This window comes from Miscanthus floridulus, chromosome 19, assembly GCF_019320115.1.
Source record: "Miscanthus floridulus cultivar M001 chromosome 19, ASM1932011v1, whole genome shotgun sequence".
Classification (NCBI taxonomy): domain Eukaryota; kingdom Viridiplantae; phylum Streptophyta; class Magnoliopsida; order Poales; family Poaceae; genus Miscanthus; species Miscanthus floridulus.
The window spans coordinates 33,401,767-33,473,855 of record NC_089598.1 but is presented as its reverse complement, the minus strand read 5'-3'; the positions used below and the strand labels follow the sequence as shown (position 1 = coordinate 33,473,855).

General features: G+C 48.0%; 2 protein-coding genes and 1 pseudogene across 4 annotated transcripts; 1 reads left to right on the top strand and 2 right to left on the bottom strand.

The window, feature by feature from the left end:
* Window positions 1–39,414: 39,414 nt before the first annotated feature.
* On the bottom strand, window positions 39,415–45,804 carry LOC136529295 (uncharacterized; annotated as a pseudogene).
* Window positions 45,805–55,047: 9,243 nt separating this feature from the next.
* Window positions 55,048–57,687, bottom strand: LOC136528367 (type I inositol polyphosphate 5-phosphatase 5-like). Of its 3 annotated transcripts, none has more exons than XM_066521323.1 (8): window positions 57,558–57,687; window positions 57,393–57,444; window positions 57,139–57,238; window positions 56,936–57,040; window positions 56,001–56,816; window positions 55,809–55,917; window positions 55,595–55,743; window positions 55,048–55,508 (listed from the first exon to the last, which is right to left on the bottom strand). In XM_066521323.1, the coding sequence occupies exons 2-8, from the start codon at window positions 57,436–57,438 to the stop codon at window positions 55,346–55,348; spliced, it is 1,488 nt and encodes a 495-aa protein (XP_066377420.1). In that variant the 5' UTR covers window positions 57,439–57,444; window positions 57,558–57,687; the 3' UTR covers window positions 55,048–55,345. The 3 variants fall into 3 exon arrangements, with proteins under 3 accessions (XP_066377420.1, XP_066377419.1, XP_066377421.1); XM_066521322.1 differs by having other exon boundaries at window positions 55,048–55,503; XM_066521324.1 differs by having other exon boundaries at window positions 55,389–55,522.
* Window positions 57,688–59,077: 1,390 nt separating this feature from the next.
* LOC136525855 (syntaxin-22-like) lies at window positions 59,078–59,858 on the top strand. The gene is made up of 2 exons (XM_066518706.1): window positions 59,078–59,508; window positions 59,555–59,858. The coding sequence occupies exons 1-2, from the start codon at window positions 59,078–59,080 to the stop codon at window positions 59,856–59,858; spliced, it is 735 nt and encodes a 244-aa protein (XP_066374803.1).
* The last annotated feature ends 12,231 nt before the right edge of the window (window positions 59,859–72,089 follow it).

Genomic DNA, 72,089 nt, shown 5'->3' with positions numbered 1-72,089 from the left:
TGAACGTATAGGACGAAACATGCATCATGATAATAACATTTTGCTTAAACTAAAATCCCCCCCTACACGTATAATTGGATTAGTAAAGTGATAGGCTTAATTAAATGAATGCTTTAATTAAATGTGCTGTCATTTCTCTATCCCTTGTTTCTAATCCTGAAGGTTGTTCTAAATGGATGGTTCCTACCTCTTACAGATGAATTTAAGGTCCGGACGTGGGAGCACCAGTGCTGGGGTGGCTCGCGGTCTTGGCGAGTGTGGCCAGGCCCATGAGCACAACGAGGAGAGCCATGGGTCTCCACTTCTAGCTCCTCCTCCTCCTCCTCCTCCGCCACCGCCGCCTCCGATGACTCATGCAGAGATGATGGCAGAGCTGTTGGCTGTTCATCGAGAGTCAGCCCATGCCATGGAAATCATGGCACAAGCTGTCGCGGGCTTCGCCCACGGAGGCCACGGGGGCAATGGTGGGAACGGGGGTGGTGCCTGTCATCCTGAGGGACCCTCCTCTTACCAGGATTTCCTCAAGACCCATCCGCCCACTTTCACACCGATAGATGAGCCCTTGGATGCAGAGCACTAGCTTTGCATTCTAGAGCAGAAGTTTATGTTGCTCAACGTGGCCGACGAGCAGAAAGTGCGCTTGTAGCGCAGTAGCTATTGGGGTCCACAAGTGCATGGTGGGATACCTTCCATGCCATGTAGCAGCCAGATCATCCGGCAACCTAGCAGGAGTTCACCACAACATTCAGAGAGTTCTATATTCCTACTGGTGTCATCAACCGGAAGCTAACTAAGTTCCTGGAGCTGTGCCAGGGGAGTATGATAGTGATGGATTATGTTATTAAGTTCAATCACTTGTCCTAGTATGCTGGCATTCATGTGGACACTGACGAGAAGAAGAAGGACCACTTCTTTCACGACCTCTCTTATATCCTTTAGGAGAAGCTATACACAGTGAACTATCAGAGTTTTGGGGAGCTAATGAACGCTGCCATCACCATGGACGGCATGCAGTGGGATTCCTAGGTAGAGTGGAAGAGGAAGCGGGTGGCTGTGGGGTCTTCTAGCCACCCTCATACTCAGAAGGTATAGGTTGTCCAGCGGGGGCCCTATCAATCATCAGTCAGGCCTTCGTTTTGGCAGCCCCAGCAGACTTCTTAGACTTCTTCCACATAGTACCGTGCACCCACTCAGTAGGTGCAGCCTTAGCAGCCTCAAGGACAACAGGTCCCACCTCGCCAGGGATTCAAAAACAAGCCGAGTGCTTGCTTCAAGTGTGGCAAAGATGGTCACTATGCCCGAGAGTGTCCCCAGAACTAGCTAGCTCAGTCTCCTCAACCATCGGCAAACTCCAGGATGGTCAAACAGACCGTGATCAAGAGGAAGGTGCCCAACTGGTCTGGACAGGTGAATTTCACGAATGCTGAGCAGATATTGTAGCAGGAACCGATGATGGCTGGTATGTTCACCATCGATTCCCATCCAGCCTATGTGTTGTTTGATTCTGGTGCATCACATTCCTTTACGAGCATGGGATTTGTAGATCGGCACAATTTACCACTTATGGCTATACCGTATGCCTATAAAATCCATACTGCGGGTTCACAAATGTTCATCAATACCCGAATAGACATAGTAAGCTTGGTATTAGCCACCCACACTTACCGCCTACAGTTCATGGTAATGCCTAGGAAAGGCATTGATGCTATTCTTAGAATGAATTGGTTGCGGGTGTATGGGGTAGTCTTGGATTTGAAATAGAGAAGTGTCGAGTTACGGCTTCCTTCTTCTGAGGATAGGATGTCTTTGTTTGTACCCTCAGATCTAGTCTTACCTATTGCTGCCCATGCTGAAGCCTCTCCTGATCTTACCCCCATCCCTGTGGTATGTGAGTTCCCGGATGTTTTTCCTGAAGATCATCCTGGGTTGCCACCGGATAGAGAGGTGGAATTCTCCATTGAGCTAGAGCATGGTACTGCTCCTATCTCCAGACGCCCGTACTGCATGGCTCTGAGGGAATTGGTTGAGATGAAGAAGCAGCTGGAAGAGTTGATGGAAAAAGGTTTCATCCATCCTAGTTCTTCACCATGGGGTTGTCCAGCCATTTTTGTGAAGAAGGATGATACTCTGTGGATGTGTGTGGATTACCGCCCTCTTAATGCAGTAACAGTTAAGAACAAGTATTCGTTGCCCTACATAGATACTTTGTTCGATCAACTAGATGGTGCCAAAGTATTCTCGAAGATTGACCTCCGATCAGGCTATCATCAAATCAAGATCAGACCACATGATATACCGAAGATAGCTTTTTCTACTAGGTATGGGCTATATGAGTACCTAGTGATGTCCTTTGGTCTCACCAATGCTCCTGCCTTCTTCATGTACCTGATGAATTCAGTCTTTATGCCAGAGCTGGACAAGTTTGTAGTAGTATTCATTGATGATATACTGATTTATTCCAAGAATGATGAAGAGCATGTCCAACACCTTCGGATAGTACTGTCTCGACTAAGGGAACACAAGCTTTATACTAAATTCAGCAAGTGTGAATTTTGGTTAGATCGAGTGTAGTTTTTGGGGCATATGTTGACACCTGACTGTGTCTCAGTAGATCCCAGCAAGGTGCAAGATGTGTTGGATTGGAAGTCTCTCAGATCTGTGCACCAGATTCATCAATTCCTTGGTCTCGTGGGGTACTATCAATGTTTCATTCTAGATTTCTCCAAGATTGCCCAGCCCATGACCAAGCTGCTCCAAAAAGAAGCTAAGTTTGATTGGAGCCTAGCCTATGAAGAAGCCTTCCAAGCTCTGAAGACATTTCTGACCACTACTCCTATGTTGGCCCAACCGGACATTGATAGACCCTTTGATGTATATTGTGATGCCTCGAAGATGGGTTTGGGGTGTGTGCTTATGCAAGATGGGCGTGTGATAGCTTATGCTTTGTGCCTAACTGAAAAAGCATGAGGTGAATTACCTCACACATGACCTAGAGCTGGCTGCTATGGTCCACGCTCAAAAGATTTGGAGGCACTATTGTTGTGCAACAAAGTGCATATCTTTATGGATCACAAGAGCCTCAAGTATATTTTCACTTAGTCTAAGCTAAACATGGGGCAAAGGAGATAGTTAGAGTTGATAAAGGATTACAACTTGGAAGTCCATTATCACCCAGGAAAGGCCAATGTAGTGGCTGATGCTTTGAGCCAAAAGTCACATCAGGTTGAGGAAACACCTTTGTCTCTCAACCATGCAGAAGTGCTGGCTCACATTGCCTTGACCTCAGAGTTGCTTGAGCAGATTATTCTAGAGCAAAGGCAAGACCCCAAAGAAATTCCCCACATCAGAAAATTGATTGCCGAAGGGCATGGCCCTCACTTTAGTGTTGATGAGCATGATGTAGTGAGGTATAAGGATAGACTGGTAGTTCCATCCAATGAGGAGCTAAAAAGGAAGATTTTACATGAAGCCCATCATTCAAAGCTGTCTATCCATCCTGGTAGCAATAAGATGTATCATGATTTGCGCCACTTGTACTGGTAGTCCAACATGAAGCAGGACATTACCCGGCACGTCGTGGAGTGTGACACTTGTGGTAGGGTTAAGGCAGATCATATGCGTACCTCAGGATATTTGCAGCCCTTGCCCATTCCTGTTTGGAAATGGGAAGATATTTCTATGGACTTTGTGGTGGGATTGCCCTGCACATCCAAGGGTTATGATTCTATTTGGGTCATTGTGGACTATGGGGGTATTAACCCCTATACCCTTACGGCTGGGCTTGGGCCGGCCCGGATCAGGGGGTCTGGCCCATTAGAAGACGACGCGTGGCCCGGCCAATCTGTTCAGAGTCCTGTGCAAGGAATCAAGATAGATTTGGAGATCAAGCAAGATCCTGGTCGGTTAGAATAGGAATCCTTATCCAGCCACCTATGGCAACTATAACTGGTAAGGATTAGTTTCCAGATCTATAACCCTGCCTCCCGGACTATATAAGGCGGGCAGGGGACCCCTCTAAAAAACATCTCTCATTGACATACAACAATACAATCAGACGCAGGACGTAGGTATTACGCCTTCACGGCGGCCGAACCTAGATAAAACCTCGTGTCTGTCTTGCGTCACCATCTTGTTTGTAGCTTGCGCATCTGTCTGCCGACAATCTACTACCTTGGGCATACCCCTAGGTAGACTGCCGACCATATTTCGTCGACAGTGGCGCGCCAGGTAGGGGGTGTGCGTACTGCTCTCTAGGCGAACAAGATGGTCATCATCCCCGGTTCCATGGCTACGCCGAACGGCCTCACGTTCACCATCGGCCAGATCACCTGGACCACTGGCTCCGACGACTTCATCGCCATGACCCCGGAGGAGGCGCGGATTCAATCTGCGTCGACCACTGCTTCACCTGCATCGGCTATGGCTCCGACCATGGTGGATCTGGCTCCGGCCATGCCAGCATCGTCTTCAGCCACGCCGACAACCCGTCGTCCGCTTCCTCGCTACAAAGGGAGGCAGATCGACAACACCGACCTGCTCGACTCCATCGATCGGGTCGGCACCAAACTTGCTGAAACCCTAGCTCTGGTAAGTTCGATTCAAAGTCAACCTAATGAGCAGGTAACCACTACCCACAACAGATCTACCCGACCAGCTCGGGCCAGTCGTCCTGCACTGACTCGGTACGGATCTCGTGGTCACATCTACTCCTGAAGGGCGCTCCGTTCGTCGCCGGCCAGCCCCCGCGACTGGGTCTCCGGCTCTCCGAGTACGAAGCCTCGATGGAGAACCACCAGGCCCAGCCCTACGGCCTGCGCAACTTCGTCAACATGGTCCGGATTGAGGATTATCAAGAAGGATCGGTCCACACAGTTCAAGAGGGTGGCTCAAGCTCCTCGTCCGGCATCGCATCTAATGCCTCCGTCCACACCGAGCTCCAGCATCATGACGATGAAGGCGTTGAATACGATCTGGATATCCCAGACCACGCCCCGGGATTCCCACGATTCCCATCCTTCCCACCAAGGCGAGGAGACTTGATCAATGTTGTCAGTAATGACGAACCACCGGCAGTTGGTGAAACAGAACAAGAAAGGCTAGCACGCGAAGCACGCAATATTGACCGGTTTAATCGCCGACAAATCGAAAGCCGAGGCTAGAAGAGGAGGCCCGACGCATAAGGGTCCTAGCCACGCGACCTTAACAATGCCTTTGACAGGGTGGGGGACAAGCAGGTCTTCAGGACTCCAAGCGCCAACGTAGCTGTTGCTATGGCGACAATGCAACGACTACCCAATACCCCGAAACTCAGGCAGTTCGTGATGATATACAAGCTTACCTGACGGCTGCTATGGCCCAGACCGCAGAGATTGTAAATCAAGCCCAGGCTCCATCCGTCTCAGTCGAATCAAGCCACAGCCGCCAGTACTCAAGTCGCTCACAGCCACCCAACCAACGTGGCTCGCGCAACAACGACCCATCAGACAACCGTCAAGGCAGAAACGGTGGCCATGATGGTGGTCGGGACGACAACCGCCACCGGGATGACAACCGCCGCGACTACAGGGACGACAACCGCCGAGACAACCGCGATAATCGCCGTGATAACCGCGGTCGCAGGGTTAACCAGGGTGGCAACCGGGATCGCCGTGATGGCAATAACGATCTCCGCCATTACCTCGGAGAACGCGATCTGCGTGATCGCATTAACCAAAGAGCCAACGATCGTGCATCCCACGAAAGCTATCGCCGTATGGAATATGATACTGCCCACGGCCCTCTGGGTTTGAAGCAGTTTACTCCACACCTTCGCCAAGTCATATGGCCCAAGAACTTCAAGCTCGAAAAACTTCAGAAGTACGACGGCAAGGAGAACCCCGAATTATGGGTCATGCTCTACGAAACCGCGTGCAGATCAGCCATGGCTGACGAGCACGTCATGTCTAACTACTTCCCAGTCGCCGTCGGCCATGCAGGCCACCAATGGCTGGTCAGCTTGCCGGCGAACTACTTTGATTCTTGGCAAGAGCTCAAGCAAGCATTCATCGACAACTTCATTGCTACTTGCGAGCAACCCGGCAACAAATATGATCTGCAGCGGATCGAGATCGCAAAGATGAGCCACTGCGCGAGTACGTCCGACGCTTTCTCGGAGATGCGCATCAAGGTCCCGTCAATCTCTGACAATGAGGCAATCGAGGCTTTCATCACTGGTCTCCGCTTCCACGATGCCCTAAGGGACAAGCTCCTCCGCAAGAGACCTGAATCAGTCACAGCGCTCCTGGCCACTGCTAAAAATATGCGGATGCCGATGATGCTAAAAAGATAATCATCGAAGAAGCAGCAAGGGTTCCACGCTCCGACCACCCCCCACACCGCGACGACTACCGCGGCAACCGTGGTCGGAACGACAATTTTGATCGCCGCAACCAGCGCAACGATTCCCGCGACCACCGCGACCAGCGTAATCAGCGGCGTAATCGCCGTGACGATTACAGGGGCAAGCGTGCTCGGGAAGACGACGGCGAGGTCAACACCGTTAAAAAAGGTGGCGGACGTCGCAACTACGAAGAAGACTACGCCAAAGCATTGAAAGGACCCTGCCAGCTCCATCCCAAGTCAAACCATACCATGGAGAATTGTCGTGTTCTCAAATCTATCTACACGCGCCAACAGGCTCCGGATACATCCGACAAGCCTAACGACGCAGGGGAGCAGCGTAACGAGGACAACGACGATGAAGACGCAGATCCCCGTCACAAGTACGTCAAGCCAACCGATCGCGTCCACACCATCATTGGAGGCAAAGTGTCCATCGAGACCAAACGAGAACGCAAGCTGCTCGCCCGCGCTTGCTTGAACGTGGCCAACACCGACAACCTCATCGCCGATCCGTGGCTCCCTCCTTGGTCTCACCGCGAGATCTCCTTCAGCAGAAAGGACCAATGGGCTGCAATACCTGAGCCAGGACGTTTTCCTCTGGTCCTCGATCCTTGTATCAACAAGGTTCAGTTCGACAGAGTGCTGATTGACGGCGGCAGTTCCATCGATATACTAGTTCAAGAATAGTTTGCCAGCCCTGAAGATAACCCAGGCGGATCTCAAGCCATACGAGGCACAGTTCTAGGGTGTTCTCCCCGGACAGAGCTCTACACCTCTCGGGCAGATCACGCTACCTGTGCAATTTGGTACCCCGGACCACTTCCGCACCGACTACGTCAACTTCGTGGTCGCTGACTTCGACGGCACCTACCATGCTATCCTTGGTCGACCATCGCTCACCAAATTCATGGCCATACCTCACTATAGGTATTTGGTGCTCAAGATGCCTACCGAGAAAGGGGTTCTAACTCTCAGGGGCAACGTATACGCAGCTTATACCTGCGAGGACGACAGCTTCAAAATAGCAGAGGCTCACGACCTCTCTATTCGCATGGCCGAGACCACGCTCGATGCCAAGAAGACCTCAGCCGACCACCTGGAGATCCCAGAGCTCGAGGCCCCACGCAAGAACATCAAGTCCAAAGAGCACAAAGCGATCCAGCTGGTCGACGGTGATCCCAGCAAAACGGCCCTTATCGGGGCCAACCTGGATCCTAAATAGGAAGACGCGCTCGTCAGGTTCTTGAGGAGCAACGTGAGTGTGTTCGCATGGAAACCCGCTGACATGCCCGGTGTACCTCGGAACTTGATCGAGCACTCCTTAAATGTCGACGGCAAGGCCAAACCTATCAAGCAGAAGCTACGACGGTTCGCTCGCGACAAAAAGGAGGCTATTAGGGTAGAAGTTACACGGCTTTTGGCAGCCAGATTTATCAAAGAAGTGTATCATCCGGAGTGGTTAGCCAACCCGGTTCTTGTACGCAAAAAGAATAATGAATGGAGAATGTGCGTTGATTACACTGATCTCAACAAACACTGCCCTAAAGACCCCTTCGGCTTACCTCGCATAGACGAGGTCGTAGATTCAACTGCCGGTTGCGAGCTGCTTTCCTTTCTCGATTGCTACTCTGGTTATCACCAGATCGCTCTCAAAAAGGACGACCAGATCAAGACATCCTTCATCACGCCTTTCGGCGCCTACTGCTACACTGACCATGTCGTTCGGGCTCAAGAACGCCGGGGCTACCTACCAACGCGCCATACAGGCCTGCCTCAAAGATGAGATAAAAGACGACCTCGTCGAGGCTTATGTTGATGATGTAGTTGTCAAAACCAAGGAAGCATATACCCTTGTTGACAACCTAGAACGCACCTTTGCAGCCCTTAATACATTCCAATGGAAATTAAACCCAAAGAAGTGCATCTTTGGTGTTCCTTCTGGTATACTGCTTGGCAACGTCGTCAGTCACGACGGCATACGCCCTAACCCAGAGAAAGTCAAAGCTGTCTTGGACATGAAGCCGCCCAAAAAGGTGAAGGATGTTCAGAAGCTTACCGGATGCATGGCTGCCCTCAGTCGTTTCATATCAAGATTAGGCGAAAAAGGACTACCGTTTTTCAAGCTGCTCAAAGCATCCGAGAAGTTTGAGTGGTCGGAGGAAGCAGACGCTGCCTTCACACAGCTGAAACAATTCCTTACATCACCTCCGGTCCTCACTGCTCCCAGAGAAGACGAAACCCTCCTGCTTTACATTGCGGCAACTAATCGAGTGGTCTCCACTGCCATGGTGGTCGAGCGCGATGAGCCTAGGCCACGTCTACAAGGTACAGCGACCAATCTATTTCATCAGTGAGGTACTCAATGAATCCAAGACCAGGTACCCATAGATTCAGAAACTGATCTACGCCATACTGATAACATCCCGAAAGTTGAAACATTACTTCGATGGATATCGTGTGGTGGTCATGACCGAGTACCCTCTGGGAGACATCATTCGCAACAAGGATGCGAACGGGCGCATCAGTCAAATGGGCAATGGAGCTATGCCCTTTCTCCTTAGAATTTGCAAGCCGTACTACAATCAAGTCTCAGGCACTTGTCGATTTCATCGTCGAGTGGACAGACTTAAGCACACCTGCCTCTCAGGGGCCCGATGAGTATTGGAAGATGTACTTCGATGGCTCTCTCAACATCGATGGTGCTAGGAGCAGGAGTCCTTTTCGTGTCACCATCCAAGGAGCAGCTCCGATACGTCCTCAGGATTTATTTCCCGGCGTCTAATAACGCCGCCGAGTACGAAGCATGCCTACATGGTCTGCGCATTGCGGTTGAGCTCGGTGTCAAACGTCTCTATGTCTATGGAGACTCGGCTCTGGTCATCAACCAACTCAACAAGGACTGGGATACGACCAGCGAAAAGATGGATGCATACTGCAAATCGATCAGAAAGCTGGAAGGCAAGTTCTATGGCATCGAGTACACACATGTGGTCCGGGACAAAAATCAAGCAGCAGATGCGCTGTCAAAGTTAGGATCATCCCGAGCCAAAGTCCCACATGGCGTATTTGTTCAAGACCTGCTCACGCCTTCCATCGAAGAGGAAGATCCCACGGTCGACAAGCCTCCAGACCAGCTATTGGTGGCTACGGTTCCGGCGTCAAACACCACCGAACCACCTCCGACCACTAAGGAGCCTGACTGGAGAGTACCTTTCATCAAGTACCTGACAGATGGTAGCGGTTACACCGATCGGACTAGAAAACGAACGCCTGATGCGTCGCAGTAAGCAGTATCTGCTCGTCGATGGCAAATTGTGGCGCAAGAACGCAAAGGAGGAAATCTTGATGAAGTGTATAACCCTAGGAGGATGGCGAACATCTCCTGGACCAAATCCACTCTGGCTCCTGCGGCAACCACTGCGGCTTCGAGAACGCTGGTTGGCAAGGCTTTCCGAGCAGGGTTCTATTGGCCGTCAGCCGTAGCCGATGCAGAGAAGCTAGTCCGCCATTGTGAAGGTTGTCAGTTCTTTGCCAAGAGAATCCACGTACCAGCACATGAGATTCAGACAATACCAGCCTCTTGGCCCTTCGCATGCTGGGGACTAGATATGATCGGGCCCTTCAAACCGGCTCCTAGGAAATTTACATGCGTCTTTGTGCTGATCGACAAATTTTCCAAGTGGATAGAGTACATGCCTTTGGTACAGGCATCTTCAGAAAAGGCTATCACGTTCATCGACCAGGTCATCCACCGCTTCGGCATACCCAACAGCATCATCACTGATCTGGGTACTCAGTTCACCGGAACGCTTTTTGGGACTTCTACGATGAAAGGAGCATAGTAGTAAAATACGTCTCGGTGGCGCACCCTAGAGCTAATGGATAGGTCGAGCGGGCAAATGGTATGATCTTGGACGCACTTAAAAGAGGATGTACAGGGAAAATGATAAAGCTCCAGAAGATGGCTCAAAGAGTTACCAGCCGTGGTCTGGGGTCTCAGAACCCAGCCTAGTCGCAATACCGAGCGTATCACCATACTTTATGGTTTATGGCGCTGAGGCAGTGCTCCCAGCAGATATAGCCTTCAGATCAGCACTGGGTAGAGAACTTCGACGAAGACAAGGCCAATGAAGTATGGGAGCTAGAAGTGAATAGTGCAGAAGAGAAGCGGCTCGATTCTTGTGTACGTACAGCCAAATACCTTGCTGTTTTGCGCAGGTACTACAACAAGAACGTCAAGGAGCGGTTCTTCGTGGTTGGGGACCTGGTCCTGAAGTGGAAGACGAATCAGGCTGGTGTCCACAAACTCGCAACTCCATGGGAAGGGCCCTTCATGATCAAGGAGGTTACACGACCAACGTCTTACAGGTTAGCTCACCTGGACGGTACAGACGTACCCAATTCATGGCACATCGACAAGCTTAGGCATTTCTATGCTTAACTACTAAGATATGTACTCCTCTTGTACTTTTGATTTAATTCAATAAAGCTATTATGATTTCTCCGACCACTCTAATGTGTCACTTCGAAGTCTATTGTTATTCTAACTCAACCAGTTAAAACCGACCACCATTCCTTCTCGGGTTTTCGGAGCAGGCCCTGTCTCCGGTTCCTCCCAACGCGTGCATGGGATCTGCTCTCTACGCTACGGGTGATCGGCAGGTCCCCTCTGGTTTGACTTGTGTGTGTCTACGTGTGCACAAGCTACGCACCTCACACTCCGACCACAAGACAAACCAGGGCCATACAAACCTTTATGGATGACGTGTCGACTAAACTGGTACAACTAAACAGAACGCTAACATGTTCTCACTTAGTTACACCAACACGAGATCCAAGCTTAAATACGTTTTCTACAAAACAAACAAGCTTATGCTGATATACAGTTATGTTATTACAAGCTTGCCTGAAAAGGTCCAAGTTTACAATAACACAACTACATCTTCTTCTACAGCTATAGCCTATACTATTGGCTGGTCGGGGCACGCGGCACCTGCTGCTCGCTGGGCCTGACATCGTGCAAGGGTCTCGAGGGACTCTGGCATTGATCGAGCTGAAGAAGATGGCCCCGCCGAGGCTTGGCTGGTCGAGACCGCAGGCTTCGCCGGTTGGCTTAGAAATGACGGCGCTTCCAGCTGACTTGTTGATGGCGTTCCCTGTACAGGTGCTGTCCACCTCCACATAGGTTAATGTCGCCAATTATTTTCGCCGACAAGTCTAGCTGGGTCATCCGTAGCTCCTCAGCCTTGTCTGGATCTACCTCCTTCGGGTATCCAGCCTCCAGGCGCTTGAGATCGATCAAGGGGTAGTGAGCACGTACCATGCTTAGCACATGTGCGCCTGTGTACTCACCCGCCTCCTTCACGAAACTCCTAGGAACCATCCCCATGCCTTTCGGCATCTATCGATCAATCCCAGCTGCGGCGTCCTTGGCACGTCCTCTGTTAGCGCTGGATCGATGAGGTTAAGGACCGGCAAAATGCCCGTTGCCACCTCCTGGCACCGGTTTTTCCTAGGTGTCCCGATCCTTGGTGATCTCTTCGCACTGCGCCTTCCAGCCAGTCACGTTCTTTTATCACGGCCTCCAGATGCTTCTTGGCATTGACTTTTAAAACTGCAAACCGCAAAAGCTATTAAAACGGCATACCACGACAAAATAAGGCGGGCAACAAAAGTGAGCAAAGGGGTTTGGAAAACTTACTTTTCAGTTCCTCTGTCATCTTGGTCGTGTGGTCCCGGAGCTGCGACTGGTCGTGCGCCTAGTTTTCTATTGTCCTCTTTCAGGCGATCACACTCCACGACCGCACGACTGTTCTCCTCTCGAGACGGACCACTTCGGCTTCTAAGCCTAGCACTACAGCTGTTACTACCAACAATGCAACAACACTTGTCAGTATTCGTTGTGATAAAGTGGCTACTTACTTGTTCTTTCCTGCTCTTTATTACTGAGCTGGACGACCAGGTTCTAGTTCTAGGACTCTTGCTCCTGCCTTCTCATGGTTGGCGGCTTCAAGTCGGTGGCGCAGGCGTTCCACCTCCACCGTCAGCTCCTTGTTGCTTGCAGTGATCCCCTCGATCTGGTCGAAGCATTTCTTGCGGTACCTCGGGTCTTCATTAAGTCCTATGTGCAGATAGCTAAGTAAGACAGCTCGAATAGACAGCAAGATCAGGTGGTGAAGCAAAGCCTACCTGGACCTCCAGTCACCAGCCGTTTCGCTGCCCGTTCAACTTTTTGGTCTCTTCGACCTCTGGGATTTCCTCATGGACAACCCATTCATCGTTCCACCAACGTGACACATACACATGTTGTCGCTTGTCTTGCGGATGGCCTAGGACCTCCTCCACTTCGTCCTCTTTCGGGCTCTTCTTCGGATCTCGGTGCTGGTCCGGCGTTAGCAGCTTCTGCGATCACTATGGCCTTCCCATGGGCTGCAGCATCGACAAACGTGCTCTGTGCTCTCACCTCCGAGCCGCTGCTCCTCGGTCTGTTCCGTTACCCTTGATGTTGAGGTGTTGCCCTCAGCAGGTTTAGTGCTCGGAGCACTCATGCTCGGCTCGGCTCTTCCCTCGACCCCCTGCTCGGGGACTATTGTCTGACTGTTTGTTTGCTGAGGCCCCGACGGATCTTCTGCTATGGGTTCCTCGATGGCCGGCTGCTGGGCAGTCTGCTCTGAAATTACTGGCGGAGCCACATCCGCTTCCGGCTAGCTGGTCTGGACTTTCGGTGGACGCCGAGCTAGTACATCCGAGATAAGTTCAGAAGGCAATCATATTCAATGCAAATTGCTAGCTTACATCAAGGTTACAAATACTTACATGTTGGAAGCACGGAATGACGTGGCGAAGGCGCGTCTCTTCGGCCGTGCTTGCTCCACGTGCTGTGCGGGTGACTCCTGGTCTCCCTCTACATCCAGCACTAGTCGCTGGGCCTTGGTGCTCGACCCCTCCGCCGCTTGTCCTTCGCGCTGCAGTGGTCGGCGATGTAGGTCCCACCGGCACGGAGGAGCCACCTTGCTCCATCGACTCTAGTTGCCTCCTCCTCTTTCGAGGGACGAGTCGAAAGGTGTCTGCATCCTCTCCCTCCTCTGCGTCATCGTCCGACAAAGTAAAAATCGCCTGACGACGCTTGCTGGCCGCCGGCCGCTTACCAGCAGCTTTGGCCGCTGCCTCCTCTCTAGCTCGAGCACCGCCCAGTCGACGTCCTCGATCCCGACGCTGGTCTGGGTGGTTGGGTCAGCTCCTTGTGGCCAATCTACTCCAGGGGGTGGCGACACAAACACTAGTCGCTCTATCCCGACCATTAATCTGGGAAACAAATGGGAGTGAACACAGTAAGTTTCTACCACAATATAAGACTACGGGTACAAGGCAAGATGAGTTACCTTTGGGGGAGGTCGGGCGAGCTTGAAAGCGTGCTCGATGTCGCTCAATCTGACATAATTTGGATCAGCTAAGTTAAATAGCTCTCCAATTCTGGCTCTGACTTCGTTTTTGTCAAGCGCCACCTGCCTCGTCCTCGTCGGGTCCGCGCTACCTTGATACTCGTAGCCTAGGATGTACCCTCCTCTGGCAGGGCTAGATCCGTCGGCTGATGAAGCTCCCGACCACGCTCGGACCGTCCAGTTTTTTCCACGGAATCATCCCAAATATTTCTGGAATCTGTTCCAGGTGCTCGGGCTTCTCTGACCAGCTTGTCCTCTTCTCCAGAATGTACCCCACGTCGCACAGCGTGATCATGTTCGGCTCTTCGTGGATGTAGAACCATTTCTTGTACCAGTCAGTCAAGCGACGTGTTCCATGGGCAATGCAGGTACTGGGCTTTCATGCCATCATGGAGGTTGAGGTACACACCTCCGGCAATCTTCGATCTGCCGCTTCCTTTCTTCCGCAGACAGAAAAGATGGCGGAAAAAATCGAAATGGGGCTGGAAGCCGCCATATGCTTCGCAAAGATGAATGAAAGTGGCGACAAGGAGGATCGAGTTGGGATGCAGATTGCAAATCCCAATCTCAGTAGTAAAGACAGAGCCCCTGAAGAAAAGGATGAACAGGAACCCCAAATCCCCGCTTAAAGAAGTCCTTCGAACACCACGATCTCACCTGGTTGTGGATCGGGGTACCCCTCGCCCTCCGGCGCACTGCCATCCTGCGAGCTCCTTGTTGTGGAGTACCCCCATGGTGACGAGGTCTTCAATGGTCTGCTCGTTGCTTCTCGATTTCCACCACTCCTTCGCCATGACTCTGGCTTTCTTCTGCGCATCGCTTTTCGCCATGAATCTGGCCTTGTTGATGAACGAGGAACTGGCGGAGGATTGATTGGTATTAGGGTTGGCGAGAGGAAGAAGATGGCTGCGGCTGCGAATGGCAATGGGGTGCAGTAAAAAGTAACTTACCTATCCTATACTGTATTTAACCCAAGAGTTATGCCGTTTTGTCTGCTCGAGATTCTTGGGAGACATGCGCACGGGCCACAGACGGTTGTTTTCACAACCTCAAGATCTATGCCTATATATGTGCCTCTTCGTTGCTAGTGTATGTGCCTCTTATTGCTAGTGTGAGAGGGCCCACACTGACGCACCTACTTACAGGTGTCACGCAACTGTTTGCTTGAAAAGACAAGAAGGCAGTATGACGTGCTATACCCGTCTACTTTTTTGACCAGATATGTCAGATTGGACTTGACAGGTCAAGTAATTAAATAATACAAAAGATAATAGCACAAGTGGCATATGGTTTTTTCGCCGCACTTCTTGTGCTTGGGGACTGTCCAGACCACCATCGTGCTCGGGGACTGTTCCGACCACTATCATACTCGGGACTGTCCGACCGACTATCATGCTCGGGGACTGCCACGACCACTATCGTGCTCAGGGACTGTTTCGACCACTCTTCATGCTTGAGGACTGCCCCGACCACTCTCCGAACATTGCTCGGAGACTGCTCTCCTCGGCTACATGTGATTTGTACTCACATACAGTTGAGAGGCATTTATTTAGACCTTGCTACAAGGCTGATACCTCGCCTTCCAGCAAGCTCGGGGACTACATCGGTACGATGCACCTGCCGGTGCATCTCGTATTGCTTGTACGACGATTGGATTCTCAACTTCAGTGGGAATTCTTTTTAGACCCTGGCACCACGTGCCTACGTCACCTACTACCAGGCTCGGGGACTAAGTGGGCACACTTCACCTTGCGGTGAATGTGCTTATTTTATCGACCCCTACGCTCTGACTGTTGGCCAGAATTACTATTGTCCAAGGGTCACTTACATTTCTTTTCAGAAATACAAGTGGGCACACTTGATAAGGAAAGAAATCTTTTTCTTTTTTCTTTAGAGCACCATGCATTCTTCGGACAACCAGAATCTTCGGCTATAATCGTGGTCTACTGCTCTCTGTTCTGACCAGAATACTGGCACATTCGATTGGTCAATGTTTCAACCAGTTGGAGATGACATGAAGACGGATCGCATTAGCCGAAGGAAGATCGAACGGCGTGTCGCAGCATAATACATGGTGCTCGGGGACTAGCTGTGGGGGTATTAACCCCTATACCCTTACGGCTAGGCTTGGGCCAGCCCAGGATCAGGGGGTCTGGCCCACTAGAAGACGACGCGTGGCCCGGCCAATCTGTTCGGAGTCCCGGCAAGGAATCAAGACAGATTTGGAGATCAAGCAAGATCCTGGTCGGTTAGAATAGGAATCCTTATCCGGCCACCTATGGCAATTGTAACTGGTTAGGATTAGTTTCCAGATCTGTAACCCTGCCCCCGGACTATATAAGGTGGGCAGGGGACCCCTCTAAAAAACATCTCTCATTGACATACAAGCAATACAATCAGACGCAGGACGTAGGTATTACGCCTTCACGGCGGCCGAACCTGGATAAAACCTCGTGTCTGTCTTGCGTCACCATCTTGTTTGTAGCTTGCGCATCTGTCTGCCGATAATCTACTACCTTGGGCATACCCCTAGGTAGACTGCCGACCATATTTCATCGACATGGACCGTCTGACTAAGTCTGCTCATTTTATCCTAGTGGACACCAGATATGCAGCCAGGAAGTATGCCCAGATATACTTTGATCGGATTGTGACTCTGCATGGGGTTCCCCTTACTATCATCTCTGATAGAGGGTCAGTCTTTGTCTCTCATTTTTTGGACCAGTTGCAGCAATGTCTTGGTACTCATCTCCTCATAAGCTCAACATATCATCCACAAACTGATGGTCAAACAGAAAGGGTGAACCAGGTGCTCAAGGACATGTTGAGAGCTTGTGCCATTTCTTTCCCTGAAAAGTGGGATGAATGCCTGAAGTTAGCTGAATTTTCTTACAATAATAGCTACCAAGAAAGCATCCGCATGACACCATTTGAAGCTCCATATGGAAGAAAGTGTAGGACACCATTTAACTAGGTTGAAGTGGGAGACCATGGATACTTTGGGCCAGAATTTATCAAAGAGGCTCGAGAGCAAGTAAGCATTATTTGGCATCACTTGAAGGCAGCTCAAAGCTGATAAAAAGCTTATGCCGATAAGCGAAGAAGGCCCTTAGAGTTTGCAGCTAGAGATTATGTGTATCTCAAGGTGTCTCCTATGAGAAGAGTGCATCGGTTTGGCATCCATGGCAAGCTGGCCCCACGATATGTGGGTCCTTATTAGGTGTTAGGGCAATGTGGTCCAGTTGCTTATCGTCTCTGGCTTCCCGATATTTTATCTACGGTACACGATGTGTTTCATGTATCACAACTGAAGAGGTGTTTGTGGGTTCTTGATGAAGCTGTGGAAATGGAAGGGCTTCCCCTCTGGCCAGATTTGACTTATGTCGAGCACCCTATCAAAATCCTGGATGAAAAAGAAAGAGTAACTAGAAGCAGTGTGGTAAAGTTCTACAAAGTGCAATGGCAAAATCATTCAGAGGATGAGGCCACGTGGGAACAAGAGAGTTACCTATTGAAGCATTACCCCCACCTCCTTTCTAGTTCAGATAGTTAGTTGCTGTGTCAAAATGTAGTTCCTATCTCCTCACACTAGGCACAGGAAATCTCGGGGCGAGATTTTGTTTTAGGGTGATAGATTTGTAACACCCTCGGTGTTATATTGTACAGTTCTTGCTAAAACACTACATGAGCATCATACTTGTTTGTACATGGGTGTAATATAGGTTATAAATCAACATACGACACTTGAAACATTCATCTGAAACAAGAAACGTTTCATGTCACTTGATATCATTTAGTATTCTAAATGAATTTTTATCAGACGGAAATGCTACGACACGCATCGGCGGAACGTAGTAAAGTTGGTAGTATGAACTTCGTAGGTGATGATAAATACGTGTGGTCGAGGATGGGGTCCGCTAGCTAGTGTATTGAGTGGCTCAGGAAGGGGATTCGACTCGAAACCATTCAAGGTTTAGTCATTTCGCGTAAGTCCGAAAATGGGTTAACGAAGCCATGTTCGACAATTTTTGTAGAACAATCGGGTTAAGAAGTGGCAAGACATTTTGGCTTAGCTCGATAGCCCTATGTACCCTCTTGAGGATAGAAGAGCTGGTTTAGCTATGGGATCATCAGGTTGGATTTTTCAATAGCTTTAAAAAGCGTGCGAGTCACCTATTTTGAACGGAGCCAACGCTGGCCGCGGTCACCACCTCTGCTCGGCCTGGCACTACTGTTGGCCGCACAGCCAGGGATGAAAACGGATCGGATACGGACGGATATCACCGATATTACATTTGTTTTCATATTTCTGTCCGGATTCGGATTCGAATATGGATAGTGTCAACTATGTCGGATAGGATACGATTGGATATCGACATCATAAATATGCGATTTGAGTATTCGGATACGGATACGGTATCGGATGTTGGATATCCGGACTCGGATACGGACAGATCTCAACCCCTCTAAACGGATTCGGTTTCGAATACGGTCGGAAAATATCCGTACCATTTTCATCCCTACGCACAGCACATGCTGCCGTGCCAGCCACATCCTCACCACCGTGCCTGTGCAAGCATGTCTGCGCGCGTGGTCCCTGCGCTACTGGCCACACACTTCTACCGCATGCTCTAGCGTAGCTCGCGCACATCGCACGCTGCTCGCCATCATCGCCTCATGCAGGCCGCTCGGCCTTCACTGCCGCTGGTCCACACAGCTGTTACACGCCTGGCTCATGACTCTCACACATGTGCACACTAGGGCCAGCGGGCCTGGATGCCCTGCCCTTCCATAATGTCCGCCTGCGCCACTGCTCACCGTCGCATCGGTCGACGTGTTTGGCTCGTCCGAATCGATGTCACCACTCGCCCGAGCACGCTCATGCGCACCTCCTGCACGACCACTGTTGCCATTGACACTTCGACTGCACACGTGTGGCCTTGCCCGCCTAACTTCGTAGTCCCATCCGTGCTTCGCGCCATGCCGCTCTGCAGTTCCCGGGCATGCCAGCCTCTGTGGCGTAGTACCATGCCGCCCTCACCTTGCGTGTCGCAGAGCTATGGTCACGCGTCGGAGTGCTGAACTCATGCGCACGTCTGAGGGTCGCATTGATGTCTAGCGTCATGCCAAGCCCATTGCTGTTGCAGTCATACGTTGTCGAGGGCCTCAGTTGGAGTCAGTGAGAGAAGGGAATAGTGGAATGGACTACGGTTCCATTTGTTTGGAATCTGAGGGCTCTTTTTCTTAATGTGGCGTGCGCAGGTCTTCCCTCCGTGGGCTGCTGGCGCGCGTGGGCCGTGCCGCGCTGGGCCACGCTGGTGCGCTGTGCGGGTGAGAGCGCGGGTGTTGCGGGCTGGGCTACGCCAGAGTGCTGAGCGTTCGGGGGTGGGCTGAGCCGTTCGGAAGTGGGCCGCGCAAGAAGGGATTCAGTTTTCCTGTTTCAGCGAATTATTGAAGATTTATTCAATATAGTTTTGAACAGAACTTTGAAAAATTATAGTAAATTGTGTAGTTGTCCAAAAATAGTGAAACAAATTTTGTTAGGTTCGCAAAATTACCATCTACTTGTTAGTACAGTTAGATTGCAGTTAGCTGTGATGATGGTAGGTTCATAAATTCAAACTAAAGAGCTTAGTATTATGTAGTTTAATATTTGTAGGAATATTTGTGGAAAAAGGTGATATCTATAGCTATGAAAATTTTACAATAGGCTCACTAGTTTATTATGTACTTGCTGTAAATTTTGTAGCCCTAGAGTAGGTTGATAAATAGAGTAGCTATTATTCTTGCTTTATCATATATATAGCGTAAATCTGCATTGGGAGTAAGAATACCTATAGCTGCTATAATAATGTATGCCATACTTCATACTTGTTATTGGTAACTTAGTACCTTAGTCGGTAGCACTAGCTTAGTAGTTAGACAGATGTACTTTTATTGTAAAGAGTTGTTGTTGCCATAATACTAAGCATTGCATCATCATTTCATGCATGTAGATCATGAGCTAGTAGAATTCGTGCCCGTCGATGAACAGGAGTACGATGAAGTAATTGAGGAGTACGAGGAGGATATCCTCATGCAGGAGGGAGCCCCAGAGCCTTTTGAAGCTGACCCTACTGACCCGTCGCCTGCCCAAGGCAAGCCCCGGTGCATAACCCATATTTTATGGTCACTGAATATATATATATGATGTGCATTTAAGTTATAGGCATTTTATGGAAACTACATGCATAAATATATCTACCTATGAGTCCTACTAGTATAGGTCGAGTAGCTGCTATGCTTAGGATCTTGGTAGCGTGGGTAACCTGCCGTTACTCACAAGTAGGTGATAAATATGATCACTCATGATAAAATGTTGCAAAGGTAAATGGTGACTAGGCATAGATATGATTTGGGTATTGGTGGGTGTAATGGGTTGTGTCCTGCGGCCAACAGGGCATAGCTCGGTTACACTTTTTTCCTGTCTGTGTCGATTAAGGACCGGTCATTGCATATGGCTCTAGGCAAGTCACAGATCTATTGTCCCGAGCACATACTTGGGTATGGGCGCAGGGAAGACTTATTGCTCTCTTGTCGTGGATCCGGCTCTTTCCGGACCGACTGATTGGAGGTGGAGATGGTGGAGGTCCTTGCACCGTACTGAGTCTAGGACTTAGGAGTGGGGGCTTGGAGTCCAAGTTTAGACGGGGACCTAGACACCCAGTACATGAGAGTGATGGGTTGGTCTTGCTTGTGCCTGGGGTACAAGCGGGGCGTGTGTCTTCGGGGCACCCAGCTAGGGGCATTGATTCGCGAATCGCCGGTGTTTCGGTATGGCTTGTCTATGGTTTAGCACCGTAGTAAGAACTGAAAGTTGAAAGGAGAAGAAATGGAAATGATTGCTCAACTCTTGCTTGAAAGTAGAACATGTGCTTATATAGACTGGATAGGTAATAACTTAATATGGCTGATATTAATAACAGAAATAAGGACTCACTATTAGTATTGCTTTCTACCAAAAGAAACTAGCAAACCATAAAGCTTAGCATATTCCTTGGAGTCGGAAAATTATTCCCACTAGTCGGGTAAGTCTTACGAGTACATTATGTCCTTATGGTTTATTTACCCCTATTGCAAGTAATGCATGAGAAGTACCATTGTGTGGAGGATTCATCTGGTGGGCATAGACGGATTCTCGTCCTTATCGCTAGATGTTTAATTTAAATTCCGTTGTTTATTATTCCGCACTCTGACATTTGGTCATGTAATAAGGCAATTTTTAAGAAACTCTGATGTATAAAATGGACCAGTATTGTAACTTGTTCTCATTATTGGATCCTTGGGAAAAATGTGGATCTTTCAGGTTCTCCCTTGGGGTGTGCCCGACGGATACCGCCCGTTGTGGATTTCTTTTGGGGTGCTTAGTGCCTGGTGGAAGGCGAGCACCTCCGTAAGCGTGTTATTTCGAGCAGTTCTGCCACACTTGTTTGCCCATCCCTTTCCACCCCTTGCTCTAAGGGTGCCACGGAGCGGATCTGAACCTGTTGGTGGGCTAGCTTTTGAACTCCTGGTCCTGAATGGGCCGTCAGAGCATTTTCAGCTCTGTATCCCTTCTTACCTGCAACGGTTCTTGGCCCATCGACCGGGCGAACCGTCATCCGGCATGTCTTTTAAGGGCACGTCCAGAGATAGCGTGCGCACGATCTTCGAAGGGAGATGACATGATGCAGCGCAGCGGGCACATGAACCTAGGCAGACGATTCACCTTCTCTCCCCGCTTCGTCCTTTAAATAGCGGCCTCCCCCTTCATGTTCTACACACCAAAACCACAGCCTTACCTTCTCTGTTTCTCTGCCGCTACCGTTCGGATTTGTCGTGCTTGATAATCCGCCGCTGGAGCCCTAGATCTGTTGCTTTTGCTTCTCCACCGCCACCGCTTTTGCTTCTCCGCAGCCGCCTCCATCCTCTATAGATTCATGGTACCGCTCTAATGTTACCCATGTGTGAATGGAGGGCCTTGTCAAGCGTGGTCTTCTCCGTGGGAGGACCGATGCGGCGGAGTGGCTTGTTCCTAGCCGTGAGGATGCACCGGCGCCGCCCGACGGCTACGTCGTCTCCTTGGCGCCCTTCCACGAGCGCAGACTCATGGTTCCTCCCCACCTGTTATTCTAGGGTTTGCTGCACCACTATTAGATCGAGCTACAGCACTTGAACCCCAACAGGATCCAGCACATCACGGTCTTCATCGCAATGTGTGAGGGGTACATGGGGATCGAGCCCTACTTCGAGCTATGGAGATATTTCTTCTCTATCTCCTTGATCAAGAAGAAGGAGAGATGTCAGGAGACCCCGGTGCCAATGGGATGTGTGGGCATCCACCTTCGGGGGTAGCGGGTGGCCGAGTACATGCCCTACTAGCTCTCTAGATCCAACAAGGGGTGGCACTCATATTGGTTCTACCTGAAGAATGATCCTGCCGCTCCCTTGCCGGTCTTCTCTGGGTGCTTGGTCGAAGAGGTACTGCCGTCAAGGCCGTGGAGGCCACCCGTCAAGGAGAAGAAGAGGATGCGTGACCTCCTTGAGGCCATCACATTCCTGAAGACCCATGGCCTCCATGGGGCTGGCGTCATTGGGGGGTATCACGCGAGGAGGGGGTGCCGCTGATGGTGCGCATCCTCCTAGAGTATGGGATGATGCCCGATGCGTAGCTTGTCAGGACGATGCTTGCCCAGGGGTTGCTCCGCGATAGTGAGGTCATGCAGTGCATCAAGGAGGCCATAGGGGACGCCGACGTTGTGTTCCTGATCCTAGGGAATCCCATGATGCAGCCGGACGCGAGCTTCATCGAGCTACCGGCGGGGTTAGCCTTCCGGGACTCTGTTGCGCTGCTGCCAGAGCACACGACCATGAGGGCGGAGAACCATGCCACGGATGAATGTAGGAAGAAGAAGAAGGATGACGAGGAGAAGAAATGGTGGTTGAAGCAGCGAGCGAAGCTACAGCGAGGGAAGCATTATCAAGGTTCATTGGGAGAAGAGGAGGAGGAAGAAGAAGAGCAGGAGGAGGATGACGGCTCTAGGAAACCCATCTCGTGGGATGATCTGGCCACCGAGGATGAGGACTCGCCTTCACCATAGGTGGGGCCCTTCCTGTGGCATGCCATGGGGCAGGAGGTGGAGGATGCGCCCCCAGAGTCGATGGAATCAAAACACCCCGCCCTGTCTGGACCTTCAACGGTGGCCTCAGAACCGGTGGGATTAGGCCGCCTCGCCTTATTTGGGCCTTCGATGGTGGCCCCAGAGCTAGTGAAATCAGACCGTCCTGCTCCATCCGAGCAGTCTATGGTGGCCCCAAAGCCAGCAGAAACAGGTCGCCCCGCTCCATCCGAGCCCTCGATGGCACCTCCGAAGTTAGCGGGAGCTGGTCGTTCTGATTCATCCGAGCCCTATGAGCCGAGGGAGGGTTCGAGGCGGCAATGTGCCAACAAGGAGTAGCCGAGGTCGAGCAAGCTGGCCCCAAAATGTCCTCGCATGATGGCATTAGGGTGAGTCAAGAGTTTTTTTGTCCTTTTGTCTTAACAATTTTGCCACGAATTGACCACCATGTCCCTCGCAGCATCGAAGGACGTGGGACTCTCTTGTGGCTCACTTCCAAAAAGATCCTCCTCTAGCAAACACGCCAGGAGTCGACTGGCGCTTCACCGGTGGCGAGCGTGAGTGGTGTTGGGGTGGCCACGGCATCGACCGGGGAAGCGCAGCCGATGGCTATGTCCATGGGAGAGCAGGTGGAGGAGGGCGCATCTATGGCGCCATGGTGGGCACGGCACGGCCGGTCATGTCCTCGACGTTGTAGGCGGAGGTGGCACGACCGGAGCCATCATCCGTGTAGATGGCCGTGTCCACGGCAGGGTGGATGGAAGGGGGTGCACCCGAGGCATCCTTCGTGGATGTGGCAACAGGGTAGTCCTTCTTGTCCACGTTACCCGCCCTCTCTATTGCTAGAGGAGCCACTCTGGAGGAGCTACCGTCGCAAGAGAGGTTGGCGCCGCTTGAGGTCGGCCCGAGGACATCCCGGTCTCTGGTCCCGGTGGCTGTCGTCGATGACACAATAGAGGAGAGGGAATGGGGGAGCGTCCACATAGAGGATGGGGACGCGGTTCATGCCCTGACCACCATGCTGAGCTCGATGCACGACATTGTCACCCTAGTTGGCCAGGTATGATATGACCGTGCTTTCGACCCTCATGTTCTCTTTTTGTGCCTCTAAGTCTTGTTTTCTTCATAGATCCTTATGGCCCACAGCTGGGAAAAGTCCTAGTCCCTTGCTAAGAAGATGCGGTGGAGTAAGGGGCTGGCCGCACAGCTCATTGCCACCCATCAGGAGGTGGCTGAGCTTGCCCCTGCCTCCTGAGAGGTGGCCAACCTCCGAGTCAGGGAGAAGGACGCTCGTGATGACACCCGTGTGGCCGAGGATAAGCTCGTGGCCTTGATCCAGAGGGTGTGCACGGACACTATGGAGGCCAAGCAGCTACGGAAGGAGCGGGACAATTTGCTTTGGGCCATAGAGGAGCTTCGCATGGGGCTTGACCTGGCTCACCAGGAGTGCGCCGACACTCAGTAGTGGATTGACCACCTCGAGGATGAGCTTTAGGGGGAGAGGGACCTGAAGGTTGTAGCCGAGGGCATGGCCACTGGGCTCACCATAGAGGTCGGTTAGCACCAAGAAGAGGTCTGGTGCCTAGAGGCCGAGGTGACTCGATAGCGCGATGAGGTGCACAGGCTTCGGGCGGACGTGAATGGTAAGTCTCTAGTTTCCCTTGTTGTCTTTCTCCCTAGAATCCGTGGTAAGCCTTTTGACATGGTCGGTATGTGACTTGGGCAGGTCTCGATGACAAGCTTGGGGCAGAGGTGGTGAAGAGCTGTGGCCTAGAGGAGGAGCTCAGCGAGGTGAAGGACACCCTCCAAAAGGAGAGCGATGAACACGACAACCTATGCGCCGCCGTCCAGCTAGTCTGCGACGAGCTCGAGCTGGCCCTAGAGCAGGAGACAAGCTCACTCATGGTTCGCACCACCTGAATCACGGACCAGGCACATGATATGGCAAAAGGTGCGCTTTGCTTTGGAGTTCACCGATCATTTGTGATCGCCCGTTCTCATTACGAGAACATCGATCTGGCGATGATGAACCAAGGCTTCATGCCTGTCTATACCGACGCCGAGCTGGATGACATCGAGAAGGAGGTGGCCCCCCAAGCACATGACCTTTCTGCCAAGATAGAAGATGAAATCATCCCCCCGAGGGGTTAGTTTAGTCAGATAGGTCAGGCGGTGCATGTGTAATAAGTGGACAAGTTCCAACCCTCCTGTTTTGTTTAAACAAGCTTGTTCTTTTGTTTCGGTTGAACAAATTTGTTCTTTCTCCCTTTTTATGTGTAAAAAGGGTTAATGCGTTTCAAGCCTTCCTGTTGTTAAGACTATAGAGCTCGAGGTGTGGGTGTAGGTTTCTTGCCATAGCTGCTGGGGCGTAGGTTTCTTGCAGTCCGACTAGTTTTACTCAGCGTTCGTTTCTGTAAACCTTGCCTCTAGGTTTGGAACGTGAGAAAGGGTCGGGCACAACGAATATTTCAAAATGGATATATATATACCCTTATCAGCCCTTGAGTGAGGCCCAACCCCTTGCCGTTGCTGGGGTCAGGTTTCACTAAAGATCGAGGAGACGATAGCGAAACTGATAAGAGAAAGCATTTTTTTGTTTCAGAAACGTTATTTTTAGTTTTTGTACGCACCCCTCCCTAGGATCCGAGCCATCATCCTGTGACCGCATATTCGGTCTTCTTGCGAGTCCAACTTCCCTTGAGCCTCCACGCGTTGTAGGGGCCTGGTCGAGGGGTCAGCTCGTCTTTGTGATCGTCATCTCTCAAGCGTTTTTCGATAAAATGGAGGGGCTAAATCGTGCCATGTTTTTCCTCGATGGATGAAACATGGTGCTCGGTGAGCTATTAACGGGCTAGTCCGAGTGGGGCCCCAGCTTCTCATTCGTGGGGGTCTGGCATGGGTCAGCTGGTGAGCGACTCTAGATTCTCAGTTGCCAATCCATATAGTTGTCGGGTCTGTTCGACCGATCCAAAGGGCTCGTTGCCTTTCTTCGAGGAAAAACCATGGACTGGTAATCGATCAAGACTTGAACATGGGCCAAGATGCTTGTAGTGCTCGTACGCCTGGGTACTAGACACTAGTGGGCCCATCCCTTTCCACCCCTCACTCTAAGGGCGCCCTAGAGTGGTTGTTAACCCATTGGAGGGCTAGCTTTCGAACTCCTAGGCCTGAATGGGCCGTAGGAGCATTTTTAGCTCCGTATCCCACCTTACCTATGATGGTTCTCACGCCTGTCTACCCTGATGCTGAGCTAGACAATATCGAGAAGGAGGTGGCCCCTCTAGCATAGGACTTACCAGTCGAGATAGAGGATGAGATCATCCCCCCCCCAAGAAATTAGTTAGGTAGATAAGCCAGGCGGCGAACTTATAATAAGTGGACAAACTCTTAAATTTTGATATGGCCAAATAGATTTTTAGTTCTTCTCCCATTTTTGTATAAAAAGGTTAGTGCGTTCCAACCCTTTCTGTCATTAAGGCTGCAAAGCTCGGGGTGCGGGTAAAAAAACTCTAATCACGCTGGTGAGCAAAAATGCCATAGCCGCTAGGGCATAGGTTTCTTGCAGTCCGACCAGTTTACTCGGTGTTCATTTATGCAACCCTTGCTTCTAGACCTTAACATGAGAAAGGGTCAGGCATAGAGAATCTCTACTGGATAGATATACTCTTTAATGTGTTCTGACTCTTTCCGTAGTTAAGGCTAAAAAGCACGGGGTATAGGCAAAAAAACTCTGATCACACTAGTGAGCAAAAACGTCGTAGCCACTGGGGCATAGGTTTCTTGTGGTCCGACCAGTTTTACTCAGCCTTTGTTTCTGCAACCCTAGCTCCTAGATTTTAACGTGAGAAAGGGTCGGGCATAGAGAATCTCTACCAGATAGATATACTCTTTAATGCATTCCGACTCTTTCCATAGTTAAGGCTAAAAAGCTCAGGGTGCGGGCAAAAACTCTAATCACACTGGTGAGTAAAAACACTGTAGCCGCTGGGGCATAGATTTCTTGTGGTCTGACCAGTTTTACTCAGCGTTTGTTTCTGCAACCCTTGCTTCTAGATCTTAACGTGAGAAAGAATCAGACATAGAGAATGTCTACCAGATAGATATACTCTTATTAGCCCTCGAGTGAGGCTCGGCCCCTTGCCGTAGCAGGGTTGGGTGTCACTAGAGATCAAGGAGTCAATAGTGAAACCGATAAGAGAAAGCGTGCGTAGATTAAGGGTAAAAGCGATGTAGTTGTTCGATGTTCCGAGCGTTGACGAAGACATCGCCATCGATGGTCTTGAGCCCCTTGCCATTGCTGGGGTCGGGTGTTACTAAAGATCGAGAAGTCGATAGCGAAACCGATAAGAGAAAGCGTGCGTAGATTAAGGGTAAAAGCGACGTAGCTGTTTGATGTTCTAGGTGTTGACCAAGACTTCACTGTCGATGGTCCTGAGCTTATAGGTGCCTAGTCAAAGCACCTCCACGATGAGATATGGTCCCTCCCACGGCGGAGAGAGCTTGTGGCGGTTCTTGTTGCTCTAGACGAGGCGGAGCACCAGGTCCCCGATGTTGAGGGCCCGACCTCGTACCCGATGGCTGTGGTACCGGCATAACTCTTGCTGGTACTTGGCCGAGTGGAGGAGGGAAATGTCACACACTTCATCTAGCTGGTCCATGGCATCCTCGTGGGATGCCTTGGCTCCCTGTTTGTCGTACGCCCAGAACCTCGGTGCTCCATAATCGAGGTCAGTCGGGAGGATAGCCTCGGAACCGTAGATCATGAAGAATGGCATGTAGCCAGTGGCCATGCTAGGGGTTGTCCTCAAGCTCCGAAGCACCGTGGGAAGCTTCGTGACCCATCATCTGTCAAACTAGTTCAACTGGCTAAAGATCCTAGGCTTGAGGCCTTGTAGGACCATGCCGTTCATGCGCTCGACCTGCCCATTCTTATGGGGGTACACCACGGCGGCCCAATCAACGTGGATGTGGTATTCATCATAGAATTGGAGGAAGTTTTCCTGGTGGACTACGTGTCATTGTCCATGATAATAGAGTTCGGGACTCCAAAGCGATGGATGATGTCAAGGAAGAACAGTATGGCTTGCTCAAACTTGATTGTAGAGATCGATCGAGCCTCTGTCCACTTTGTAAACTTGTCTACGGTGACAAGCAAGTGCGTATAGCGCCCGGGTGCCCTTTTGAGAGGTCCGACCATATCGAGCCCCTATGTCGCAGAACCGACCAATTTATAAGAGTACAAGTACAATGGCAGCCCGCAAGTGGTTGCACTGTCATACTTGAACCCATATAAATCCGGTAGTCCGTCGAGTACCACAACGGGTCTCGATAAACGATTTACAACAACCAAGATCGTACATGATTTGACATACATGCCACATATTACATAAAGTTCACAGATACATTTTGTCATCAGAGTACGAATAAAAGTTATTACAAACCGAGTTTGATAGATAAAGCGGAAGCAATTAAGTTCGAAAATAAAGTTTCCAACATAGTTTGATACAGTGCCAAGTAGGATCACGGTCCACAAAAGCAAAGATAGGGATTAATAAAGAAGCCTGCCCAAGGCTTACTCCTCATCCACAGCGGGATAGAAGCAACTCTTGCAATAACCATGATACACAGTGCCATCTGCACCATTAACATGTACCACTTGGTGAGACAATGCCATAATGGATAAGAGTTACATAACCGAGTAAGAATTTTTATAAGAGGAGGAACAATTTAATTATGTGAATGGTAATTATCATGATGCATGCTCGTTCCGTACGTCCTCACAAACTTAGGAAAATTTTGTTTCTAACGGTAGACACGGTGGCATACATACGTTCTCTCATAAATAGCGTAACTAGTCGAGCTACACGTTTCGTTGTTAGTGTACCTGCATAAGATTTCATTTCAGCCCTAAACCCATAATGAAATATGCAGAATGTAATTGTAAATACTTCCATATATGTATACCCATACATATACTTCTGTATCAATCTACCCGACAATAATTTAAACCCACAATTAAATACGTACCATATACACATGCAAGCATGCATACATAGCCGTACCAAAGCTAACTCTCCCCGACCGCACTCTCACATCTTGCGGTCATACACTCATCATCTTACCTTGGCGTAGAGGCATTTGATCCATACATTACCACTCAAGTGAATGGCATCCATATAATAGCACGCCGTATGGACGACGAAGTAAAAACCCCCATGTTAGTACTTAAATAGCCACCTAATAGTCCTTAATTTGGGCATAAGGAAAGTGATCATTGGCACACTTTAGATTTCAAATACCTATTATATAACTATTAGTTGCTAGTGAAGGTTTTTTTGGAAACAAATACTTTTGTTTTAAATACACATGTGACAATTAACGTTGAATCTTGCTCTGATACCAGCTGTCGTAGAACCGACCAGTTTATAAGAGTACACGCACAAAGCAGACCGCTCACAAGTCCACCGGAGGCAGAGCTCCCCACCATCAGCTTGCTCCACATACCCGTCAACGCCACACGTTTCTTGGAGAGTTTGGGATGCCTACACTCTTATGGAGAGTGCTCAGCTATGTAGGTTATCCTGATGGAATGGAGCCCCGCTACTTCTGGGCGAATGAGCAGTTGGGGGAGGGTCTATTGGTTACTGTGGAGGCCGTTGTTCATCCCCGAGGTGACGGTTCTGAGTGGACATGTTGGTGTTATGAGTCAACTGGCAGGACTGCTGAAGAAGCAGCTGATAGGGTAGCCTTTAGGATACTGAGGGATATCATGGATCATTTTCCTTAGGAGCTGGCAGCCGCTTTGGTTGGAGTCTTTCCGAGGGGCAACCCCTCCACTGACTCATGGCAGCAGGCAAGAGGAAGATCTTTGGAGATTGGTGCAGCAGAAGGGCAGAACAGTGATAACCCTACCATGAGCGCCATGTTCGTAGTGATGAAGGTGTTAGATGGAGTAGAAGGTAGCCTAAGACGTGTGTCTGGTGCTCTTGGTCATGCCCGTGAGGACCGACGTCAGCTTTAGAGGGAGCACGACGCCGAGATTGAGAGGCTCAATGCAGAGATGGCTCAGTTAACTCACCAGAGGAATATAGCCTGGTCCACAGAAGATGTTCTGAGAGCTCAACAGTTTGAGCTAGAGCAGCAGCTGGCCAATGCGGAAGAGTACAACGACAACCTACATGAGGAGGTTCATCAGCTGAATAACTAGCTCCATCCTTATGTTCTGCCTGGAGCCACAGAGATGGATCTAGAGGAAGACGAGGAAGAAGAAGAAGTGGAGCCTGAGGGAGGAGAGGATCCTATCTCTGACCTCGATAGTGATCATGATGAGGATTAGATCACTTAGTACTTAGTGGAAGGGCTAATGTATCACCTTTATTCATGTAATGGACCTATAGCTCAAATTTGGTATTGGTAATCCGACTATCATGTAATATTATTAATCGCACGACTATCGCATGTTTGGTTAAACATCAATGCAATTCCAGTCCTTTGTTGGTGATCACGATTTAAATTTGCATGCGATATGAGCGCGATAAGTGGTCAAATTGGTGGTGTCATGTTGCAAGAATGAATGATTATGCCTTTGTTTTGTATGGAATTAAGATTCTCCCTAGTAATTTCAGTTTGGCATGAGTACATAATTCATCTGCAATCTCTTGACATCAACCAATAATCGCTTGTTGTTGCAACTTCGCAGATGACGCGCACCCGTGTTGGAGCTGGTGGCAGCCAAGATGGCAATAATGATGACTTACCACCACCACCGCCACCGTCCGCTCAGGAGTTCTTTACCCAGTTCTTAGGGAGCCAAAGGACAATGGAAGAAGCTTTGCGTCTCATCGCGCAAAACACCGCTCGTGGCCACCCACATCAACCAGGGGCTGAGCCAAATTAGCACAGTACATTCAAGGAATTTCTAGATACGAAGCCTCCAATCTTCAAGGTGGCTGAGGAACCACTACAGGCTAACAAGTGGCTCAATACCATTGAGCAGAAATTTCGTTTGCTGAGGGTCACAGAGCATCTGAAAGCTGAGTATGCTTCTCATCAGCTGCAAGGACCAGCAGGGATCTGGTGGACACATTTCTTGTCATCTCTACCTGCTAATGCGCGAGTGACCTGGGAACAGTTCAAGCTGGCTTTTAGGGGACATCATATTCCCCCGGGCCTAATGCGCATGAAAGCGGATGAATTTATGAGGCTCACTCAAGGAACGAAGACCCTCACCGAATATATGCACGCATTCAACAACCTATCCAGATATGCTCCAAGTTTTGTGGATACTGAGGAGAAAAAGATAGAGAGCTTCAAACGGGGTCTGGGTACCAAACTGATGAAGACCATGGCTAATTCTAGGTGTACCACGTACAATGAGTTTATTAGTGATGCCTTGACCCAAGAAAACCACAATAACATGCATGTCGTTGCTAAGGGTCGCAAGAGGGCATATGAGGCAGGTGCCTCCGGATCTTCCTAGTCAAAAGCGCCTATCACAGCTAGGCCACAATTCTATCCACCTGCACCCAAGTTTAGGCCTCCACCAGCTAAAGCTCAGAATAACAGGCCACAGAAACCATTCCGTAAGGCATTCACTATTGCCTTACCAAAAGGGATTGGCAGTCAGGGAAGCTCCACAGGACCCCGGAATAATCAACCATGTTTCAACTACAACCAAATGGGTCATTGGGCCAAGGAATGCCCCCACCCCAAGAAGAATGGCAACCCAAATCAGAACAATCAGAGGCAGGCGAACGCAAGGGCACGTCCGGGATACGTGCATTATACCGCTGTTGAGGAAGTGCCCGCTGGAGAAGTTGTCACGGCTGGTATGTTTCTCATCAACAAGCATCCCGCTGTTGTTTTATTTGATTCGGGAGCTTCTCATTCATTTATGAGTCAAGCATTTGCATCTAGACATGATCAAGAAATAATTGAAGTAAGCAAAGGGGGTTATAATATAAGTTCAGCAGGGGGTACTGTTACTACCAAAAAGATAGTAAAAAATGTGCTCATCTCCATACAAGGGAGGGAGTACACAACGGATTTGATAATATTGCCCGGGTTATCGATAAGTGTAATCTTAGGCATGAATTGGATGAAGTATCATGGTGTTCTTATTGACACTAGCACCCGTACTATTATGTTGAGAGAACCCACGGGAGGGAATGCTTTTCTAGTACCACTCTCCCGCAATTTCGAACTCCAACATTTAGCTTGTGCTATCCAAACCACCACACTTTGTGATATCCCAGTGGTTTGTGAGTTTCCGGATGTATTTTCAGAGGAATTACCAGGCTTACCACCTGATAGGGAGGTGGAATTTAAGATTGAGTTAGTGCCAGGTACGGCACCCATATCAAGAAGGCCCTATAGAATGCCACCCAATGAGTTAGCGGAACTTAAGGTTCAATTGCAAGATCTATTGGACAAGGGTCTTATCCAACCTAGCTTATCTCCGTGGGGATGTCCAGCCTTGTTTGTGAAAAAGAAGGACAAGTCACTGAGAATATGTGTAGATTACAGACCACTCAATGCTGTGACCATCAAGAACAAATATCCATTGCCTCGCATCGACATCTTGTTCGATCAGCTAGCGAAGGCAAAGGTATTCTCCAAAATCGATTTGAGATCAGGCTACCATCAGATCAAGATCAGACCGGAGGATATACCTAAAACTGCTTTCTCTACTAGGTACGGCTTATATGAGTATTTGGTTATGTCTTTCGGACTAACGAATGCTCCTGCCTACTTCATGTACCTGATGAATTCGGTATTCATGCCCGAGCTTGACAAGTTTGTGGTCGTGTTTATCGATGATATATTGATATATTCAGAAAATGAGACAGATCACGAAGAACATCTGAGGATTGTCCTATCCAGACTAAGGGAGCATAAGCTATATGCAAAATTTAGCAAGTGTGAATTTTGGTTGAGCAAAGTACCTTTCTTAGGTCACATCTTATCAAGAGATGGAATCTCTGTAGACCCATCAAAAGTACAAGAGGTCATGGATTGGAAAGCCCCAACTTCGGTTCATGAAGTTCAGAGTTTTCTAGGGTTAGCAGGATATTATCGTCGTTTCATTCCAGATTTCTCAAAGATAGCTAAGCCTATGACCAGACTACTTTAGAAAGATGAGAAGTACAAATGGACACCAGAATGTGAAGTAGCTTTTCACACCCTCAGAACTTTGTTGACTACAGCACCTGTGCTAGCACAACCAGACATTGAAAAGCCCTTCGATGTATTTTGTGATGCATCAGACATAGGCTTGGGTTGTGTGCTTATGCAAGAAGGAAGAGTTATTGCATATGCTTCTCGGCAATTGAGAAAACATGAAGTCAACTACCCTACACATGATTTAGAACTTGCAGCAGTTGTTCATGCATTAAAGATATGGAGACATTATTTGTTGGGCAATGTATGTCATATATATACTGACCACAAAAGTCTCAAGTATATCTTTACCCAACCAGAGCTGAACATGAGACAACGAAGATGGTTAGAGCTAATTAAGGACTACAATTTAGAAGTGCATTACCATCCTGGTAAAGCTAATGTAGTAGCAGATGCACTCAGTCGAAAGTCTCATTGCAACACTACAGAAGCATTATTGGAAGATGGATTCAACTTATTACATCCTGCTGTACTACACAATATCACGATCAGTTGTTCACTTGAGAGCAAAATCATAGAGCTACAGCAGACAGATGTAGGAATAGGTCACATCAAGAGAAAAATGCAAGAGCAAGAAACCAAGCATTTCAGATTGGACGAAAGAGGTATATTATGGTTTGAGGACCGACTTGTGGTACCAAAAGATCTTGAGCTGAGGAATCAAATTTTAGATGAAGCTCACTCATCCAAATTGTCTATCCATCCGGGTAGTAGTAAGATGTATCAAGATTTGAAAACCCGTTTTTGGTGGACTAAGATGAAGAAAGAGATCACAGCCTATGTTGCTAGGTGTGATAACTGCAGTAGAGTAAAAGCTGTTCATATGAAATCCACTAGATTACTTCAGTCATTGCCTATTCCAGGATGGAAATGGGAGGAAATCAGCATGGACTTTATCACAGGCCTTCCAATGACGCCACAAGGTCACGATTCAATATGGGTTATTGTTAATCGTCTCACCAAGTCAGCACACTTTATACCTGTGAACACACGGTATATAGCTGGGAAATACGCTGAGATATATGTTTCCCAGATCGTGAGACTGCATGGAGTACCTAGGACTATAATCTCAGATCGAGGACCACGGTTCATAGCTCGTTTTTGGGAGCACTTACACCAGGCTTTGGGAACCAAGCTAATCAAAAGTTCGGCATACCATCCGCAAACTTTAGGACAGACGGAGCGAGTGAACCAAATCCTAGAAGATTTGCTTAGAGCTTGTGTTATATCTTCAAAAGGTTCATGGGAGAAATGGTTACCTTTAGCTGAGTTCTCCTATAACAACAGTTATCAAGCGAGTATCAAAATGGCTCCATTTGAAGCATTGTATGGCAGAAAATGTAGAACTCCATTGAATTGGATTGAGCCCGGTGAATGGAGATACTTTGGTATTGACTTTGTCAATGAAGCCGAAGAGCAAGTACGTATCATCCAACAACATATGAAGGCAGCTCAATCAAGGCAGAAGAGTTATGCCGACAGAAGAAGAAGACCACTGACTTTTGAAGTGGGTGACTATGTATACTTGAAAGTATCACCCATGAAAGGGGTGAAGAGATTTGGGATGAAAAAGAAGCTTTCACCAAGATATGTAGGGCTATACAAAATTTTGGAACGAAAAGGAAATGTTGCGTATAAGTTACAACTTCCACCAAAGATGAGTGCAATATTTGATGTCTTCCATGTTTCTCAGTTGAAGAAATGTCTTCGAGTACCTGAAGAAGCCATTGCACCCACCAACGTGCAGCTTCAATCGGATTTGACCTATGAGGAAAAGCTAATTCGAGTATTAGAGGAGATGGAGAGAGTAACACGGAGTAAGATTATTAAGTTCTATAAGGTGGTGTGGAACAATCATAGTGAACAAGATGCTACGTGGGAAAGAGAAGATTATTTACGATAAGTTTATCCCGCCTTTTTCCAAGAATGGTAGGTCTTGCAAATCTCAGGACGAGATTTTTATAAGGGGGAGGGGCTGTAACACCTCGGGTGTTAGCCTTGCATAACTTGACTTGCATAACATGAGCATGATCATCAAGCATTCATAAACAAGCATTTACAATTGAAACATTGGATTGAAACATCTGCAACATTTGCTTGTTATCGCATGTTTCTTTGAACATGTGCAAGTTTTCTCATTATTTCATGACTCCATGTGTCTATGCATATGATCATGAGTGTGTACATGTAGATGGTTGATATGAGTCACAAAAATATATTGGCAATACTTAGGTTCACAAATGGAACATGGTTCATGAATGTCACTTCCCATGATCAAACCCTTAAGTGATGTTTCATGTGATTACACTAAATAGCTCTATGAGTGACTAATACATGAAATGATTGAATGACCATGCAAATTGCTTAAACATGTTTAGAGTATCATTATGAACAACTTTGATATTCATGGTTAGGGGTAATTAGGTCATTAAGCCATGATTTGAAGTGTATCATCATTTAAATGTGACATGTTTGACCAAATTTGAACTAGGTGTTAGAGACCTCGCCGTGGGCATCTAGGGTGTTGCACGTGTCATGGTGGAGGCCGAGACGCTCATGCATCGGGGCCATGGCACATGGCCTGCCACCTCTCTGTGCCTGGTGGACTGACACGTCCCTATCAGGTCGCTCTAAGGGCGCGAGCTGGCTAGTGTCGAGCTCGCGTCATCAGGACAGCGAGCTCTCGGCCTGCAGCACCACTGTATGCTCGAGTAGTGTGTGAATCTCGCAATGGGCCCGATGATCCTTGGGTGTCACGGGCTCCGGAAGCCCCCGGAGCAAGGCCGCCACGGCAGCGATGTTTTGGCTTGCCCGGGTGAAGTGTGGGAGGGCTTTGTCATCCTCGATGATCCTCCAATTTATGTCGTGGGCCACGGCATGTGCACGCCCACCATCTTCGTGGCGCTCGATCTCTCGCTCAAGCTCCGTGCGTTCCTGCTCAAGCTAGAGTCGTGCTTCCTCAAGCTCTTGGTGCCGCGCCTCAGTTGCTCTACCCGTAGGCAAGGTGGGGACCCTACATCCCCCTTGACCTCATCGTCGAGGTCGCCTGTTGGGGTAGCCCCTCCCTCATGGTGCTTTTTGGTGTATCCCTCGGGGGTACTTGCCATGAAACATTCTCGTGAGGGGTGATGGCTCCCCCTGCTAGAGTCAGAGTCGGAGGGCGACTCCAATTCTCTCATGAGAAGGTCGTGGAAAGATTCCACAACGTATTTGGTCATCCCCATGAACTCATCGTTTGTAGGGGATGGGGGCGTGCACTGCGCCACAAGGTGGCCAGCGGTCTTTGCAGCGTTGCGTAGACCGAACGGGAGCGCTGTCGGGGTGCTCCGGATGAGGTATTCCAGGGAGAGCGGCTCTCCTCCGGCAAGCTGCGTTATGACGTTGGTGAACGAGAAGGTGAGGCGCCGCAGGTCCTCCTAGGACAGTCGGGGTCCTAGGAAGGCGTCGAGCTAGCGCTCTAGCCTCCCGTAATCAAAGCCGAGGAGCTGTTCACTCCTGGGGGTGCGGGCCTTCGGTGCGTGCAGCTACAACTCCTCAAGCATCTCAGCGATTGCATCGAGGCCGGCGGGGTGGAGAGGCTGTACGGTGGTGGGAACCTACGCCAACTCTCCCTCTGTCGTAACGATGAAGTCTAGGTTCCCGAAGCGCACATGCGCACTCGAGACCCAGCTGACGCCGTGACTAGCCATCCAAGGCCTGATGTGGACGTCGAGACATGCAAAAAGCCCCTACCTGGCGCGCCAACTGTCGGTGTTTTCGGACCACCGACGAGTAAATTTGTATTTGCGCGTCTAGCTCGGATGGTGTACTCAGAGGACACAAGGGTTTATACTGGTTCGGGCAGAACGTCCCTACGTCCATTTCACTGCAGCTCATGTTACCGGCACTTGGTTTGTAGTAGGGGTTACAAACAGGTGAGAGAGGGAGAGGATCCCAAGTCTCTGGTGGAAGGAGTGAACGGGTGCTAAGAGCTCGCTTGCTGCTCAGCCATGTGCTCGTGTCGTGCTCTTGTGTTCTGATTTCTCGATCCCCCTTATGCCCCACCCTACTTCCCCTTTTATAGGCGAAGGAAAAGCACGGGTTATAGTGGAGGAAAATGAGAAGAACGAGAGAGAAGAAGGCTTTCAGGGTCGCCGGGTCCTTCTTCTCCTTCATACGGGTCCTGCACGGTCATGTAGATGTCAATAGGGACGGCTCCACATCGTGGCCCTGTTCATCACTGGCGCCATGCACGGGTGTCATCTGCCGGTCATGGCGTTCCAATCCATCTCGGTGGACGTCGTGGTGAACTAACGCTCCTGTCAGCGTCCGTACGCGGGTTAGGTAGAACAGCGCAGGCACGTCCGACATTGTTCTTGATGTGAATCCCCAGGTATGGCCCATCATGGCCACGGGTTACATCGAGGCATACCAGCCTCTTCCCTGGTGTCAGAGTTTTGACCCAGGCCTATACGCTTGGACCTGGAGTGGTTGGCGGCGGCATGGGTCCCCGTCGGGCGAGACAGAACCCGCGTCTTCGAGGTCAGGCGAGACGGAGCCCGTGGCCTTGGGCGAGATGGAAACCGCGTCCTTGGGGTCGGATGAGACAGAGCCCGCACTCGAGGGGTCGGGTGAGATGGAGCCCGCACCCAAGGGGTCGGGCAAGACGGAGCCCGCGGCCTCGAGGTCGGGCAAGACGGAGCCCGCAATGTCGGGGTCGGGCGAGACGGAGTCCACGGCCTTGGGAAAGACGGAACCCGCATCTTTGGGCCGGGCGAGACGGAGCCCGCACCTAAGGGTTCGGGCGAGACGGAGCCCGCGGCCTCGAGGTCTGGCGAGACAAAGCCCGCGGCCTTGGGGTCGGGCGAGATGGAGCCCGCGACCTTGGGGTCAGGTGAGACCTTTTAATACGTCTTGAGCCATCTGCAGAAGTCAGCGTGGGCGCTAACCTCCTTGCTTTGGGTATCCCTAATATCGATACCCGACAAGCTGTAACACCAGATCTACTTTTGAAACATCCAGATGAAACATTTGCGACATACATATGAAACAGCTGAAACACTCGAAACATGTGTATGAAACACTTGCAAAAAACACCTGAAAACACTTCTATGTGTGAAAACGTATGCAACATCCAGATGAAGCATTTGCAAACATACGTCTAGAAAACGAGATGAAATATTTGGAACATACACTTGAAACATACGTGTATAGCCACTGCAACATGTGCAACATTTTGATCTACTTCTGCATGTCTCTACTTTTGCAACATCCAGATGAAACATCTGAAACACTTCAAACATACTCTTGCAACATGGGCTTTACTTGGACGAATGGAGACATGCTCGCGCGGAGGTCGACTGCGGCGCATGGACCTCGTTGTGCGGTAGCAGCAAGGGCAACTTGCCAATGAGCGCGGCGTCACATGAATCTCGTCCCCCTCGTCTGCTTGCTGGAGCACCGTCGTGGAGGCTCGCTGACTCGGTGGAGGCGGCCGCGGCGAGCAGGTCTGCCACGTCAAGGAGACAGCGCGGTAGAGGCGGGACAAGGCAGACTGGGCCCGGTGGAAAATGCAGCGCGGAGGAGGCAGCGCGGGGGAGGCCACAGGGGATGGAGCGTGGCGTGGCGGGGGCGCAGCGCTGCGGGGGACCGGGGGCGACGACGAGACGGAGTGGGGTGGGCAGATGGGCACGGCGACGCAAGAAGAAAACGGCGTAGCGAGCATCGAGGCGCGTGGATGGAACGAGCGGATAGGATCGCTGGACGAGCGGTGCGTGCAGAATTGAACGGTGGGAGGCGTCCGTCCGTCCAGACGTCTTAATTGTATCATTGTCGATATAGGAAAGTACCTATGGTGAGCACTCCGGTTCATCAAATCCAGGAGGGCGTTCCCTCGGCTCGGATTTCTCACGCCTTGGGTCTCCGGTCTTGATAAACATAAATCAAGGTTTCATTTGACCAAATATACCGTCAATAAAATGTGTGGAAATAAAGCCATCAGCGGTCTTGGTATCGACTTCTCGAGTAAATGTGCAAAGCTGTCTTGATCAGTTACAATATGATTATGAGAAGCAATGGATCATCATACGCTACAAGAGAGTGAAGAGACGACTCCGGCTCTGGCTCCTGCGCCAAAATCACTGTTCATCTATACGTATTTCACTGTTTATCGAAGCTGTTTTTCTCTCTCCTTTCCTCCCCTCTCACAGACGCCGCCGCAGCAGCCGGAGCCAGAAATTCGAGCTTCACCGGCTCCGGCTCCCGCAGCCTCCTGTCGACCGCCCAGCGGCCGACACCCTGCTACAGTGCCAGAGCCGGAGCCCGCAGGGCCTAAAGCTTTTGTAGGTTATCTTCTTTGGAGGTTCCAGCACGTCAAGGTATGAATCACAACAATCACACTCACATCTTCGCCACAAAGTCTCCTGCCCCACAGGAAAGAGCAGTACACATTGACGGACACCGGTCTGTCACCATCAGATCAGTCACAACTCACAGGTCACTAGCGGGGAGTATCCGAGCACAGTGGACTTGACCTAATGCGATAGGCCTCGTCGACCTGCCACCTTGGTTCGTACGTACGAAAAGAACCGAAGGATTTTCATGTAATTTCGGTGATATATACATTATACAATGTTGAACAATGAAAAATACCAGACACTACAGCTGCTTGATTCGCGAGTCGCAGGGACTCAGGCCTCAGGGAGTACAGGTAGAACCAAACCTCATCAACAGGGACAATCCATCCGTTATGGTCAGCCAGCTGTTGCCTCAGCAATTTTTCTTGTTTACATGAGCTCCTGACCGTCTCCACCGGTGCTGCATGCAGTCTCAAAAAAAAAACAGAACCCCTTAGGATTCTACTGCATAGCTTAAAGTAAATGATCTGTTACAAGCAACATCACTCACCATGCGGCCTTTGTGCAGCAAGGTACAGTACCCAGCCTTGAGAGGTTTTTCCAGAGTTTATCGAAGAACCAAGCTTCATAGCAAGAATGCCATGGTACACAAGCAGATTACATCCTGACGCAACAGCCAAAAAGAGAGCAGCAACTCAATGACCCTTGGGTCAACAGAATTCTGAACGAGGCAATGCAGTCATGGGTGTTCTCATTCTTTCAAAAATGCCATGGGTGTACTCTGCCTGTTTAAACTCTACTCAGCTATGAAACTATGATCTTTAACTCAAACAGTTATGGCGATGATCTCACAACTGGATAAGAGATTTTCCTAGTCCTAGTAAAAGAAGCCAAGGACCTTCCCTCCCACGTTCTTTCTCCTCGCCTCTTTGTCCATGATGCAATCAGAGGCGGTAGAACGATGTGCCCAAACTGCAAAACGGAAAATGAAGTTCGCTGGAAACTTGGTTCGATTAAGATGCATCAGATAAGTGATGTTTGCACACAAGCTGTTAGTTAACTAACCTGACGTGAGGGAAGCAGCCCCACGGTCCAGGAATCGATTTCCTTACTAACATCAAAACATGGGCTGATCATGCCACTTTGTTCAGTCTACCGTTGAGTTCAACAACTATCCTAACTGAGAGATGATCATCAGCAAACTCAAACACACAAATGTATCCTGCAGTAAAAAGAGCAAAACCATCACTCATGGAGAGCTAGAAACAGTCCTAGTATAGTTTACCACCAAAAAGTAGGTGCATATTTGATTAAGAGCCCGTTTGGATGGGTGAAACATTTCTGATTCTGGGCAGAATCATCTGAATCTCTACCAAATGCTGAAAAATCAGAAACATTTCACCCTGAATCACCTAGAAACATTTCTCCTTTTAACATTAGGAAGGAGAATCACCCTTGCACCGATTCCTAGTTCATTTCAGGGAGAATCAAGATCGGTAGCTAAACAAATAGAGCAAGTGATTCCGTTTCAACAGAGAATCGTTTTTAGGAGAAAAAAACAATCTGGATCCAAAACGTTTCTGTGAGAATCTGGATCCCTACCAAATAGGCCCTAATGATAAAAAATTTACCATGCTTTTGCATGACGATGATGACCATTGATGAAGGTATGATTATCACTGTCAGACTACATGAGCACTATATTAAGGTCCTCATCAGTATATGGAGGTAATTGCAGCTGTCAACTGTTTCTTTCAGACAGCAAAGTCGGAACAATGTATGCCCATTACTAAGTAACTGGAGCATTTATTTCATGATGCAGTCTGGTAATCTTTTGTCAACAGAAGCTCCACCAAATTGCTGCAGTGAAGGTTGCATAGGTGATAGGACACAGCTTCTTAACAAGTATGACAGTTCTATTTTATAGCGAAAACTGCTTCTTTTTTACCAACATTAGATAGGAGCATTGTCACCTAGCAAGTTTACAACATCATGACCTGTTTATATTGATTTCTTTCTAAATAATGCAGGATAGCAAATTCAAATTTACATGGCTGAATGCAGTTCTATTTTCAGTTCCAGACCTCTGTATAGAGGGCCCAGTAATGAGGCCTAGAAAAACTCGTGTTCAGATTGCAACTTGTAAGTGAACTCAAGTACTGAACTGTATAAATGGTTAGAATTTATTCCCCTGATAACATCTTTTATCTCAACAGCTATCGATATCATATCGAATGTTTAAGGTTCCATGCAAATCATCAGCATGGCCTTGATACTAGGCGAGGAGATTTCCCAGAAAGGGAGGAAAATCTTTGGTTCCCGGTATCCGACAAGGGCGGAACCAGTAAAGACATGGGTGTACACATGTACACCCAATAATTTTTTGCAAAACAATCGAAGTTAGTAAGCATAATACATGTATACACGTATACACTTGTACTTAGATCAGATCTGAATACAAGGTTTTGCCCAAATTGGATAGTTCATAAATGACAAAAATGATATAATATTGCTGATACAGAATAGGAACTAGAATATACAGTTCCAGTAATCCAGTCTTCCAGATATGCATCAGTTCAAACTTAACCTTGTCATCAGTTCAAAAGAACAATACAATAAAGTGCCAGATATGCATCTAGACAATCCTGACCAAGCGCATGGAGGAAATTCACATCTAGAACAAGTGGCCCTTCCCACCACACAGAGCTCGATATCTCCTGATTTACTGCTACAGAATTCAAATCTTGTGAATTAGGGCTGGGGATTGGGGCTCACCTTGGGAGGACCGGAGGAGGATGCAGACAGCAGGATGTGTGGGGCGGTGGTCAGGAGAGGAAAGCGGCCAAGCCGAAAATGACAGTGGCATGCGGCTGGGGACATGGCCGACTGGGGAGTGGATGCAGCAACACTGCTGCTGCTGGGAATTAAATGCCTAGGGTTATACCATGGGCTGGGCCGGCTGCGGCTGCTTCATTGGCTAAATTGATAGCTGAACTTGAATTTCAGGAAGCCATGGGCACCAGCGGGGAAAAATGAAAACCCGTCCCGCCCTGTCGGATCTAAAACCCAGAGATCTTGGGTCCCTAGGTTTGGGTACTCAGTATCACACAGCAGAGGAGTGAAGACAAAGAGGTGGGCATACCTGGTGGTGCTCGCTGCCGGCAAAGGTCCCGAAGAAGACCTGGTCACCTGGCGTAGGGTGGCAATGACTGTTGCTTGGTCATCGCTGGTAACCCATAAAATAGTTGTAAGGTGCCAAGCTATGGTAACAGTGGCAATCGGTTTGTGTGAGCAGTGCGGCTGCAATAACAAGCAGACAAAGGGAGACACCTAGCATAACATCTTCAGAGACGGGGAGCAGAGGATTCGAGGAACAAGAATCTGCTGTTTGTATCCGGGCATAAAGGGCAACTTATGCCCTTGCAGGCATAATTACTCGAGATGGAACTTTCACGGAATACACTAATCATTTCAACACATACTCGAGAATTGGACTGGAAAGCCTGCATATGTCCTCAATGCCGAGTCAAGCTGAGCGGTACGCCAATACTGGAGATGCAGTGCCTGGATCCCCTGGCTAAGTAGTGAATGATTATGGTTATGCTGTTGTTTGACAAAGTGTTGTTCAGCTGTTGAGACAACAAATAAGTAATTTGATGATGCTTACCACTCCAGAAAGCTGCAATGAATATGATCAGTCATACAGTGCCACAGGGTCCACAAACTGCTTCAAAGTTGTAGCCTCTGGCCAAGCAGCAGAGCCTCATCCTTAGCATCCAGATGTAGCAAGAAGCCACTGCGCTTGGTGCTATTGCATGTGTCGGCCACCATCAATATGCTGCTGTTTATCAGCAAGTTTCAGAGACTGAATTAGGTACCATTTGGTCCTCAGAGCAAGTGAATAATTCTCATCATGCGTCGTACCTATCGTACTGAATCCAAATGTGCTAGTCATCAATATTGACCTAACAGAATCACAAGAAAGAAGCTTAAATAGAATCTTGTTTGAGACAGTAAAGTTACTCTTGTATGTCTCATAAACATATGACACAAAGGGGATATTACAAAAAACTCATGCACGCCTCACTAACTATTTGTTCAAAGAAAAGCAGTGCTGATGTATGCTGAGTTTCTGAACACTAGCTATCAGACTGTGCACAGTGATTTCATACCAATAAATTATCCTTAAGAAGCTTGGTATACTATACTGGACTGAAATATATCTTCACTTCCAGGAGTAGGATACCATGGCACACGAACTACAGAGTCTATAAATCATCAGCAAGCACACTGGTTCATTAGTAAAGCCTAAGTGCCCATGGACAAAAGGCACCCAATCTTGCTTTCATGCACTTGCTGGACACAGAGGATAAAAGTCCAACAAACAAATCAAGAAGCTTCTAGTTCTAAGGTTGTGTATCGAGACTCAGGATGTGACATTCAAATTGGTATTCAGATGGTAGTGACAGCAATAACAACCAGAAGTGGCAAAAGTTCATGGAGGAAACCAACTATGTGAAGCCAACAAATATAAAGGTGACATATGCACCACAGATACCTTGGTGTAAGATTTGACTTTTCATTCATATCAATGTGACCATCTTATTGCAAGAGCTGTCAAGCACAAGAATGCTAAATATACCATAATTACATGCCATTCTCGAGCTAACCAACAGCACCTCAGAGTCACAGACCCTTTAGTATCAAATGTAGCAATGACAAAACCAGGAACTCCTCTTGTCTTCCATGTCATAGCTGGTACTGTTACTTCACGTGTACCATCAGCATGGACAAAGACAGAGAAGCTACCAGAATGAGCATTAAATATAATCCTGCAGAAAAAAAAAATGACATTAGGACTTCAGTTACCATTCTAAAGAAAGCAAAACAGAATTTTCATAAACAATAATTTGAAAATAATTGTACACATAACATGACGACACACCACCCAGACAATATAACAAAAAGAATAGCCAACTACAACAGGGAATTCAATCCAAAGCTAACATCAATACAGAGGGCTCACCTTGGTTTAAGTGCCTGAAGAATATATTGTGTTGAATTCACAGGAAGAGTATGCAAGTGATCGTATAAAATCCTGCTATTAGCTCCACTGCACGGTTTCAAGTAGTATGTCATGATACATATCACACCAATTCCGGGCTTCAAAAACAACATTAACGTAATACAGCAGCACGGGACTAAAGATTCTACTCATAAAATACATACTATTGATGATTTACCTTAGTTTTGAGCTTGAGTCAGCTAATGAATGATCCGAGACAAGCCGTCTCTGAAAATGTGGGAACACCCGTAACCTCTCCATCGAATTTATGCAATGGAAAATGGAGCAAAACGACAGGACCTGACCCTGATTCCATGTTGTTTTGCCTCCAACTAATGTCAGCGAAATTTTCACTTCTTTCACATCGTAAAGGGTTACATTCTGCTTCATAAACCCTTTCCCTTTGGATATGATGGTTCTCCCTCTCCATAACCTTCTCAATGCTGAACCGCAATGCATTGTCGCTACAGAGCAGCGCAACCGCATTTAGTGACACGAAACTTACATTGCTGATATCGAAAGAGCCACATCCACTTGAATCCAACCCTGGCAAATGTTTGGCCCTGCAGCGGACGAGTTTACCCTCCAAATTTGCACAAGTGCCAACATCTTTATCACCCAAAACAATATGAAGAGGAAGAGTGGAGTACGGTCCCAATATCCCCTCAAACTGTTGAATAACAGAAATCCATTTGGCCTCCGTTGATTCCGAACCTCTTGCTGAGATGTCCCCAAGGACTACGATCATATTCGGCTTCAATCTTTGAATAGAGTTCTGGAAAAAAGGCATAACATCGGGAATCAAATCTGACAGTAAGTGGACCCTCAAGTGAACACTGAATCGCATGAAAACGTGCAACTCCACTACTTTTAGCACCCGAGGACGGCAGAACAGCAAATTTGCAACTGCATTAGCCCATCTAACGTGTGCAAAATCAAACATTTCAAAATATCCGACAAAATTTCGCGAAAATTCGGGGCACTCGCTCGCATCTGAATCCTCTCACTCACAGCGAAGAATTTGGACATGACGTGGTCGCGGAAGTGGCGGTCAGCGAAGGACGCATCCGACCCGAGGAGCATCAGGTCGGCGACCATCATGGCCCTGAGGTCCCCGGAACCGTGGGCGGCGGGCAGGCCCCCCGAGCAAGAGGGCATCGAGAGCCAGTCCTCGAACGCGAGCAGCGCCGCGACGAGGAGGAGCGGAACGGCTGGGTTGGGCCAAGTCGCCATCGTAGCCGGCGTGGAGACCGGCAGGCGGATGGGATGGGGGTAAGGGCTGCGTCCGTCGGGGTTTGGGTGTAGTCGCCGCCGGCCATGGACCATGGACGGGGGCGGTTGCTTGCTTGCTTCTTTATTTATCGATGACTCAGCATTCCCAGTAAGTTTTGACCGGGCCGTGACAATCAGACGGCAATCACTGGAGAATTTTTTTTTAATTTTAACACTTTTTCGAATTTAATTTTAAATCTAACACTCTCGGATTTTTTTTAAAACTAACACTTTTGGCCGCGCCTATTGTCCTGGCGTGGCCAAATGCCTGTGCCGCGTCATGCATAGTGGCGCGGCACAGGGCTGACGTGGCGACGACCAGAAACGCTGGCCGCTGACGTGGCAGGGCTCTGCCGCGCCACTGATCTTGGCGCGGCAGTGCCGCGTCCTGATCCATGGCGCGACAGAGCCAAATATAACCTCCATCGTGGCCAGTCCCGCTAGCCGAGCAGCAAAACGACCTAGACGTCACTCCCGCTCCCGACCGTTGCCAAGCACGAACGGCGGCAGCCCGGGCCTCCATTGCCGCCTCCCTCTCTTCCCTTCCATTCCCCGGCCGCCTCCCTCCCTCCTCGTCCTAGTTCAAGGTAATGACGCATATTTTATTTTCGTTTAAATGGTGGATAGGATATTATGAATGGGAGTTAAGGTAACTAAAAAAATTATGTTTGGGAACTATGGTGAAGATATTAGTATGAGTTTATCAATGTTAAGGTTAATTATTTAGTTAGAAGTATGTTTGTCATGTATATTTTTGTTGTTATAATTGTTGTTTATAATATTTTAGTTGCATTGCAAATGATTACATTTTACATTAATTTGCGTTGTTTTGATTGGTGTTTAATTTGAACCGTTTTATTAGATGGAAGACATGTTTCGGGAGCAGTTATGGCGAAAACAAGGTCGTCCTAGAGAAATGTACCCCGACGAGTCTAGCAAAGATGCCCCCGTCCCTCCTGAACTCCATGTCCCTAACTGTGACTATGGTCGTCCGGCCGACGTGTTTCAATCGAGATATCCGGACACAGAGTCGTTTTAACGTAAGTTATTGTTTCCGTATATTTTTCTTTTTTATTTGTATTACTAGGTTACTAATATTTTGTTGAATTTTTGTTGTGTAGGCCTATGAGAGGTGCTTTTTCTTTCAGTGGATCGACGGTGCAGACAAGTTTGACCCCCAGGTACCTCCATTTCGATGATTGGTGGAGAGGGCGACATCCACGAGAGCACTTCGAGCAGTGGGTTCCACCTCCCCCTAACCCCCCTTCAATGACGGCTAAGGAGAAGCACTTAGCCGTAGTTAGACGACTCGAGGAACCTCCTCTGTGCCATTGCGAAGACCGAGCCGTGATAAACCCTTACAATACGTTGGAGTTTATGTGTCCAAACAAGCATGAAGTAAGTGCAAAGTGTATGTGTTGAAATGTTGAGCTATATGTGTCATATACTAATGTCACGTTATTTAGGTGTATTCAATGGCGAAGTGTCGTTTCAAGGAGTGGTTGTATGGTCCTAAGAACAAATGGCTCGAAGAACCTCCAAAAACAAAACAAAAGAAGAAAGAAAGGTTAATTTACAAAGCATCACCAGTCAAGTGCGAATGTGGTGTTAATTCTAACTATGGCCTAGTCCATTCGGAGCTTAAAATAGGCTATTATTGCGGCCATATGGTTGAGTACGAAGAGGTTCGTTATTTTATGGTAAACATGAAATCGTATTTTGTTTCTTTTGCTAAGACATATATGATATAATATTTCTTTTGAACAGAGCACTAGGAAATGCAGATGGGAACGTTACGATGGTCAAGCTAAGTTTTTGGATGAACTGAAGAAGAGGCAACTAATTACAAGAAAGAGGGGATATAGACCTGACTACGTCAACCTATTCGTTAAACATCACAAAGAAAAGATGTGTGAGTTTGCTAGACAGCGCGGTATTTGTAACCCGATCGATGTTGGGCTTAACAAATAGGGATTGGAGAGACGGATGACGTTAGAGGAGGAGAGGGCAAATGAGGAAGAGTTTCATCTCTGATATTGTGTTGAACATCATCCCCTTCCTAAGGATTTATGTCTCATGGTTATACAATGAATTCCTACACATCTGGAGATCGGTATCACAAACTACCATATCTGTCATGCTGACATCCCTATAGTTCGAAACGCCCCTGAAAGGTACGTTCTTGGACCTTAGTTGCTCAAGCTCAGTCGTTGTGTAAGGTGATGGTGGAACATACTGCTGTGCTTTGCTAATTCTAGCCCATGAATCATAGGGGATATCATCTGCAGCCAAATCTGTGACTAGTCTACCCTGAGCATGGACACCTTGCAAAACCTCAGTTGGTACTGGTAATGGCATAGTATGTACCAGTACTGGCATGACATCAGCTGTTGTTGCCATAGCATCTGTACATCTTTGGTCATCATCAGAATCGTCTGAATCACTGCTAACTACATCACCGATCCTGTCCTCCTCCTCCTGCTCCTCCTCTTCCCGTTCGAACTCATTCACATCGAAGTCATTGCTTATACAGCCTACTGCAGTTGAATGAAACTGCTCCTATGTCAACTGATCGTCCAAATCCATGTTATCCTGAGATGCTTCCCCTTCGACCCCTAATTCTTTTTCATTGCCTCTGAAACCATCACTGGACGGGCCGTCCTGAACACCATGCATCCTATACCCATTCTCCACCACCACCTCAGCCATGGGCACATTGGAACCATGGAGAACCCTAGTGTAGCGAGACTAGTGAGCAGGGTCGCGCAAGGGCATGAGGACATAGTGTGCCCTAGTCTTCCCAGTATCAAACCTCCCCTTTAGTGTGAAATCACCGCTAAACTTTGTATTCAAACGGACACAAAGGTCGTTGAAGCTAGAAGGTTCATCAAACCATTCCAATTCTTCTACCATATCCTCAAACATACCATCCTCTCTCCTAACACTTCATCCGTACAAAACTCTAACACAACAATTCATCTGCAGAAGCATTTTAAGAAACTTCATTAAGTCGTCGAAATCATCGTACGTAATGTCCATACTAACATTAATATATTTTCTAACTATAACTATACTAACTAATCAAATATTAACATCTATACAAGGCATACTATAACTGTACTAACTAAACTACCTAACTTTACTACCTATACTAACTTATTATATTACGTATACTAACTAAACTATCTAACTTTACTAACTATACTTTAATAATTTTACTAACTTTATTAACTGTGCTAACTATATTAGTGGAGTACCTCGTTGCAGCGCGTAAGACCGGGCCGGGAGGCGCAGGCGCAGGGCAGCCGCCGTGCGTGACCAGAGGTTCTGGCCGGAGGGGGAGGCGCGCCGGTGTGCGGGCGCGGCGGTCGCACCCGGCGGCCGACGGCCAAGCTGCCTGGCTGGCGTGGGCGGGCAGACGCGGCTGGCTTGCTAGCGTGGGCGGGTTGGTTGGCGTGGGCGGACGCGGCCGTGGCAAACGGCGTGCACGGCGGCAGGCAGGCGCGGGCAAAGGCGGGCGCGGTGGCCAGCCTTGCTGCACTACTCGGAGAATGGAGACTGCTCGAGCAGAGGGCCGCGGCGGAGGTTATATCCGGCTCTGCCACGCCATGGATCAGGGCGCGGCACTGCCGCGTCAAGATCGGTAGCGCGGTAGAGCCCTGCCACATCAGCGGCCAGCGTTTCTGGTCGCCGCCACGTTAGCCTTGTGCCGCGCCACCATGCATGACGCGGCACAAGCATTTGGCCACGCCAGGGCAATAGGCACGGCCAAAAGTGTTAGTAAAAAAAACGAGAGTGTTAGATTTAAAATTAAGTTTGAAAAAGTGTTAAAATTAAAAAAATTTCTCACTGGAAGTAGCCATTTAGTGAACCATGGACGGTTGAGATGGAAAGCTACAACAAGATGCTATGTGACGAAAAGTCTCGCATGTCTTTTTTTGTTTGTATCATTTTACCATAAAAAACGGAGACTAGCGTCCGGACATATGTACGTACCGTTCGTTTGGACGCCGCGAGCACCTGTGCTCGTTGCCCGTCCGTTTTTAATAGAGCCTTTTCCTTGCGTGTTATTACAAAAGATGCTCTATTCTTAAAAGCCATTAAAAAGTTCGTATAGATTCTGGTGTCATGACACTATTTTTTTATTCAACACATCATTCCGTCCAGTTTTGCTCCTAACGGTGGGTAACGGCGTAGCCAAATGACTTAGATGCCCTTAGTCTTGAGAGACTATGTGAACTAGTTGGTTTGCTTCTATGCCATTCCCAAGCCAGCCTCAGGCCGAGCGTTTTGGTGCCAAAGTCAGGGTTGTTGGCGCCAACTGAGCCTCTAGGCTTCTCCTCATGTATATAGGTCCTCAGCCCTATCAGTCGCCACTCATCCAACTTGAGCCCTATCAGGGATGTATGGATGGATGGATAAATGAATGAATCAATGTTGAATAATGAATATGAAGATTGTTCATTTGTCCAGAATACAACAACATATGAGAAGAATATAACAACAATTAGAGTACTGCAACAGTAAACAAACATTCATCACATAACAGTAGCTACCTTACTGTTTTTCATCACACAGGTTTTATGGCACCAACATGTCACCAACATTCATCACATAACAACTAAGTTATTGGTTTTCATCTACAGTTAAGTACTGTCATGCCATCACAGAATATTCATCACAGAGCAAAAGAACAGTTGTGCCATCACATAGCAGGTGTTTTTTAGAACCACATCACCAAAAGAACATTGAGCAGGCACCTATTAGACACACTGTTTGGACCTGAGCTTGAAGTAGTAGTGGTAGCTACCCTCTTGCTCTTCTTGGCACTAGAAGAAGAAGAAGAAGATTTCCTCTTCATTTTTGTGTGTGTAGCATTGACCACTGCCTCAATATGTGGGAACACCATCTAGGATGGAGTAGCAACCACAATGCTAGTCTCTGTGTTACAGCTTGCTGCTTTTTTCAGCCTTTTCTTTGGAAAACCCCTGCATAGAAAAAGTTACATTAGTTAATTAAGTTATTGAAGCTGTACATGTATCTGCAAAGTAATTTAGTTACATAATTTACCTTTCAGCCTTCATTGCAGCTATATCTTTTGGATTTCCATTCTTACAAGTGTATCAGTGATGCCCTAACTCATGGCAGATAGGGCACTCAAGTTTCTTTGCCCTCTTCTTGCTGCTGCCTCCCTCAAGTGATGATTTTATCATATTCTTCCTTCTACCTCCTGTGGACCTAAGACAGGGAGGGTGCATGAAAAACCATGAGTAGCTTTATGCCACATGCTTTTGTCAGGAATACAAGGGATGGAACCCTCATATGCATCTCTGAATTTATTGATAGAGAAGTAATCATCCACATGGTCTTTCTAATTTTTCACCATGAATTGAAGTAATGTAGGCTATTGCATGCTTGCATGGAGTTCTTGACCCCTGCGCCAAACCCTACAGGAACATGTTCTGTTAGGTAGGCTGACCACAAACCTGAAGCCACTACCTCCCTTAGCACATAGTTCTGCCACACCATCAGGGGAGGCTGTGACCACTTCAATGTCTAGGTTGTAACTGTCTTCCCTTAGCTTCTGCAGGATGTGAGGCAGAATCTTTTCTTCCAACTTCTTGGCTACCTTCTTCCTATGGTTCTATTTGATCAAAATCTTCTGTCTTATAGTGTCCAACAAGTCATCCAGGTGCTTTACCTTCTCAGGCTTGATCCAATTATTAAATGACTCAGTCAAATTATTAGTCACATAATCAACCTTTGACAATGTCCTGTACTGGCTCCTGGTCCAAAGTTTCTTGTTTCTTGCAGATACTTCATTGCCTCAGGTTTGGCTGCAGCCATTGCTTGATAGTGCTTCTCAAATATGTAAGGGATCCATGAATATGAAGAAGCCCACAAGTGATCATCAAATATCTTCCATTGTACCTCTTCTTGAAATTATGTACTAAGTGATACATACACTCTCTATGTTAAGCATTTGGAAAAACTTCACTAACACCATTCATGACTGCCTGGCCACAATCTGTGCAGAATGTCAAGCTCTCTGAGGTGTCTATTGCTTCCTTCAACCTCTCCATGAACCACACCCAATTCTCATTGGTTTCTGAGTCAATTACACCAATAGCTACTAGATACATCTAGTTGTGCCCATCTACTGCACAAGCAATGCACAACTGTCCCCTAAACCTTCCTGTTAAAAATATGCTATCTACTGTAAGATATAGTCTACAGCCTCTAAGAAATCCATCAACACATGGTTTCAGTGCAAAGAATAGCCTAATGAACCTGATCTTATTGTTGATGGTGTGATTATCAATGACAAGAAATGATCCAGGACTTGATTCTTCTAACTAGGCCTTAAGCCTATACAGGTTATCAAAACTTTTGCCCCAAGGCCCATAAATCTTATCCATGGCAAGATTTTTACCTTTATACACTCTCTTGTAGGGCACCATAATTGTGTGTGCATCCTTCAACCTCCTTTCCAGTTCTATTGCACCTAGAGTTCCATCTTCCTTCAGCCAATCAATCACCTGACTGCACACCCAGAACTGTGTTACCCCTACACAGATTCATTGTCTCCTAGTGCTCTGACACTCATGAGGGTAGGGGTTCCTTTTCACCTGCAAAACAGTCAAGTAATGCACTTATTACAAGCCACACAATGCAAGAAAAACAGGTAGCAGTCAATGAAAATAATATACTAACACATTACCTTAATAGTGTGCCCATCCCTTAGAGTTGAGGCATGAAGTCTCCACCTGTAGCCCTCACTCTGTTGTGAGCAGTTCACCCTATACCACCCTGTATCACTCTTCTCAATGTCATAGTTGAACTCATGTTTAACAACATGAGTAGCTAAAGCAATCTTAAAAGCATCCATGTCTAAATACATTGTTCCTATTGACATAGGAGGGTCCTTCTTGTCATAATCAACATCAGGCATATGTTCAGGCTCCCTATCTTTAACCATATCATCTATGTCTTCTACTTCATCATCAGAGGATTCATCATCAGAGTCTGTCTCAGAGGATTCATTAGCACCAGAACTCTCACCTTCCCATTCTTTACTCCCACCTTGGCTCTGAGGATTGGGAGGAGGTGGGGGGTATTGGGGACCAAGGTCAATATACAACCATTCCTCATCAGCACCCACATGCTCATTCATTGGGTTTGGGTTAGCTAGGTATTCAGGTTTAGCAGATTGAGTGTGTGTGGCATGGCTTAGTTCTGCTAAGCTTGGACAAGCAATTAAAGGGGTGAATGGGGGTTCAAAAGAGTTCACAGTGCTACTAGAATCCCAATCAGGAATCATAGGGGGCTCACTACTTGGGCTATGATATGCAACAGTCAACAAGCATCATTTGAAAGCCTTATGTTTTGCAAATATTTCAACCAAATCTTGGTCAGTGCAGACTTGGATGTTCACTTTACTATCCATGCAGAAATAAAACAATCTCACTATGTCACCGTAGTTATGAGGATACTTGTCGACAACTTCAGCAACCAGGTCTGTGAAGTTAGTGCGGTCAACATCCATGACTTTGTTCAATGAAAACCACCACGCACGAGAATTGGGAGCGACAATCCAGATTTCTAAGTTGTAGCTACTTTCTACATCCATCCTACAGATGAACAAGGAGCACGCAATCAACACTACAAACACGGGGCACAAACGCAGGGCACTAAATACCAATCAACACTACAAACACGGGGCACCACGAAACCAAGGAGGGAAGCAGTGAACTCACTCGTCTGGAAGCCAATCCGGTCGCTCGCCCACGCTCTTGTTCCCTGCCATGCCACACCTATCCTCTAGATCCACGGTCGAATCCACGCTCCACTACCCAATGCACTACCATAAGCACGGGGGATTCATCGTCTTCTCTCCCAACCGCCGCTACAGCCTCCACCACCGCTAGGGTTTCTCCGCTGCTAGGGTTAGGGAACTGAGAGAGTCGAGCGAGAAGAGAGAGTGAGAGACTAAGGGAGATGCTGACCAATATCGGTCAACACAGCCTCCACATATGCCCATGACTGAAAGGACAACATGGACATTTTTCCTGCCCGGTCCCACATATAAGAGCTGCCAAACGGTCAAAACCAAACATAATGGAGACGAAATGGCGTGTTGGACAAAAGAGTTTAGCGTCATGGCACCAGGGTCCGTGTGAACTTTTTAGTGGCACATATGAATGGAGCATCTTTCATAATGGCACACAGGGAAAATGCTCTTTTTAATAATGATACCCTCAAGGCTCCTATGGATGGATAATGCTTCGTGCTCCACGTCTGCTGCATGCCCATGGATGTAGCTTCGTGCTATGCTTCGCCTCGTGCCCCGCGCCTACTGCCTGCTCAAGGATGCAGCTTCATGCTCCGCGCTTGTTGTTACCCATGGATATAGCTTTTTGTCGCGCCCGCTTCGCTTCCCACGCCCCGGGGGACCACCTTCGCCTGCGCCCCTTTGTCGTGACTGCTCATGAAACACTTGCAACGTAAAGCATTTGGTGCAACATACGTCCTAAATGGATGAAACATTTACAACATACATTTGCAACTTGTGTATGGGCACTGCAACATATGCAACATCCAGATAAAACACTTGCAACATGCATTTGAAACAGGTGAAACATTTTAAACATACACTTACAACATACGTGTATAGCCTGTGCAATATATGCAACATCCAGATAAAACACTTACAATATACATTTGAAACATACATTTGCAACGTACGTGTATAGTCATGGCAACATATGCAACACCAGACCTATTTTTGCAACATCCAGATGAAATATATGCAACATACATCTGAAAACACATGAAACATATGGTTGCACACATGTGCTCATCTACTTACTGCCCCCATGGACGCTCGTTGACGTGGAGGTTGACGCCGGCAAGGAGCTTAATGTCACGGCGCGGAGGTCGGACCTCGGTTGTGGGCAGCGCGAGTCCGAGCAGGAGGCACGAGGCGAGAGGCGTAAGCGGCGCACGACGCGAGGCACAAGGCACGGGTGGGGCACGCGAGGCGCGAGGCGCAGGACGCGTCGGCAGGCAGGTCCGTCCCGTCCGTAAGCGGACAATCTAAAAACAAGAGGGTCTTCTGTCTCAAAGCTTCACACAACCCAAGCAAAGATTAGCCAAAGCGAAGAGAAGGGGTGAAGGAAGGCAGACGTCTATCAATCCAATTTATTTTTGAAAAGGAAAATGCTTCTCTCCAAAGTCCTAACTCACAAATTTTAACCATGCCTTTGTAGGCTTGCACACCCTGTCCATGAGGAAGAACCTATGACACAACGATATGTCGGTACTCTTGCTATTTTTTAAAAAAAAGAATCTATACAAGAGAGAAGACTTGCTAGTGGTAATGTATACTCCTCAGACTTCAGCTGCCATCAATGGACAATGGTCTCTACAATCTTTACTGCTCTACTAGTAATCTGCCTACACACAACATTCGGCTATACGAGAGGGCTCGCAGAAGCCGTGTCTACGCCGGCTTGTCATGACCCATCCGCGCATTCACGGAGTAGTACCCCCTCTTGATCTTGCTGCCGTCGTCGGTGTCCACCTCGACGGCGAACACGCCACACACCGGCCGATGGTCGGAGAACCTGGACTCGCCGCGCAGGTACTGCAGCTGCTCGATGCCGTCGCCGTGCCACAGTATCCGGTCGCACCTATACTGACACGTATGGCCTTGGGTAACACATACGTGATCGAGCTGAAGAATTACAATGTCGAATCGGGATGATCGATCGAATTGAATACCATGCCGGCGTCCTCCGCTTCTTCTTGGACTTGGCCGTCTCGCCGGCGTACGCGTCGGAGTTGTGCGTGTACTTGTACGTCGGCGCGAAGCAGATCTTGCCTTCGTTCCAGCCACTGAACACTCTCCCTGCTTCTCTCTCTATTATCAGCTGCACAAATTTGTTATGTTTATGGTCAGTGTCTGATGATCAGAACTGCTGTAAATAGTTCATACCTGATCTTTCTTCAGAAGCTCGTCCCAGTCATTCTCCTCGAGCAACGTTCTTGTCTCTTCATAGCTTAGCGACACTCGATAGTTCAGATCACCGAGCCATATCATCCGGCTGTTTTAACATTGTGAATTTGCGTTAGTACTGCAAGATTGTGGTGGAAAAAAGGTTAATTACTCGTTCTAAAGCTTAATTACTCGTGGTCAAGAATCTTTTCCGGGACTCGATGGCTGGCGGGCAGCTTGCACGCGCGCGGGAAGTGCGCGCTCCTGAGGATCTCGGCGACGTCTGCGTTGCGGCGCACCTCATCGCCCTCCTTCTCGCCGGAGGCCAGGTGGCTGCAGACGAAGCAGAAGCTGGTGCGGTGCAGCGTCATGCTGATGGCGATGCAGCCCTTGTTGCCGAGCCAGCCCATGATGCCCCTGCCGACGCAGTCCACGCGGAGGTGGCCGATGTGCTCCACCAGCTCCCGCTTCACCCACACCGACAGGAACAGCCCCACCATTTGCTTGCTCCCGATCAGGCAGTAGCTCATGCCGCCGCTGCCAAGTTCGCACTGCGCCGCCGGCGTGCCGCCGGCGGCGTCTGCTGCGTCGGTGTCGTTGCACCCGCTGGTGGATGTCTCGCCGCCCCCAGCGGACGCCGCCGCTTCGGCCTCTGCCTCGGCGCGGTACACGGACGCGCGTATCTCCGTCGCCCTGCGGCGCATGGACGACGGCTCGGCGGAGCAGTTGCACGTCTTGACGAGCGCGCTGTCGACGCGGTAGCTGTTGCTCAGCACCTTGAGCGACGGCGTCTGGAAGAAGAGTGAGGAGTCGCGACGGCGGTGGTGATGGCGCCGGCCGGCGTCTGCAGGCGGCGGCGGCTCCGGCGGTGGCGGGTCGTCGTCGTCGTCGGGCTGCTCCTGGGGCTCGTTCAGCGCCTGGTGGATGAGAGCCAGCCACCTGGACGCCGGCTCGTTGTCCTCGACCACCAGCACGTTCCCCGCGGTCAGGGGAACTATCTCCTGAAACCTACTCGTGGCGTCAGATTAATTCAGAGACATGCAAACGTATGTAGTATCAAATATACAGAGTCCAAATCCAAACACAAATTATGTCGAAATATTTCGAAATGTGAAATTTGGCCGTACCCTAAGACGTAAATGTCAGGTGATTCTTCAACCTGGAGAAAATCTTGCAGGTTAAGCCTGTTACTCGGAGTCTTTCCTCCGACATTCCATGTAGCAACAAACATCCTGCATCCATGTATTAGTTGGGGTCATGGCCATATCATCTTTTGTAGGAGTAGATGATTTGATCATCGTTTAAATCAATTGAACATCATCGTGATTACTGGTACTGGCGTGTATCATCCCTTTGCCTATTGGGCAAATCCACATAGTGCAGGCTCGCGCTCTTCAACCGTGCCCGTGCTGCATTGCAGCTCTGTGGATCTGAAACATCAACGGAGTTTTATATATTTGCACTGTGGTGCGCAAATTATCTGAAGACATTTCATGGGCAATTCCAACCATTTTTTTGCCATATTGCTGTAAAACTGAAATTGAATGATGATGCAAGCAGCTCACATATACAGAAGTTACTAACCTGCAACATTCAGGTCCCTCCCTTTCATGGCGAAGACGTTGGACATGGCGCCCTGTGAGCACAAACGGCGCAATCAGAAACGCACATTGCAGAATACAATCCCGTTTCCAGTTTCCATCATGGTTACACTGTTGGATTGCAAGATCGTGAGGACCTGATCGTTACCTGTCTCCTCGTTGTAGTTCACGTGATCTGTTGCTTGAGAAGGAACACGAAGGTTTCCGCCAAGGATGCTCTGCTCATCCAAGCTATTTTTTCGAGAGAGAAATGTGGGGAGGTAGACGACGGAGAAGGGGCCAGGGGAAACGGAGGGTAATTGGGTGGTTGGGAGGGACTTGTGTGAAAGGCTGCTTGAAATGCCAGGAAAGCAGGCCATGTGTTCGTTTGCCCCGGTCAACTTTTTTTCTCCCTCCTTTCTCCTGTTCTCTCTTTTTTTGAACTTTCCTTTCTCCTGTTCTCAAGGCCAGTTAAAAAAAACCCGGAATATATAATGAGCCGTCGAAAGTAATTGGACGGAAATTGTTTTCCCGCTGACGTGGATGAGATCATTGCTGATGGACTCCACCTTTTTTGTTCAGACAAAATGCATAATCTTAGGCCCTGTTTGGCAGGGCTTCTCCACCGGTTTCAGAAGCTGTTTGGAGCCGTTTTCTACCAAACAGGGTAAAGTAAAATAGCTTCACTTGTGAAGCCCCTAAAAACATGTTCTCATAGTGATTTGGGGTTGGATGGAGCCAAAAAAGTGGCTTCTCCCGGCTGCTCCTCCTCCAGGCCCCCTAAAAACATACTCTCACAGGGAAGCCATTTTGCCAAACGGTTTACCAAAACCGCTTCAGCTCCACCGGTGGAACTGTTCGTGAAGCTGAAGGAAAAAAAAAAAATGACTTCACTAAGGAAGTAAAGCCCAGCCAAACGGAGCCTTAATCTGTGCCCCAGCTTCAGGATAGCGGGTTGATGGAAAAGTTGGTTAGCTTGGTTGATCTCTTAACCTGAGCTATGGGTTGGAAGCTATCTCACCCCAATATTGTATAACGGAGCGATGATGACATGCTCTCGTGACTACATGGGTGGTCACATTCATCTCTCCCATAATTCAGATGAACCGAGCACCAACTGAGCTTGGTATTTTTCTTTTCCTTCAAAATTTTTACAAAAAAATATCTTATTTTCTTCTCTAATCTAAACAATTCGTCTTCTTTGTAATTCTCTAATCTAAACAATTATTCTTCTTTTTTTAACAAAAAACATCTTATTTTCTTCTCTAATCTCTAAACAAAAATTGAGAACGATTTATGCATTGTCCTCTTCTTCCACGACCTGTATTCCGCATTCCGCATATGCAAATCCATCTATATTCAGTTCTTTCCGTGCCTGACTCCCTCTCACGCTGGCGGCTGCCAAGGAATTGGAAGGGTTACCGTCTCCGTTTCAACGCTGCTTTCCCAAGTCCGGTACGGACGTAAGATACGTCGATCGCTCGGCCCGACTCCGTCTCGCCGCCTGCGTTTCAGCAGGTTTCACCAGCGACACCGACACCGCCGCGCCGTCCTTAAGTACGACTCCTCCGCTCCCTACGCAGATCGCCAGCGGCATTGAAGGATCAATCAGACGCCCCGGCTCGCATCGCAGCGCGTGACAGCCGCCAGTGACTCGATCGGTCATCCTCGCCGCCCGCCGCCACGCTGATGAGTTTCCAGGACGTCTGCCACGACCTGGAGGCGGGCCTCCCGCTCCCGCCACGTCCCCCGCCGCCGCCTCCGCCGCCGCAGGCCGTGGTGGCGCACTGCGTCTTCCAGATCAACACCAAGGTGTCCGAGCTCCGCCGCCTCGCGCACGAGCTCGGCGCCGGCGCCAGCGCCGGCGGGGGCGGGAGCGACGCCCGCGTGGTCCGTGAGCGCATCCGCAGGGCGCGCGCCGACGTCACGCGCCTGGCTCGGAACACGGCGCGGAGGCTGGCCAACCCCGCCGCCGCCGCCGCCGTCGGGCCCAACCTGGCCACGGACTTCCAGGCCGCGCTCAGGGAGTTCCAGTGGGTACAGGGCCGGATCATCGAGGCCGATCGCCAGGAAACCGCCGCCGCCGATGTTTCCTCCTCCGTCGCCGCCGCCGAGCTACGGCTCTCCCATAAGATCATCATCACAACTGAACAATGCCAATGCCAGTGCCGGCGCCGCCGATCAGCAATGCAACATCCAGATGCAGCAGCAACAGCAGCAGCAGCTGGTGGAATCACGGAGGACGCAGGAGCTAGCCCTGCTGGACAACGAGATCACCTTCAACGAGGCCCTCGTCGAGGAGAGGGAGCGGGAGATATGCAAGATTCAGCAGGAGATCGCTGAGATCTTCGTGGACCTCGGAAAGCTAGTCCATCACCAGCAAGGGGCATCGATGTCGTCGAGTCCAACGTGGAGAAGGCCGCCATGGAGACGAGCAAGGCGGAAGAGCAGCTCTCCAGGGCCGCACTGACGCATGAGACGAACTCGTCGATGAAGTGCTTGCTGATCACTGTTTTTGGGCTCGTCATGTTGGTATTTGCGTTAGTGTTTGTAGCGTAGCAACCTGCTACAACTGTAGTACGTAGTCTGGCGAATGAGCTTTATTTGGCCTTTGGGTGAAGAATTCTTTCGTCGCTTTTCTTTAAAAAACAAAGCATGTCAACGATCCTCGGGAATTTGCTGCGTAACTCTTGATTGATTTATGAGGATTGTTTCCAAATCTTGTGATAGATTAATCTACCAAATTTCTAACCTCCCGATTGATGGCCAAATTCATGTTTTGTGGTGGTGGCCGTGAAAGACTCCTGCGACATTAGGGATTCGATTAGAGTTGGGTTTAGCCTTTTGGGGTAGATTTGTGGTCTCTAGCTCTTGAAAAGATGGTTAGCGAAATCGGCCTAGAGGTGTTGGTGGTGAAAAACTCTGGCGAAGTTAGATTAGAGTTGGGTTTAACCTTTTGAGAGAGATTTCTAGCTTCTAGCTCTTGGAAAGATGGTTAGTGAAACAGGTCTAGTGGTGGTGGACGCCTGGCGGAGGCATTGAGGTATTTCATTTCAGCATAGAAAGCACGGGTTGCTCAAAGGGTGACTATTGGCCCTGTTGGGTCTAAGGAAGAAAATTAGCTATTTGCCATAGCGGGCTTTGCAAATTTGCCACTTTTTCATCCTATACGCGTACACACCCACATCGCTGCACAGGGAAACAAATTCAGTGATGACGAGCTCCAGACCTCTAGACGCACATACCACCTTCGATGTGTGGCACACGTTTGCCCATACAATCCTTTTCGTGTAGCGCTCGATCACTCGGCCCCTTCACCCAGAGGGTGTGATCTGTGATGCGGCGCGTTCCTCTCAACACAGAACATGGTGTTTATCCGCCTGACTTTTGACTACACGGCTCACTCCTCTCGACACAGTACATCTCATGCCTCGTGGGGGCATTCACTAGTATTACTCTCCACTGGACCTCATGGAAAACTATAGGAGATCTTCATGGTGACTTGATAAGACGTCAACGAGGTTTGACTGTGTGATGTAGGGCGGGTCGTCATGATGGGGGCACAATAATACGAGAGCATTGGTACGTAAGTATCATGAGCCCGTACGTGTGCATGATTACGTATAGTTTAGGTAACAATGATAACAACCCAAATCAATAGCATTAACATGCGTGTTAAGTTGTGTTAGATAGGCTCTACTAGGTCCTATGGATGTAAGGAAAGTAGTGGTGCGAATATACGAGAAGAGACCACGAAGAAATGTAGAAAACAACAAAGGTTTACTTTGTCGATAGTCCAAGAGTCTGATACAGGAAAAATGCACACACTAGAAAAATGTCCTTAATTAATTAGTGTCTAGCTTACCACTCTGCTGAGTACACCAAGGACTTGGGCGACGACCTTGTTAACGAAGGTTTCATGTCCCACCTACTTGTAGAATCCTACATTAGACACGTAACTAGATGGCTAGCACTTTATTTCTGTATATTCTATGTGGTAATGTTGCATGGTTGATTAATTGTGAGCCTTGTTTTGTCGTAACCTATCACCCTGGCATACCTGCTGTTAGGATAGACATTTGCTTTATACACATGCTATTGTGGGTACAGGTGTACACGCTACACAAAGTTTAGATCAATGTACATTCATATTCTTCTGCTTAACTTCGACTAGTGAGAGATGTGTGTTTTTCTCCCCTGGTTGATTAAGATCCAGCTTGAGGCTGTTGAGGCGAGGATGGGCAGGAAGTGTCCTTGTCGACTAGAGAGTGTGGAGGTGAGATATCGAGGGTGTGGAGATGTGCTTGATAGATGGGAATTGTTGGGATAAGTGGGAGGTTGTTAAGATGAGTTATTATTGAGATGTCGATCACTAAGGCTAGCTCAAAGCTAAATGATAGGTTTATCCTTGCATTCCACTTACCTCAAATCTTCATGGCATAGGGTGGAAATGTTGGCCAGTACAATTTGTACTAAAATTCGTTAAAGACAGGCGAGGAGCCTGACTATGACTTCGAGAACGCGGTTGCCCGGCTGGGACAAATGACGAGTTTTCAACCTATGCTCGAGGAGCCTAAGGAAAATGATGTCCGGTATGTGTGATTCGGTCCATATAGACCCTTGTGTAAAAATGAAAAACCTTGTTATGTAACCCTAAAACATGTATTCGTGATGTATGGCTATGGTATCAGCTAGGCAATGAGCAATCGATAGCATTTGTTTATCTACGACTATCATGTTTGTGTTTATTTTCTATGAAATTTTCTTTCAGAAAATCGTTGTTCGTTTTGAAAAGTCATGGTTCGTTTCGATGCCCAGGTGAAAGCATCTAGGCCCCTAGTTGGGTTTCGGTGATTAATGACAATACATGATTACTATGACTAACATGTATTTTGTAGAGGCAATTAAGTTAGGTCATGGTAATGGAGATCGATTGGGCTATCATGGTGGTCATGCCCCTACGATGGAAATCATTTCGGTTTTCAAAGAATGAACAACAAGGTTAAGGATGGACTAGATCTAAGTGTCGATTGAAGTTGAAGAGACACTTAGAGTAGTTTAGGACTTTGTTTTTCCTTTGGCTGTACTATTAAGGGGGGTATGGACGGGTAGCTTGACCTAGGTGAGTCTAGTGGGTTAGGTGTGGTGCACACTTGCTAAACCTAGCACTAGGTAGCTCCTAAAAAGCCCTTAGATCTATTGGAGCAAACTTCATTCACGTATGATCGAAAGTCGAAAGTGAATGGAGGGTCAAATGCTAACCGGACGCTGGCGCAGAGTCCGATCAGTTCATTTGATCAAGGTGAAGTCGTCTGGAAGTGACCAGACGCTGAGAGGTGAAGTGACCGGACGCTGAGGGCCAGCGTCCGGTCGACTCCAGTAAGGTTCCAGAGAGGGAAAATCACGACCGGATGCGTCCGGTCAGTTGTGACCGGACGCTGGCTAGCGTCCGGTCACACTGTAAACACTGGAGTTTAGGGTGAACTGACCGACGCGTCCGGTCAACATGACCGGAGCGTCCGGTCACCCCATAGAGGCACATAACGGTTCATTTTTAGCCCATGTTATAAATACTTCCTCCATTAGTGTGTGGGGGTACTTTTGCTCATTCCAACAGCTGAGAAACACCTTTGAGAGTGCCAAGAAGAGCAAGGTCCTAGTGAGGTGATTGAGATTTGAGAATCCCAAAGAGAGCCCTCATTAGTGAGATCAAGAGTAGCAAAGTGTGCATCCACCCTTCTTATTAGGCTTGTCGTGGTCAAGTGAGAGTTCGTGCTTGTTACTCTTAGTGATCACCATCACCTAGGCGGCTTGGTGGTGATTGGAGAGCTTGGTGATCATCCGGCGGAGCTTGTGGATGACCCAACTCAAGTTGTGAGCGGTTGTGGGTGATTCACCGTGATGGAGTGTCGAAGAATCAACCCGTAGAGAGCACTTGATCCTTGCGCAGATCAAGGGGGAGCTACACCCTTGCGTGTGTGCTCCAACGAGGACTAGTGGGGAGTGGCGACTCTCCGATACCTCGGCAAAACATCGCCGCGTTCCTCCTTCTCTCTTTACTTTGAGCATTTACTTTGAGCAATTCAATTCTTGCCATTTACATTCCTAGAATTGCCATGCTAGAGTAGGATTGGAACTTAGGGTGCTAAACTTTTGTGCGTTAGATCAATAGAAACACTTTCTAGGCACAAGGGGTTAATTGGGCTAACCGTAGAGTTTAATTACTGCAAAGAAATTTAGAATTAGCCCAATTCACCCCCTCTTGGGCATCTTGGTCCTTTCAATTGGTATTAGAGCCTCGTGCTTACGTTTTTAGGCTTAACCGTCTAGAGAAAGATGTCTCACGGGGATGAACCTCCTCCTATCTTTGAGGGGGATGATTTTCCATATTGGAAAATTCGCATGGAGGCGTACTTAGAAGCTCTAGATGTTGGAATACTTAGAGCCGCCTCACAAGGCTTCCCAAAACCTCGGGATGCTACTAACCTACAAGGCGATGAGGTGAATTATGAGAAATAGAATGCAAAGGCTCGAAACACCATATTTAGAGGCCTTTGTAAAGATGTGTTCAACCGGGTGAGGAACCACAAAGACGCCCATGCACTATGGTCGGACGTTTGTGCGCTCCATGAGGGAACAAAGAGTGAGCGTGAGGAATGCTATCATCTTGTCATGAAAAAGCTTAACTCTTTTGAAATGCTTCCTAAAGAATGTGCTAATGAAATGTATTCACGTTTGAATGTTCTTGTAGAGGAAGTCAATGGGCTTGGACTAACTCAAATGCAACCATCCGATGTTGTAAGAAAGATCTTGAGTGTCCTCCTCATTGACAAATATGGGCACATTGTGACCGTGCTTCATCAAGGTGATCTTTCCACCACTACACCGACATAAATCTTGAGAAAGATCAATGCTCATGAGATGTACATGCACATCACACCTCAAGATGGCTCATCCTCTAACAAGAAGAAAGAAAAGGACTTAGCATTCAAAGCTATCAAGAGAAGGTCAAAGCAAGGCTTGAATATGAGAGCTCAAGTGATGATGAAGTTGATGATGCAAGCCTTGCTCTCATGGTGAGAAAAACCACCAAGATGCTAAAGAAGCTCAACAAGAGTGGCATCAAGTTTGATGGCAAGAAGAAGTTCTTCACTAGCTCTAGAAGGAAGCCAATCTCCAAGATGGATTGCTACAATTGTGGAGAACTTGGTCATCTAGCTCACCAATGCACAAAGCCCAAGAAAAGACAAGTTCAAGAACAAGAACAAGGGAAAGAAAGATGACTCAAGTGATGAAGGTGAGAAGAGGAAAGACAAGCCATACAAGAAGAGAGATGGCAAGAAGGACTTCCACAAGAAGAAGAAGAAGAGTGGAAAGGCATACATCGTCGGTGATTGGCTCACGGACATTGATTCATCTAGTGGCTCATCCGATGATGATAGTGACAATGAGAAGGTGGCCGCCATTGTTATTGACTCTTCATCATCTTCACCGCCACCATCGCCATCATCCTCTACACACCTATGCCTTATGGCCAAGGGTGAACGCAAGGTATCAAATGATGATGAGAGTAGTGGTGATGAACATGCTAGTAATGATGATAGCGATAGTGATGATGATGAATATGAATCACCTTCTTATGATGATCTTGTTAAATTGCTAAATAAATACTCCAAGATCATTATAAAGACTAGAGCTAAGAATGAAAAGCTAGAAGCTAAAAATAATTCTCTTTTAGCTAAATGTGATATAGCCGAAAAGGCTAGTGTTGAGCTTAGAGAAGCAAATAAAGCTATATCATCTAAACTCAAAGAGCTCAAATCTTCTAAGAAAGAGCTTAAAGATAAACATGACAAACTTAAGAGGATGCATAAAGAGCTCATCACTAGCCATAATATGCTAAAAGATGAATATACTACTCTTAAGATTAATCATGATAATCTTGTTATTGCTCAAGAATATTTATTCAATGAGCCACATGATACTACTAACAATGTTGTTAAGATTGATATAGCTACATCATGTGATGATTTGATCATTGAGAGCGTTGAGCAAAGTTCTAGTAGCAAGGGCAAGCAAGTGGTTGAGGCCGATGATTATGATGAGTTTGTTAAGCTCAAGAATGACAATAAAAAGCTCAAGAAAGATCTTGAAGAGATCAAAAGTCACAATACCATTGTGCTAGAAACTCTTGATCATGATGGTGAGTTGATGCTTGAGAATAAGAGGCTCAAAGAAGAAAACAAAAAGCTCAAGGAAGAGAAAAACAATGATGTTCTTAAGGAAGAGAACAAGAAGCTCAAGTTGGAGAAAGAGCATCTCAAGATTGGATTGAGCAAGTTTACTAGAGGCAAGTATCTTCAAAGTGAGCTACTAATGAACACCGTCATGAAGATGGATAGAAGTGGCATTGGGTACATGGCAAACAAAGAGAAGAAGGCTCAAGCTCAACAACAACAAAAGCCAAATCCAAAGAAGTGTTTTGAGTGTGGACAAGAAGACCACTTTGCTCATGAGTGCCAAACTCCACCACCACAACCCTTGCCCAAGCATGCTAGACCTTTTGCCTTCAATGCTCACTACATGCTTAGAAAGGATTCTAGTGGAAAGATGAAAGTCATGTTCTTAGGACCTCCCAATAAAAATAGGCCTAAGAAAATTTGGGTTGCTAAGTCACTTGTTGAGAAGGTGAAGGGCCCTCAACAAGTTTGGGTTCCTAAAGCTTGATCTCTTGTGTGTAGGTGAACTATAAGACCGGTGAAAGTCATTGGGTTATTGATAGTGGTTGCACACAACATATAACCGGTGATCCTCGTATGTTCACCTCACTAGATGAAGAAGTAGATGGACAAGAAAGAATTACATTTGGAGATAACTCAAAGGGCAAGGGTTAAAGGATTGGGCAAAGTGGCAATATCAAATGATCATTCTATCTCAAATGTGCTATATGTTGCTTCATTGAGCTTCAACTTGCTATCCGTTGGACAATTGTGTGATCTTGGCTTCCAATGCTTGTTCACCGAGAAGGAAGTTGTTGTATCTAAGAAGGATGATGATCAAGTGATATTCAAAGGATTTAGATACAACAACCTATATCTAGTGGATTTCACCTTCGAAGATGCAAATTTGAAGACTTGCCTATTCATGAAAACAACACTTGGGTGGCTATGGCATAGAAGACTTGCTCATGTTGGGATGAGCTCACTCAAGAAGCTAATGAAGAATGATTTGGTGAGAGAGTTGAAGGACGTGAAGTTTGAGAAGGACAAGCTTTGTAGTGCATGTCAAGCCGGCAAGCAAGTTACAAATACTCATCCAACCAAAGCTTTCATGTCAACCACAAGAGTGCTAGAACTCCTTCACATGGATTTATTTGGACCAACGACATATAAGAGTTTGGGAGGAAATCTTTATTGTCTTGTGATTGTTGATGACTATTCAAGATACACATGGGTATTCTTCCTTCATGACAAATCCGAAGTTACATCTTGCTTCAAGAAGTTTGCCAAGAGAGCACAAAATGTGTTTGAAGTGAAGCTCAAGAACATAAGAAGTGATAATGGGAAGGAATTTGTCAACACAAACATAGAAGCATATTGTGATGAAGTTGGGATCAAGCATGAGGTCTCCGCAACATATACTCCTCAACAAAATGGTGTAGTTAAGAGAAAGAACTGGACATTGATCACTCTTGCAAGAACAATGCTTGATGAGTACAACACCCCCGAAGCTCTATGGGCGGAAGCTATCAACACCGCTTGCTATGCATCCAACCATCTATTCCTTTAAAAGTTCCTTGGCAAGACACCTTATGAGTTGCTCAATGGGAAGAAGCCGGACGTCTCCTTCTTTAGGGTGTTTGGTTGCAAATGCTACATCTACAAGAAGCGGCAACACCTAGGGAACTTTCAAAGAATTGTGATATTGGTTTTCTTGTTGGTTACTCATCAAAGTCCAATGCATATAGAGTATTTAATCATGCCACCGGCTTGGTTGAAGAAACATATGATGTGGAATTTGATGAATCTAACGGCTCCCAAGGAGCACATGAGAATCTTGATGATATAGGTGATGAACCATTGAGGGAGGCTATGAAGAACATTTCGGTTGGAGACATCAAGCCTAAAGATGCTGAAGATGATGTACAAGTGATTGATCCACCTTCATTAAGTGTGCCACAAGATGATGATAAAGATGGGAGAGTAGAAAATGAAGACACCCATGTCTCCCATAATCAAATTGTGGTACAAGCACAAGATGTTGATGCTCCACAACCTCCTCCTCAAGTGGTCAATAGAAGAAATATATCTCTACTACAAGATCATCCACAAGACCTCATCATAGGGAGTCCATCAAAGGGTGTAATGACTCGCTCATAAAAACTTGCTTCATTTATTGCTCATCACTCTTTTGTCTCTTGCTATGAGCCTACCAAGGTAGAAGAAGCTCTTCAAGATCCGGATTGGATAATTGTCATGCATGAAGAGTTGAATAACTTCACCCACAATGAAGTTTGGACTCTTCAAGAGCGGCCAAAAGGAGCAAGAGTCATTGGAACAAAGTGGGTGTTCCGCAACAAGCAAGATGATCAAGGCGTAGTTGTGAGGAACAAGGCAAGACTAGTTGCAAAGGGGTTCTCTCAAGTTGAAGGATTGGATTTTGGAGAGACCTTTGCACCGGTTGCAAGACTAGAAGCCATTCGTATCCTCATTGCATATGCATCACATCATGAAATGAAACTATATCAAATGGATGTGAAAAGTGCATTTTTAAATGGCTTTATTAATGAACTAGTCTATGTTAATCAACCTCTCGGGTTTGAAGACCCTAGATATCCTAATCATGTTTATAGGTTGTCCAAGGCATTATATGGGCTTAAGCAAATCCCAAGAGCTTGGTATGAGCGCCTTCAGGACTTCCTCATTGAGAAGGGCTTCACCATCGGGAAGGTCGACACCACACTATTCACCAAGAAGCTTGATGGGCACATCTTCATTTGTTAGGTGTATGTTGATGATATCATCTTTGGATCATCAAATGAAGATTCTTGCAAAGAGTTTGGTGAATTGATGTCGAAGGAGTTTGAGATGTCAATGATTGGAGAGCTTACATTCTTTCTTGGTTTTCAAGTCAAACAAATGAGAGAAGGGATTTTCATCTCTCAAGAGAAATATACAAATGATCTTCTCAAGAGATTCAAGATGGATGAATGTAAGCCAATCAAGACACCAATGCCAACTAATGGACATCTCGACCTAGATGAGGGAGGTAACACGGTTGATCAAACAATCTACCGCTCTATAATTGATAGCTTGTTATATTTAACCACATCTAGGCCCGACATCATGTTTAGTGTGTGTATGTGTGCAAAGATTTCAAGCTAATCCTAAGGAAACTCATTTAATTGCTGTAAAAAGAATCCTTAGGTATCTTAAGCACACACCAAGCATTAGCCTTTGGTATCCCAAAGGAGCTATATTTGAATTAATTGGCTATTCCGATTCGGATTATGCTGGGTGCAAAGTTGATAGAAAAAGCACATCCGGAGGGTGCCATTTGCTTGGTAGATCACTTGTGTCTTGGTCCTCCAAGAAGCAAAATAGTGTGACTTTGTCCACCGCCAAAGCAGAATACATTGCCGTAGGTGCTTGTTGTGCACAAATACTTTACATGAAATAAACTTTGCTAGACTATGGTGTAGTTCTAGATAAAGTACCTCTTTTGTGTGACAATGAAAGTACGGTAAAACTTGCAAATGATCTGGTTCAATACTCTCGCACCAAGCACATAGATATCCGCCATCACTTTCTTAGAGATCATGTTGCTAAAAATGATATATCGTTAGAAGGTGTAAGGACCGAGGATCAATTGACGGATATCTTCACTAAACCACTAGATGAGGCGACTTTTTGTCAATTGCGGAATGATCTCAATGTTCTTGATTTTAGTAACTTCACTAAAAAATAAGCTTGTGTTGTCCCTTGCATTGCATTGTAATATACAACATGTTTAATTTTTGGTAATGCATATAGGGCTTGTCTAACATGGTTAAGATAACCGCCGTAAAGCGTCTGAAGAAGCTTAACCTTGGATCAAACTTGACAAGCAACTAGATTTATCTTCAAGTATTGGATTGCATATGAATGAATGTTGTTTTATTGTTTATCTTCAATTGCCCTCTTATTGCCTATTTTCATAAAAAGAATAATAGCCTAAGGCAAAATATTTTTGAAAAACATGAGGGTTTGAGAGAGGTCACTCACATCAGTCTCAATTGGTGTTTATTTGGATCTTATTGGAGTTGGGACTTGATTGGGAATAGGCAGCACGAAGGACTTTAAAGATTCGCTAGAAAAGGAGTGACCTGACACTGCACCGGACTCTGATGTCCAGCATCTGGTCAGTTCACAGGAGGTGAACTGCTGCTGAGAAGGAGTGACCAGATGTTGAAACAATGTTCTCCCAACGTCCGGTCTGATGGTGGCTCTGTGTCCGGTCGATCGAAGACGAAGGAGACAGCTTGCACCGGACTCTAGCTGTGTCTGGTCGGTGTCCACCGGACATGTCCAGTCATGATTCTAGGGGATTTGGACCTCTCTAGAATCGACCGGACGCTGGGTGGCAGCGTCCGGTCGCTGCCACCGTTGCGTCCAGTTAGTTGAAATCGTGCGGGATTCCAACTCTTCTCTGTTTCCTTTCCCGTCACGTTGGGGGCCAGTATTTAATCGCACCATGTTATGCTCTTGAGCCGCAAATCCACTGCCTCCACGCCGACATCACCGCCTCGCTCCCGCGCCGCCGGCCGCCGCACACCGCACCGCTCACGCTGCGCCGCGCCCGCGCGCCGTCGCCTGCGCCGCGTTGCGCCTGAGCCGCCGCCGCCGCGAGCCCGTGCTGCTCCACCATGCCTCCCCATGTCCGTGCGCTCCCGCTCATCAGTTGTTATGCCACTGTGCCATAGCTCTAGCGCCGTTGTGCCCTAGCTTCATCGCCGTCAGTGCCCTAGCCACTGCTCTCCTCGCTGATTCATCGTAGTGTGTCGCCGGAACCCTAACCCTAGCCGATTCGGTGGTTCCCCGTGTGTCGCTTCTCATCTCTTCGGATCGCCAGTTCGTCAGGTAGCAAGCCCTTGATTCAATTTCGTACCTAATTGCTTGCTTTCTTAGGGTTTCGTATCTCTAGATGAATAATTAAGATTATCTGTATATCCTCTATTCTATCGTGCAGCGAGTCGGTGCCGTTGTGGTCCTATTTGCAGTTGGCAGTCAACTCGGGGCCAAGCTCGCGAGTACGGATCGAGGCCAAGCCTTGGAAGTGACAGTTGACAGTTGTTTCTTGTCAGCGGTAGTTGTTCTTTTCAGATCCAACCGATGGTTTGCATCAAGAATGTTGGAGGTGGTCCCGGTGATGAGGATCCGAGACACCCGCCTCGCTTGCCTATAGATCCAAAAGGCAAGGCGACAAAGAAACTTGCAACAAAGAAGCGGAAGTATCCAGATGCAGACACAGCTAGAGCAGCCATAGTTGCAGAGGCCGTAGAGCGTGCTGAGAGAGGAGGTGCTCGTAGTGGTGTTGTTATTGCAGATCAGCTCTCTCCATCTACGAGGGCCGCACTAGAGCAGGTTGAGCGCCGTCACGGTGGTCCAGCTGGGACTATCATGGTTGTGGGACGACGAGTTGTTTTAGATGAGAGTCAGCCTCAGGAGGAGTCACAGCCAGAGCCATAGGCAGCAGAGCATACTCAAGAGGGATAGCAGGCCGAGGAGACAGAGCAGGCACCTCAGCCACAGCTTTGCCGCTCTGGTCGTACCCGTGCTCCAGTCACACCGAGGGTAGATACATAGTGGAGGGGTTCTCGTCCACCGTCCAGACCATAGGGTCTGCCTCCAGTGACTCATCTAGATCTTAGGGCCGCCACGGCCAAGCAGGTGCAACAGCTCAGATTTGTGGATTTTGAGCAGTGGTTTCCGCCGAGGTGAGATGAGCGTGCATCAGAGGGGTTCTACACACCACTGTAGAAGGACTTGTACAATGCATATCTTAACAGTGGAGCTATTTTCAGATCTCAGAGGGTATGCAACATAGAGTCTATTGTTGTAGCAACAGGAGAGCACATTCGCCCCTACCTATCTTACCTGCCAGGGCTGATAGATTTACTTGGACGGATAGGCTTATATGTTCTATCTTGGGTCCGTGAGTTCTATGCTTCTCTCTGGATTGACCCGCAGCACAGATTCATACACTTTGCATTCAGTGGCAGAGATTACAGGTTGATGAGCACTAGGGTCAGAGAGATACTCAGGCTTCAGGAGCAGCCCGCTCGACTACATAAGGTTTGTTATGGACAGACAGCACCCCCAGACATCCTCATGGTTGGATGGTGCCCCCTACTGATCTTGTCCGCCACTGCTTCATAGAGCCATTCGGCGAGGGGTCTAGCAGGACACCTAGTGATCTTACTCCCACTGCTAGAGTGCTTGATGCCATTATGAGAAGGACACTGCTTTCGAGGATGGGGTATCATGAGGGATTGACTCGCATACAGTTGTGGCTACTGAACTGTCTGATGCAGCAGATAGTGTTTGATATTTAGGATCTCCTTCTATCAGAGATGGAGGATACTATTGCTGAGGGGTTCAGAGGTCACCGATAGTTGCCCTATGCCCATTGGATCATGTTTCTTATTCACAGGGCAGTTACA

Bases quoted from the DNA above. Each gene is read 5' to 3' on its own strand.
- LOC136528367 (XM_066521322.1), bottom strand. From the start codon at position 57,438: ATGTCCAACGTCTTCGCCATGAAAGGGAGGGACCTGAATGTTGCAG. The intron at 55,918-56,000 runs GTAATTAAGCTT...ATGTTAAAACAG, and splicing joins GAAAAGATTCTTGACCACGA to CCGGATGATATGGCTCGGTG. The intron at 55,744-55,808 runs GTATGAACTATT...AAATTTGTGCAG, and splicing joins AGCTTCTGAAGAAAGATCAG to CTGATAATAGAGAGAGAAGC.
- LOC136525855 (XM_066518706.1), top strand. From the start codon at position 59,078: ATGAGTTTCCAGGACGTCTGCCACGACCTGGAGGCGGGCCTCCCGCTC. The intron at 59,509-59,554 runs GCTCTCCCATAA...TGCCAATGCCAG, and splicing joins GTCGCCGCCGCCGAGCTACG to TGCCGGCGCCGCCGATCAGC.